Below are 72,089 nucleotides of genomic sequence, written 5' to 3'. Positions count from 1 at the left end.
AGAGATGGCATCTTGGGAGTGAGTGGGGGAAGGTTATGTTTATTATCTGTTAATGACTTCCAGATCCGGTTTGCTCAGTTTGCAAGTAAAAAAACCAACCCTTTTTAAACTGCCTTCTCTGCAGACTCAATTTGGGATTTAAAAATCATGCTGTGCTAATTTTAATCCAAGTATTGCTGTCAGCCATAAAAAGGTTCTTCGGGGTATATTGTGCCTTTAGTTAAACTGTCCATCAGTGGACTGCAAATGAATGTTAATTCTGTTGATGAGAAGCTTGTCAAAAATCAGGATTTGTCTAGTCCTGGTTATTCTTGATTAAGTCTTCCTTAATTAAGTCTTATTAACTATTTTAAACACTTATGTCTGTTTAAATATTTCTGGACTTACCTTCTGTGGAGGAATGTAAAAGGAAGAGGAGTAAACCTCAGAGCTGTTATTTTTGCATTGCTCATAAGGATTGATAGGTGAGGTCATAGGAGTTATGAAAGAAGTCCTGTTGACATACTGACCATCTTGTTAAGCTTAAATTTCTTAAGGATTTGAGTATCTAGTGTTCATGTGTAACGCAAATGAGAAAAGTTTGTGGGAAGAAGGAGTATTTTAATTAAATCGAATGATGTAATTTGGAAAACGTCAGCTTTCAGACATGCAGGTCCTTCTTTAGATCCAATTGTAGTCATAATGTTATCATCAGAGACAGAGACAGCAATTCAGGAAATGTTGAGATGCATTTAAGTGTGGCCTCTGACGGTGCCTTTACGGCAGTGCCACTGAGCTTGGTGGTTACCGTGAAGGGAAGAGGGGTATCGGTGGCTGCCAGTCCTGTTCCACTCTGTCCACTTTCTTCTTTCCAGGGAGAACACTACCGCACAGCAGGAGAGCTCTGCAAAGATTTAAGATCACTCCTGGTTTTAATAAGCAATATAACTTCTGCCCTTAGTACCCCATCAGAGGAGCTCGGCATCTTCTCTGTTCCTGGTGTGAAGGTGTTTCCTACTCGGAGGTACCCTGCACCACTGACGTCTACATTTGTTACTTCTAGTGATCAGCCTTTCAGGCCCTTGTCCACCTGCTTGCTGCTGCACCTTTCCATGGAAGTATCTTTTCGTGCCTGTAACTTCTGTGTGCAGTGGGAGATTTTTGTACACACAGAGATGTTATTCCCAGATAGCATGTCTCTGAACACCACGTTGTAAACAATGTTAGACTATAATTCAGTTTGAGTCAGGATATTACTTCACCAATTTTCCTTCCTAAATGCCCATCTTAGGGCTAAAGTGTTTCTATGCTCGTTGGTTGCAGAAAGTCCTGAACTGTGTCTGAAAAACCAAGCCTTTTCAATGATGTCTTCATTTGGTTTTATTGCCGAGACATGTGACTACACACATCTCTGCAGAGGGAATGACCACTTAAATCATGGGCTGTGGAAAGAATTGCTATGAGGTAATCAAAATTGTTTTCTTCATTGGGGATTAGACCTGCTCCAGGAACAGTTTACTGCAATAAGGATGTGGCCAAAGAATTGTTCCACCTTGCATCTCTGCAGTGCAGCTACCTGGAGCTGCATTGATGCTTTTCTGAAGCTCTGTGCTTGAATACAGTGCCTTGTTTGGACTCCTTGAATCATTGCTTTGCTAAAGGAAGTGTTGGACATACTTTGAAATTATTATTGAGCTTCTGGAGGGAGGTACTGCCTCCTCAGTTACAGCTTAAAAAAGGACAAGTGAAAAAAGGGGAAGAGTACTTTCCAGTAACTACAGATTTCATCTGTGTTGCCCAAATACACATTCACCGTCACAGATCTTTCTCTCTTTTTCTACAAGTCTCTTTTAAATGCTTCTGAAACTGTGAAGAAAAGAGTATTCCTATGACTGTGCACATAGCAGGGCTTGAAAAAGGTGGATGACTCTACATAATCTGCATGTACTGGTAAGGCAACAAGAAAAGTCCTGAGATGCAGGCTCCTGGGGTAGATGTTTGCCTATGAACCAGCATGTCTCCGTATGAAGTAACCTTTCTTCCAATTTGTATTCTAACATCTTTCTAAGAATTCAGATTAACTGATCTGGAAGTGCTTGGTACCTCCTTCCCGCTTTTGCTAATTTTCAGCAGTCTGGAACATTATTCTCACACGTATTCTTCTTGTGAGTATATAAATTGTTTTGAAGCCCTATGGGATAACTGTAATTGCTGGAAAACTTCTTTTGAATGGTGTTTGTCTGCCAGCATCAGAACTTGAGGAGGTTATTTCATCTTGGCTTTCATTTCAGTTCTGTTTTAGCAGTTCTTTGTCTTCAGCTCCATCATCTTCCCTGTGCACTGAGCTGCTGTGTTCAAAGACATTTTTTCAAAATAAAATTCTTCACTTTGTGGTTCTTATTCAATGATGTTATTTCTCATTTTAGGAGCTTTTGTATTTCTTTAAGGCAAATGAGGCATGTTAGTGGTTATTTGTAATTCTTTTTTGTTCAGTGGATTTCCTGTTATGCAAAAATGTAAAGCTTTTCTCGCTGTTCTTCCAAACTTTTGTTTTCCTGTCTTGATAGTTTTGTACATCTGTGTCTGCTTTATAACCTGTGGCTAAGATGTACTTGCCCAGTTAAGATCTGGCTTTGTCTTCATGGATGCCTGACAACTTACTGTAAAACTGCAAGTTAGAACTCTCTTGCTTGTTTGTTTCAAGACCTTCAAGAAGTGATCAACTTACTTTTTCTTTAACAGCTTTTCTGAATGGACACGAGGGTACCAAAGATCTGTCTAAAAAATTCAGCATGTCATGCTTACGTACTCCATTTTTCCAGTAATCATTTTACTCATTTGTTACTGTAACAAAAAATTACAGCGGGAGCTTTGTAGAGCATAAGGCTTGCACTTGGACAACATGTGTGCACATGTGGGCGCTGCGTGAAGTGTAACGTTTCTGTGTGGCACACAGGCAAAATCCCGTCAGCCTGCTGCCTGTTCAGGCTGCGTGAAGCTGGATGCTCAGAGGCCCGTGTTTTACAGCTGATTTTTCACGCCGGGAGGCAGGTGGGGCGGGGACAGGCGGGCCGAAGGATGTCAGTCTTGGGAGGCTGGATACTTACTCTCTGCTTTCTACCGCCCTAGGAATCTTGGATTATTAGTAGTAGTCTTTTAAAAACATCTGAGATAGGCAGAGCTAAGGATCTGTGTTTTATTGCTAGTATTAGTAAGATGTTGTCTAGTTTCCAATGAATTGACAGATCAGTATGTTCCTGATAATTAGTTTAATCTTTTAAGGAACAGAAAGTGGATTAAATACCCTTCTCGGCACCATTTTTCATTAACCGACTCATTATCTGTAGTGAAATCTCTTTGCTTAGCATTTTGTCTGGAAAAAATTGTGGCAAATGTACTAAGGGGAGATTTGGTTTATTAACATGTCACTGAAAGTGTGATGTGTATCCTACAGTACCAAGAATATGCGATGTGATGAAAAGGGATGTCAGAAAAATAGGAAGACAGCAATATTTATGTATTGCCAGTAAGTGAAACTGTATGATCTTTATATTTTTGTTAGCAGAGGGTATAATTTGCAAAGATCTACTTGAAGACAGGAAATATATGGCAGATGAAGAAATAAGTGAAGATTGTGAACATATAAGTGATAAGCCAAAGGAATCCAAAACCATAACAGAGGTTTCCTTTACATACTTCTGATATTAAAAGGAGCATACTATGGGTAGCTCACTAACAAAAGCCATGTTTCTGTTCATATTTGTAAATTATGCTACTAAAATACTCCACAGAGCAAAGTTGCATAGTGGCAATTTCAGAATATAGAGGGATTATGCAGAGAAAACAACAATATGTGTAACTGGAGAAAATAAACTGAAAAACAATGGGATTTTTCTCTGCTGATTTGCAGTTGCAGTAACTTTAGGTGTGATTTGTTTTAACAAAAAAAAGTCAGACATAAACGTAATCTTTAAGTTTGTTGTATAGATTATACTATAAGTGGGTTTGAATGGTGCTGCATTTATGTTGGACTTTTCCTTTTATAACCTGTATTTGTGCTGGGTTGTTTTTCAGTGGTTTATATGATTTTTTTTCAACTCTCCTTTCAACCATATTTAAATGCTTTCAGTGTTCACAATAGGAGAAAGCTTTAGCCTTAGATAAGAATTAATTAGTCACATTAAGGTAATAGCATGATTGTAGCAAACTGCAATTTAAAATGGGATTCACTAGGTTCTTTCTTGATAAAACTAATTTATCACACACCTTTTTTTTGTTGTTTTTTTGGTTTTTGGGTTTTTTTTAATTACTGTGCATAAAATACTGCTTTGATTTTAAAATAACTCAAGCTTACTTGCAGGTGTTTATATTCCATGCCAAGGACTTGGTCTTATGCCTATTGTAGTCTGCAGTTTTCCTGCTTGAAAGGGAGAATGATCTTGCATAACATTAGATCATTGCCATCAGTCTTTGTCAGAAATTCTGATCCTTTCTTATACTGGTATCACCATTATGTAGTACAGTACTCTGTTTGGGTGAAAAAAATCTCAGTTAAAAACAAAAATTCTCAGCATAAATATTTTTTAATATGTAGGTAGAAGTTCCTAGTCTGTTCTGTAATTATTTTCAGTTAGTTTGATAATATCCTTTACTGACACTTCTCCCATTTTTACAGTCCTCTTGTATTGGTTCAGAGCCAGAATGGAGGCGTGTGCTCTTCAGACTTCGGTAGCCAAAGTCCTTTGGTCTCCTACTATCCAAAGACACATGAAATAGATAATGCTGTGTCATATTCCTTGACTTACAGGACTAATTGTACTGCAGTTTACAACCAGCCATATCCTTTTTGACTCCCAACCTGTATTGTGTTTAAAAACCTTTCTTCAAAACTTTTTGCCACGATGGTTTAAACCAGCTGGGGTGGGGAGGAAAAGAATGCATTACTAAAGTCTCACCCATTTATTTTGTTTCCTTTTTCTGCTACGATCCACAATAGCTGGGAGAGTTTTCTCTTTTCTAGACTGAGACAGACCACAGTAATGCAGACAATCTCAGCAAGTGGTTTCCCTAAAAGAGAGAAACTTAGAAATAGAGAAAAAAGATTTGATTGGTCCTTCATCTTGTTATCCTTTAACCTAACGTATGATTTAAAATGTCTTAAGTAAGACTGCACTTCAGCTTGGTTACTTTATTTTATTTCTGTTAGATTTTGGGGGAATAAGGCTGAATGAGAAATGTAAATCAAACCTCACAAAACATAATAAAACTCCTATCATATCTGGATTCTTTCTTTATATATTGACTTGGTTCTATTATGGCCCTGAACTATACTCTTTGGATCCAAACATCTATAAATCTTGAGGAAGTTTAGAGTATTTTCTGAAGTTGGACATATTTCTGTCTGGCATGTATCTTTCCAAATGTAGACAGGATTTATCTGTTGTGTAGTACAGATATTCAGAGCCCCTTGTGTTTGTATCTTAAACAAAGAGGTTTCAGAAGCAAAGATTTCCTAATTAATTCTGGCTTTTTCCTGATGTATATAAAATTGTTCTAACTAGATGGTTTTTGGAGGATTTAATGAAGTTCCCCTGAAACATTTTCTGATGGGAATTCTTAGAATTTTAATCTTCTGTATATGGAAATGTTTGCACGCAACACATTAAAGAAACTAGTTTGCCACTGCTTTTCAGTGTATTCAGCATAGGGAAGTCACAGCTTGCTTATAAAGAATACTGTCAATCTCAGCAGCTTTTGTAACAACAGGGCAACTCTTAGTGTATTTAGGTGTCAGATTCTGTGTTATAGTAGTTTAAATTAACTTCACGGGCTTCAACAAATTTCGCAACGTCATATAGAAGAGTGGAGAAAACTCCCTTGGTTTTTTTTTTTACAACTTTCAGTGTGGTATTTTTATATTTGTCATATTGTTTTTATGAACTTCACAAGGAAAAATTGTAAAACTTGTTATTAGGCTGACTAATGGGATAAAAAGAAAATTTTAGACTTCTTGTGAAACCGATTTATGTTTTTCTCAGCAGATTTTAGGTGACTGTTCACATTATGAGCAGAATTCTGTCTAAAAATAAGTTGTGTCCACTTCTTTATGGGTTTATTGAGAACAGAAATTTCCACACCATTCTCCGTTGAATCTGACCACAATGGGCAGTCGTAATTTGTCCATTTATATAAAAAGAATAAATTAGCAAATTAGCCACCATAAACTGTTAGTATATCCACTTTTGCTGACATGTTTATTGTAATTTGCAATATGCATGATGTCGATTTTCAAAAATGTTGCATTTCTTTTTTGAGATTATGAATTATAAATTCATGAATCACAGAAAGTGAGACTGTAATAAAACTCAAAAGCTGGAAACACTACATAGCACTCATCTATGTCATCCTCAAAAAGGGATGTTGGAATTTTTCATAGTTTGATTAAAAGCCTGAAACCTTCTATTCATTTTACAGCTAAAACAGATCAGGGTGGATGTTTTTTTGTGCATTTATGTCATGAGCAAAAGGCAGCTAACGAATGCGTCGGGAAAGGTCTAGAGAAAGCCTAGAAAAGGACAAATATGTAAATTTCAGTCCACCACTCAGAACAATACACGGCATAGAATCTCATAAAATAAACACATAACTTTGTCTAAAGACTTCAAGTATTGTTAATGTTTTGTTTTAATGGTATGCATGTCAAAGGAAAGGAACTATCTCCAAAAAACACATCTAGGAATTAAAGATGGCCCCTAATGAACAGACAAAGGAAGTAAAAAAGGAGAAGCCTTTGCAGCCATAAAAGTAGAGTTCAAAATATCATCCCTCTTACAAAATATTTCCTGAAAATAGGCTTGTGGAGCACAAAAGTCAATTCTGGAAACTCTAGAACTATGAAAGCAAGTCCAGTAGTCGGCACTTTCAAAAATAAATAAAACCATCAGGCAACAACTGTATGCTAATTGCATTTAAGAAATAAGAGACCACCTACATAGAAATAAAATAAATCTCATTAGTGGAGCTAAAACAGATAGTTGAGATTCAGACTCCATTAACCCAACCCTTTAGGCTCGCCTGAAAGAGCTGACAAAGTCACTGCCATTTTCTTAGTGACAGAACAGAAGTACAAAATGTGCACCAGCATCTCGGTGCCCCCGACTCGCGTGTGCATTTCTTGGCACAGTTGTGCCCTCACTTTCGGAGGAACCGGCCAGGTTTTTCTTGCTGAACGAGCACAGCTAAGACAGGGAGAAAGAAGGTCACCAAGAGCAGGTTGTGTGCAAGAGGCTGCTAGTTTAGTACAGGGCTAAGAAATCCCACAAGTTGTTACTCTTTTTCCATCGAGAAAATTTTATTCATTTAACCATTTGATTTGGTTTACCAAAAATCAGCTTTGTGAAGGCAAACCCCTGAAATCTCATAATCAAGAAAATTAAATATTTTATGAACTTCAGACAAGACAATAAATTCTGGAGTTTTTCAACAACAATAGCGAAAGGCCTGTAAGTCCATCTCTGGAAGCAGCTTGCCCTGGCCATCCGATTCCCTCTAGAGTAAGCATTGAAAATCCTTTGCAACAGTGCCCCCCTCTCTCCCCATTGGCCATCATCAGGTTATAGATCTTCAGAAACAAAAGCTGCCCAGGCCTCCTCACGCTCTCTCAAATGGCCTTCTGGAGAAGAAGAAAAAAATAAAATAAAAAAAATCAAGGCTTTTGAAAGCTCATCATCTCTGCTGCTGCTGATATAGTTGGATTTGCTGTAGAAAGAATTGCACAGGAATTTAACTGGATATGTTCTTAGGGTCAAGGCCTGACCATAACTAACTTTAAAAACAGCGCAATAGGTATTTCTTCCTTGATCTTTAACCCTTTGTCCCCGAATCTTTCCATTCATAGTCAGTATTTGGATCCGATTAAGTTTATGATTCAACTGTGGAGCTTTGACTTAGTCTGCCAGAAGTTCTGTAAATCCTTGCTAGACTCTTTTTGGTTCTGATTGTAGCTCCTGTTTTCTGTTAGACTTTTTAATTCAGCTATGAAAGTTAGAGCTTTATGTTTCTAACATAAAATTAGGTTCAGACCTTCATAAAAAAATTATTATTCATGCAGCTGCTATTGCTGCTTAAAAGTGGCTTACTGAATTCTTCCTGAAGGGTCGGGTCTTCTTGTCTTAATTATTCTGCAGACAGAAGCCTGGACAGGAAGGAGATGGTTACAAGAAAGGATGCTCGCTGGGAGAGAGCCAGGAGAGAACTCTTCAGCATTTAATCAGAACGATTTAATTCTGTTGATAATTGATCAATAGAAACACAACTCAAACATCCTGCTCGAAGTCAGAACAGCTTAGCCAACAAAAAGAAACATATATATTTGTCATGTGAGGGACAGATAAGAAACCAGAAAGTATAGAACAATGTTAATAAACCCCTCCATTATATGAAATTTGGCAAACAACAAGCCCTTGAATAATAATCCTCAGGAACTGCTGTAAGAGTTTCATACAAACCTGCTTCACTGTCCCTTGAAAAATTAATTTGGATTTAAAAAACAAAACAACAAACCCACACATCTGGCTTGATCATTGGCTAATACAACATGTTTTTATTCCTACCTCAAATCACACACAGCTTGGCTGGACAGAAGACAGCTGCTTGGGCAGTAGTGTGTTTCAGTTTGAAGTACATCTAATCTTTATTGAGTTATTTGAGCCTCGTGTGCCAAGTGCAGAAAGGCATGCTTTTGTGGGGAGAGGATTTTTTTTTTTCCTTTTAATATTAACATGTAATTTTGGCCAACAAAGTAGTGCTTAGGAGACAATAGCAATTCTCAGAATGCATTAGACTTAAAATCCAATAAATGCACCAAATGCTTTTGTATAAATCCTCATCCAGTTTGTTGCTTCTGCAGGAACCACTGCTATTGGAAATCAATCTCAAACATTTTGTCAGTCAATTAATTCTGAAAGCTCCTTAGTGTCTTCTCATCTGATTAGCTTCAACAGTTCTTGCTCCTCTGCAGATTTTTCCGTTGGTAAGTCTTACACATATGATTCATTTGGCATGAGTGCCTTAATTACATGTGAGATTTTGGGCACGTCAGTTTTATGTGCAGACTCTCACTACATGTTATCCTACCGAGTGAAATGTTTGCTAGGGAGTATGGGCTGGGGTAAATCCAGGGAGCAGCTTCCAGTTACGGCGTTATGTTCCCCATTGTACTCCTTTCTGCATTGCGAACTGGTCTCTTACCAATACCTAACCTTCCATCTCAAAATTAGCGTTTAAAATAGAATTTAATACACTGCACGATTCACAGGTTTCGTGACGTTAAGACTTACTCATCTGCTTTTCATGCTACTGTTACTTTGCAGTGTAAGTCCTTTTATAGAGTTCATTTTTCTTGATGAAGCATATAATGACAAGAATCAGAAAGCCCTATTTCAATCCTGCCCGTAACAGCTCTGATTTGCAAAGTATCTTTTTTTAGAACAAGATAGCTCTTGTGAATGTTGTTCTGGGTCTATCTTTAACTGTATCCGACTGGTATTTAGCACACAAATAAACTTCGTAGTTAGCTGAAAATACAAATCTTCCACTTGACTGAAACCGTAGCGCAGCAGTTGCTCCAACATATCAAGATGTTATTAAAGAGACACATGGACTCGGAGAGGAATTTCAGGAGGATTATACGGAGTGAGTACACAGCAGTTACTGAAATAAAAGTTGGCATTCAGATCGTATTAACTAGAAACCAGTATTCCCAAAGATGTTATGTAAGTAATTGCTATGTATTAGGTTGCCATATATACACGTCTGTGCGTGTGTGTGTGTGTGCGCTGTGTCCAAGAGAGCAAATGTCAAATACACAGTCACGATCTCTTCCCATCAAGTGAGTGGTAAAATTACTCTCATTCTATTTTGGAGCACGAGCCTGTTCCTACGTACAAGATACGCAGTCAGCAAATACAGTGATGAAGACATCCGTGTCAATGGGATTAAGGTAATGGAGAGGATTAATATGGCACCAGGCAATGCTGCTGCACTTAGGTGTCGAACAGCGTCTCCGTTCCAAATCTTTTTTGGAAAGGTTTAGAACCCATTTACTGCACATCAAGATTAAACTCATGATTGAGTGAATTCCAGGCAGACATTATAATGAGATAAAATCACTCTCTGCTGATAATCATAGCTCGTGCTAACAGGATGCATCGCCTCCGCGTACATTCTGACATTCAATTTTGTTAGTTTTCCAAATATATCTGTGTGTGTGTGTGTGTATATATATATATACCAAATAGCATTATTTTAGCTACAGAAGAGATTTTGAAAACATAGTCAGAAAAAGCTATTAAAAATACAGATTTGGAAAAACTTGCTTAGAAAATATGCTTAGGAGTTGCTGCTTTGTACGCAGAAATTTTCATCCAAACCAAAATCTTCTTGCTTTATTGTCAGAGATATTACTAATATCCTTGCTGCTTAACTTACACGTTGTTGGTATATCATTCTCAGGCTCTGATTATCAGGAGTTTTTACCATTCTGTAGAAAAATGTCTTTGAAGTTTTAAAAAGCAAACAAAAAAACCCCAAAACACAGTTATTCAATTTTTTGTTGTTGTTTAAAAAAAAATACTTACTTCCTAGTGGCAGTCAGTAACTAAAAATGCCTGAGTGCCGTTTCTATGTATATAGTTTGAATACCGTAGGTCTTTCATTGAAAGTTATATCCTAATTTTATTTGCAGATTTCAGCAAAAGTATGGGAAAAACATAGAAGCAATAAAAAAGGAAAGAAATTAATCAGAAGTTTAGAATGTTCGGTTTTATTCTTTTATATTGTGCCAGGTTTCTGTTTTCCTTTTCTTTGTTTATGAGAATATAATTTATAAGATTCATTGACAGAAAAATTTTGAAATGTACTGCAGCCTGCATGTTTTTGGGAAGATTCCATGACTTTGTGTGTCATGCTCAACTTAAGAAGAAAAAACCCAAACCCTAATATATCTTTATTCTGCTCATGGACTGATTAGTGCTTCCATGAATCCAGCTGAACTGAAGTTCAATGCCAATACATTAATGAAAGGATTGGTACGTACTGTGTTGTACTCTATTTTCATGACAGGATAATAAACAGGAACTTGCTGAATTAAATTGAGGATTTTATTTAATAAGGCAGTTGGTAACAAAGCCATGGCATTATTTTCTTTAAAACCTCTAAGGTTGTCTTGGAGTTTCTTGAAGGTATTTACCAGTTGTTTGATTTTTGGAGTCCGATGTTTACAGCTTTTGTTGAACGTACAGCACATCTGCTGTACATTGCAGCTGGGTTACAAGATACTCAGTTTCCACAGATAGTATTAGTGAATGTTTTGAGATGAAACCTTTCTGTAATTCTGCCTCTCGTTCTTAGCTGTCTCCCTTACCCCTTGCTTTCCCCTTCTCAAATGCATCCTTTTACCTGTCCCCTCTCCAAATCCCGTCTTTTCATCTCTCCCCACCATGCCCAGAGCCCATCCTTTTCCTCTCTTGAGTACTTCATTTTCTTGATCTACAACACTCTCTGTTCCACTTGCCCCAGCTGTCAGAAAACAGAAATCTTCTCTAGTGATAATATTACTATTATGTGTCCCCTCTGAGGTTCCTGAAAAGATCTGGCAGTTTGCGTTGGCTGTTGTTCATCTGCTGTGTTCAAATTTGGCAGAGTTCTCTCACAGAATTAGTAGCCTCTAAGAATTTGGGTTTGGCCCGAATTAGCATGGGTAATGTACAGAGGATCTCTTCTGAGAGCTCTCTAATTTGATGCAGACTTCAGGACGTTAACTTGTGCTTAGCGTCACAAAAACGTGCACAGGGACAGATCTTGCTACGCCTTTTATGGCTGCGAGGGTTATGACACTTAGCAAAACTTCTCTTCGGTTTTCACTGTAGGCATCAGAGAAGCGGACGTTTGTGTGCTGTGAGAGAGGGCACAGGAACCTAATTTTCCACTTGGAAGCAGGGTTAGGACATCGGTGGGGTATCTTGATGTACAGTCACCTCCTTCTGCAATCGCAATCACTTCTGCTTGTTATGAATTGTGGATGCTGTACATCCAATGCCTTGCAGTTACAACCTTGAGATTGTCAGGAGTGTAGGGCGGGAGGAAGATGGGAGTTTGTCAATAATACGTCAGTGATGTTTGCTCTTGGTCGTACCTATTTACTTTTGCTTAGTACAACTGAGTGAATTATCTCCTTAATTATTCCTTATAGATTTTAATTGCTTTTTTACATGGTCAATGGGTTATATTTAATCCTTTGTAACAGTTTTGCATAAAAATGCAAATGCTCTACCTTGTAGAAGCACAGCTAGAATTCAACAATTAGAATATGGTGTTTGGACAACTCAAAACCAAACTTTGCCTCATTATTTGTTCATTTACGTAGGGGAGTATGTTGTCACATCGTACAGCTCCCAGACAGCATTCATTTCTGTTGAAACTTTCATACCAAGTGACCCTTGCACAAGGATACATAAGAAACATAGCTCGAAGGGAAGTTTTCCTGCTTAACATAACGTATTCCTAACATTTGACTTGGCCTGCAGGTGCTCCTCCAATATTATCATTAATCACAACAGTAATAATCCTGTTTGAGGGGAGTATAAAATTTCTAATATTTAGCAAGTTCCTTCCAATTTTTTGAATGCTTCAGTTTAATCTTCCATTTCTACAGGACACTCTAAAGAATATCCAGCACCCAAAGACAGTCGGCACTGAGCCGCCCTGCAGACATCGCAGGGTTCCTACCCTACAAAGAAACAGCTCACTGCTCCACCTGCTCTTGCTTTTATGACAGTAAACAGAAGAGAAGAGAGATCCACGGTAACAAAGTAGCATCTTTATTTCAATTCCACTGTTCCGTGTCAATAAGTTTTGTAAATCAAAGTTTACACTGAAAGATATTTTTAGTATGAAAAAAAAAAAGATTTTTATAATGTAAGAGTTTTCTTTTAATCGCTTCTTCAGAAATGTATTTTGATAATAGCAACTGCTCATTACAATAAAAACCAGAAAAGGCATTCATTTACTGTGGCATGGGAAGGACTGCCAGTTCCAAATGCCCTACATAGCTTCTTTAAAATTTTTTACGTTCTTTAGGCCTCAACAAAAACCAAAGCTCCTCTCCCAGGTTTGGTAGCAAACAGACTGTTATTCTGCAATGCTAACCTTTGGACATCAGTTTGGTAATAAGCTGCTTTTACATTTTTTAGGAAAGTATTCAGCTTGTCAGTTGGCACCATTGACACTGTGCAGCCACCCCATCCAGCTCCAGTCAGACGTGACCCGATGGCCCCAAATTGCCTAAAACAAAATAACAGAAAAAAAATCATGTAAAATAAACCAAAAAAGGGGTAATTCGTCATATATAAAATTCCTATAGAAAACTAGTGAATACTTTACTCAAAACACATCTATGTCGTCTGATTTTTCTGAAGTTCACTTGGTTGTATGGGAAATTACAGCAATCTGCAGTTCCCATTTTGGACCAAAAAAATACCGATGCTTTGAACTGCAATATAGTCATTTCTGTCAGTTCCAAAAGTCACCCTCTTCTATAATGCTTCAGCATCAGCTGTTTTAAGGATCACAGCACAGCTGAGATGAAGAAAGCAGGAGAAGAAAGGAATTGTGTTAGCAACATTCATAAGACATCAGAAGTGAAAACAGAAATACATGACAAAAATAACAAAAGAGGGTTCATAAACTAATTGCACAGGATGTAGGCATGCAAGCCATTTTCTAATGTGGCAAAGACAAATAGCTCTATTCTTCCAGGACCGATCTAAAACATGCTGAAGATTCACAGGCTTCTGCAGGACTGCTGAGCGTGCCAGTCAAGAAAAGGAGAGTTCAGAAACACTTAAAAAGTCATCCAGAGTCACTGCGCTCAAACATCTGGCTATGCTGAATGGACAGGGTTAGGTCTCTCTCTTTAGAGGAACCTCATGAACTTCGCAGATTTACAGCAGTAGAGGTAAAGTAAGAATTTAGTTCCAAAAGAAAAAAATGCTCTTAATAAGGAGGGTGAATAGAAAGAACAATGACAAATAAATGACATCCAAAATATAAACCATTCCCAGCCTCAAGATACTGGCCTGCTAGAATGTCCTACAGCAAATCCCATGCCGTTACTCAGCAAGATTCAGATGCCATCTCGTTAGAATTTAGCAGAATTATTTTCATTAGTTTGCTTACCTGTGTTCCTGATCTTTATTTAGATTCAGAAAAAGTTGGAAAATACCACGTAATAAATTTCTTTGGGGCTTTTCTAACCTAGTCAGAACAGGATGATTTAGAAAACTCATTTGAAATCTTATTCTCATGAGAGATCTGATCCGATTTGCAAACAAATACTTTTGATATGTTTCCAGTATCCATGCATGGAGAGATTTACCAGTCCTAGAATGTGTTTGAAGGAGCGAGGGCATCATGTGAGTAACATATTGGAAAATGACAGCTCATTCTGAGTAGGCTGTGGTAATTTTTCATATGTGCATTTTATGTTAAATGAATCTGGTACACTGCTGGGTTAGTAGGGGTTTAGGTCATATTTCAAGCAAGTACTTACATATGTGTTTGATTCTAAACAAGCTTACATCTCGTCTTGAACAGAAACACTTTCTTCAGTGTGTCTGTGTGGTGCCACCCTTCATATTGACTCGATTTTATGTTCATTCTTTATTTCCTGTTGGTGTTTTATTTTACTTATTATTAGTATTATTATTCCTGTAAGCCACTCATTCTCTGACGCAATTTTTATCGTTTCTGGTCCACGGAGCAACCTCCGAAACGAGAAGGATCCAATCCAGTCTCAATTGCAATCAACAGGGAAATTTCCATCGACTTTATAAGGCCCAATCCACTTTTCAAAGTCTGCTAAATCAACTGCCTGTACCCATTTGGTCTGTTACCTCAGTCAGAACTTCGTGTTTCAGATGGTGTCTGGCTTTTATTTTGGTAGGCAACTGAAATCCCTTCAGAATTGTTCTGAACCTTTTATTGATTTCATAATTCTCTGTGGTCATGCTCATGCCTCATTTTTACTGAGTCATTTTAAAATACTTAGTTGAAATAAAGCATAATGTAGACAGAAAATATGCCTGTTTCAGAGCTGAAGTCACTGTGTTTCAAAATACTGTGGCTAACAGTTTCCAATGTGGTGATACGATTAGACATTTTGGGCTTAACGCTGAGGAACTTGGCCTTTTGATGGGCAGTGCTGGAACACCTGGAAACTATACCAGAATTCAGAAGTGAGCACCTAATTCCACATCTACTGGAGATGCGGTGCATGGGAGGCATCTAGGTCAAAACGCGAGGAAGTTAACTTTGATACAGGTCTGAAACTGTCTTTTTCGAGTCTTAATCAGTTCAGTCCTAAGCTAGGCTCCTCTGGCAAGCGGGATTCGCAGCCAGGCACTCTCTCCTTGCGCACTGGCATCTAAAATTGTGCGTTTATGAAGAGGAGCGTGAGCAGACAATAATAATATTGTGGAGGGAGCGCTCGCCCACGCAGTGGGTGACGTGGATTTAACATGTGGGAAGGTGCCCTGTGCACCGCCTGGGCTGGGCTGCAGCTGTGAGGACAACTCATAGAGGGAGAGACGGAGCACCAAGAAGGAGAACGTATCTGTAGTCCAGTGTTGGGGGCACTCAGCTCCCAGTCCTGGGTTCTGGCCTCTCCTTCCTGAACAGTTTATATATCTTGTTCCAGTGTTCACTGGGTAAAAAGAGAATTATCTTATGAGGAAGGGCGTGTGTGTAAATGAGAGTAAAAACATGAGCACTGTAGCAAAGGAAAGAATAAAAATGGAAGTCCCATAGTCCCATGGTTTGGTATATGAAAGCGATAGGTAAGGCATCGCAGTACCTCATTTTAAAAATAATTGTGCTGTAAGAGGTGAAAAAATCAGAGCAATATTCTTAATTCCAAATACTCAAAATTATGAACCAGCTATTCAGAAAGCATGGAGTTAACGTGATGAGATTTAAATATATAAATGGGGGGGGGGGGTATTATTCTGTTTTGTAGCTTAGTGTGCGTTCGAATAGCATCTTTAAGCCTTTCTGGCTCTGAAAGAGCTGTAAGCTTCTTTTTGTAAGGTGGTTTTTTGTTTTGTTGAATTTTCAAATTGTGCCGTGACTCCAGGCTTTGCGGCTTTAAGAAAAACATCGGTGATAAGAGTCCTGATAAAATGCAGAGTTGTCTCAGCTACCATAATGCAGCTGGGTGTAACGTAAAAACTGTATCTTTTCAAAGTGATCAGAGAGGATTCAGCTATCTTCAACTGTAAGGGGCATGGCTGGTAACACAAAAATTGTCAGGGTTTATACCAGTAAAAGATGGAGAGTAAGGGAATGAAAGTAAGTTTTTTGCAACACTCAAGGATTCTGAGAGATTTTCAAAAGTACTTAACGAATTCAGGAGGTCGGATCCAATTTTTTGTTCCTTTAATTGTTTAGTAAATCTTCTGCGTTACTTACTTTAAAAGACTTTAAAAACAGGTAAAAGAGCTATTAACAGCATGAGATAGTTTAGAGAAAGTACAAGTCTTCTGTCTTTGCAAAAAGAAAAAAAAAAACCAAACAGCTGACCAACTAGTGGTTATAGTTTTCAGCACTACAAACCACAGCAAGTATGGATCCCTTTCTTTCTTGGCAGAGGTTGTACCGTAAAACATAAAGATCTAGGCAAAACAGAAAACATCTGGATATGCAGATTATTCTTCACAGTTTAAACCTTGTAAGGAGAGAGCAGCAGTAGACTCGGGCAATTCTGTGGAATGTATTTTTGGAAAGGCCTTTTAAAGTTACAGGGCAGCTGTATATCATTGTAAGTAAAGAATGTAATTTATGTAGTTCCTGGCCATTTCTATAATCACATCAGCCAAGTTTTCCTAGAGTGACTAGTGATTTTATGTCACTTAGTTTTTTTAATGTATAACTTGAGAAAAGTTAAGACTTTTTTTCCAATAGTTTCCAAAAATTAGATGCCGGCTGGAGCTGCATTCATCTAGGATAGCTATACGCTTTCAGAAATCTCATCACAGAATCAGAAAAACATTAAAGAATATCAAACTTCTAAAGAAGAAAGGTATATTTCTTAGGAGATACTCTTGATAGGACAAGACCGTATAGAACAATGAACAAATAATTTACTTGTTTCTGTGCAATGAATGTAATAAAAAAAACCCAGATTAAATAATTGTAATACACCAGTTAGAAATTGTTTCACACAAATGACACTCCACTGTGGTGCTTAGCTATGCTCATCATATTAGCTGTGGGCTCTTCTGCTGGTAAATTAGAAATCTGGTGTAACATGGGCACACACATCACTTTTTTCCTTCACTATTTATATTTTGGTCCCTGGAACTGAAATGCTCTGATGAATTTTAATTTAATTTAGTAAAACCCTAACTGTGTACTCCTTTCCTTCGGGTTCTGTGGCTGTGTCTGTGCTACTGCCTGCAAGTCAGTGTCACGATACCCGGGCCAGCGCAGAGAGCAGCAGCTGTCTAGCTGTGAAAGCACAGAGCTCAGCATAAATGAGAAACAGAGAATTTCCATCCCCATGCTGAGCTGCGTGCTGCAATAGACTCTTGCCAGCATCCATGCTAGCTGATTTAAATGTGGCGCAGGTAACTCCACGCTGTTGTGCAGACCTTATCAGTTTATACCTACTTGTTTTCCCCTACTTGAACCAGGATCATTTTCTCCCAGCATTTCTGAGAACAGGCCCTACCAGTATGGTTCAAGCTGGATACCCAAAGTGAAGACACTTAAAATGGCGAGTCGCTTTTGCAAAGTTCAGTCATCAGATGCTAGTGACTGAGGCATCAACATGGGGTAGTTACTGTACCTAAAAATAATGCAGATGTTAAGTTTTAAGGCCTTTCCTCTGTCAGTTGTGTCACAGAACAGGCAGTGCTGATGCCTTGCACTGGATCAAGACTTTGTAGCCCAAGATTTTTGATAATTCAGTAGAGGATGGTTTTTGTCTTCAGCTAACTCTGGAGACAGTTCTCCCCTCTCACACACAGATCAGCAGTTCCCTTTGAGTAGCTGGGACAACCATGGTGGAATTGCCTGGCTGAGTACTGTCGTAGCTTATTCTATTATGTGATCATTATGTGATACAATAAACTGAACATAGCCTGTGAGTTACGTACTGGATTGGCTCCCAAGAGGAGGAACAAAAATTGTGTTGCTAAATTACTATCAGACTGTCCAATGGCTATTGGGGCTTCTCTGTGTTTTATCACAAAACAGCATGTGTATCCCATATGCAAAATAATCTGTAAATGTCCAAAAGTCTTCTGTTCAGTTTTTAAGTTTGTAGTTTTCTGGCTCAGAGGCCGTTCTGTCTTGTCTGCAGAAGAAATCAGACTAACCTGAATAATTATCTGTATCATACTCTATCAATTTACAAACCCAACAAACGGGTGTTACAACTTACAAAATCCGCATGAATATAGAAGTAAGAAAGCATATGGAAAATTGCATGTTTGTAAAATTCATATTTTCATTATAAGTCAGATTAATTTCTTAGTTAAAAAAAAAGCCAGTTGCAGGTAAAGAAATATTTTTGTAACTTTCATTTATAGGTGGTAAGGTATTCTTTTAGCTTCAAATTGAAACAGTTTCTGTTTTCTTCAAGACTGAAAGATATATGGAGAGAGGATGGGATACTTTTTATAGAGTATTTGCTTCTAAAAGATAGTGAAACAACATTTCTTGACCTCAGGCCTGCAAACGCTTACGGCACCTTACATTTCCCTTCTGGCAGGGCAGAGCTTCCCAGACTAAGCACGCCCTTCTCCAAGGAGAAGCAGGAACCAAAACAGATGAGCAGAAGCATGAAGGGGGCATCACCAGCAGCCATGATGAAGTGAATGAGGGAAGCGGCTGGGAGAAGGTGGCTGGGGCAGAGGCAGGGATGGAGGAGTGGTGGGAAAGCTCAGGTGGGCAGCTGTTTATTCCCCCAAGCCACTGTTAAAATGATCACCAACCACCGAATTCCTTCTATAGGCACTGAACTTAGATCAAAGCTAGCATAAGGTGTCTGTCCTATGATTAACTGTACCATAAAAATGGAAATTAAGAGGGACTGAAATGTGTACAACTACAACAATGAGGCTGGGGCACTGATTGAGACTGAATAATGTGGAGAAAGCTCAGACATACCATGCGGAGAGCAGGAGCAGAGTGTTAGCCATTATAACAGTTAAGACACTCATCTTTTAAATGGTGAAATACTGTCCAACCCATCTGATACCCTAGACAACATATTTTTTGAATTTAAAAAAATAGCAATAGCATTTCACAATATACCATTATGATTCCAACGCAACCTAAGAATGTAGAACAGTTTGCTTATGCCCTGGAATTCCCATGGCAGCAGTTCTGAAATGGTTAAGAAATATACAAAAAGTATCAGAGTTCAAATAGAACAACTCAGATGATGTTTTAAGAAAACCAGTTATGACTTCTACAAATTAAAAAAAGAATAGCCAACAGTCTAACGTAACACTTGTGATGATGAGTCAGTCCAAAAGCAAAGTCTGTAATAAAGCCATAAACTGCAGCTTTCATCTGAAAGTATTACACAGATGTCAGTAGGGAAACAATTGACCATGTAATGTTCCTGCAGGAGATTAATTTTGTAATAAGAGACAAGAATACTTTCATTTTAAAATTGCAATAGCCAACGATGTCATATTTTCTCATCAATTCAAACGATATTCTCAACAGGCGATTACTCTTCCTTGTGGTCAGAACTTACAGGCAGATGTCTACCAGCCGATCCAGTTCAGGACAGCTGCATTCGTACATCTCCCTGCAGCTGATGTAGCTCTGGTTCATTAATTCTCCCAGCAGCTGGATTGCATTGGCAGGTGCTTCGTTGCATATCTTCTTAAATTCCAGCACTCTGGCAGCTTCACTATACACATGCTTTGCACGCTGGTATAACTTAAAGGTGGAAACTAAACAGAATGAAAATATTAAGTACTACAGTTATCCATTAATATTCACTACAAAAGGAAATACAAAACCATAGTAGAATTCTATTTATTTAGTAATTCATATTTTATATTAGAACTCTCTAGGCTAAAAGTCTTCTGCAAAAGCTCGCCTACATCTTCTTTAAAAGCCCTAATAAAATAGTATTAAGAAGTGATCAAAATACAATGTACACACTTTTTTCACGTTGATAACTTCATGCACGTGCTCTGGTTCGTTGCTGTGTCACTGAACAGACCCACTCTCTCCTTTTACTTTGCAGAGGCAAGCCACAGGTTCAAGAGTTAGCAGCAACATGCATCAGGGCATTAATCTAAAGCTTTCAGGTTTTCAAATACCAGCAAAACTGAGTCATGAGAACACCAGCAAGGTACCCAGCGCCCTGCAGGCAGCCGTCCGCCAGCACCCGCTGGCCCAGGGTGTTGTGTGCGCGACTGCTCCAGGCCAAGTCTGCATCAATTATGTAACTGTGCGGATGGACCTTTTCTTGGGGGGGGGAAACAAAAACAAAACTACAAAAACAACCACCAAACCACAAAAAAAAGGCCAACCACAATTTTTTTTTTTTTTTTTTTAAACTGAGGTTAACAAAAATGCTATTATCCATATTTCCTGGTGCATAGGTAAGGAAGCCCTCTCAAATATTTTCACAGTGATGCAGGCGCACCCTGACTGTAAATAATACTAGATTAAGGGTACAGTGAAGAGCACAGGTGCTTTCAGTTTGGTTTTCAGGGTTTATTTTTGGTGCATGTTGCCAACCAGCGTGTCAATGCTGCCTGGATGGATGTGAAGAGACGTCAAACCCAGACAGGTACTGCTTAGTATTGACCTACTAAGAGCAAAGGCTAGTGCAAGGATTTTGGCTAAAATTTTTCTATTGCGCCATGAAAAAGCAGTTCCTCTGGGAAGGGGCGGGGGGGCCCAAACCTGTGTGGCTGCTGGGGTAGAGACCTTGACCAAGCCTGAACAGTGGGGCATAAAAAGAAAGGGGATGGCTGTGGTTAAAGGCTCCTCAAGCTACTCCTATTCACAGGAGGGTCTGATTTGCAGCTAACATCAGAGAATTGATCTGCCTTTCCCAAGCTCATGTTGTAGTTCATTGTTTTTCTCTCCTAATATAGTTCTGTTTGCTTTAGTATCATGGCTGCTGTTGAGGAAGTATTGTTCACCAGAAGCATGCATGACATAATTTATTATTAAATTGGTTTACTTGAGCTGTTTGGGTGGTAAATATTAGCTAAGTGGACTTTATTCTCCATCTGGAGCACCTACTGCAGCATGTTTCCTTATTTCATCACAACTCAAGCACGTTCTTGTTACAGCACCTCAGAACATCCCTCATTTTCTTTCTACATGTAAGTTCTCCTTCAGAGCAAGGTCTCTCTCCTCACTTCAGCTTCTGGTCTCTCTTGCTTTCTAAAATGGCTGATGAAACACTCCAATAGAGGTAAAAGGAGAAGAGAGACAAGCCCTGTATTGAAAACACAACTTGCTATCTGACCCAGACACACGGAATTCCCACTTGGCTGTTCTGTGAAGACAGCCAAGTTCTGGAACCACTTCTGATGATTTCAGCAATCTACATTTGCAAGTATATGTAGAAATCTTTCTTGAAAGACGGGAAATAAAATTGTGTCCAGTATTAAGTCTCTCGTATGTATACTCCAGATTGCAACCCTTACAGACTAAAACTTCATCAGCATCTGTATAATCCCTTTGTATTTCTCCAGAGTAAGTGTAAATCACAACTGTAAATGCTGAAAATACAGTGCTGAGAGAGACAAAAGTAGTCTAAAATGATAGAGAAGCAGTGAACATAGCAGTATTCTGCTACTGGTGATATTGTTTCTGGTGATACTTATTTTGTAATTCAATGCAGCCTGCTACTGAGAAACCCTGTGTTGCTGTCTTTTGAACAGGCCTCTGAAAGCCTTTCAAACCAGGACAGAAATGAGGAAACTGAGTGCCCCCCAGAATCCTCATCCTGAGAGTGTCACACAGGAAGAGCGTATTTTGGCCTCCCATTTAGAGGTGTGTTTTACCCCACTGGATTTTGTTGCTGCTGAAGTTACTTGCACCATGTTTTGCAGAGCGATGCCTCAGTATTTCTGAATGTTGAAGAAAAGCAGCTTGGCCTATTTTTAAGGATGGTTTCTCTTTAAATATTCTTTTCTTATAAGCCATTGTTTTAGAGCAAGGAGATTTCTAAATGTGCATTCGTTTAGGGAATATCTAAAGTTGCGTGAGACATTGCCATAGCTCACACTCTCTTGTAAATCACCATTGAACAGTAGTAACCCAAAGAATGAACTGAAAACATGTCTGGTTTCAATTGTAAGGCAACAGACTTGCCAAAGGCTGTGATTGATTTGGAGACCACCCTTTGGTAGAGCAATGCTCTACTGGCCAGATTACCTTAAAAATCTCTGGGGTTGTGTTGTGCTCGTCATGTTATGAATTGGCAACCAGAATGGGCGCTCTGGCTGCTGGCTGCTGGCCAAAAGATCTGAGCTGTGTCCTCGACAGCATTCGCTCCCAGGAGAGTCACTCAGCGTAGGGGAGAATTTGCTACCTTGACACTGGCTTTCTCTCGATGCGAAAGCAATCCTTTCAGGCAGGTCTCGAGTGGGAAAGAGCGGCTGCATGTTATTTTCAGACTCCTTTGTGGGCATTTACCGAACTAGTATCGGTTAAAGGCTGGTACCATTACGTTAGCTATTGGTTGGTTACGGGCAGCATTTTATTTCAGAAAATTACGTTTGCGTTTAAAACTTTATAGTTTGCTTTTTCCTCTCTGGCAATGTACTGTTCAGGTAAAATTATCTTCAGAACAGCAAACACCTCTGTACTCCGTAAGTCCTAGCCGAAAATAATGAAATGATTGACCTGATTTCAACACCAAATGCCCCTGGTAATAGAGAAACCCTCTTGTATCTCTTCTGTTTGGATGGGTAGTCCAACTAACCATCTCTATGTAATAAGAGACAGCAGAGCACACATGATATTTCCAAAAATTGTATCTATGCTGGAATCTCCTTGCTACATCACAGCCTGTATGTTAGCTCCACATAAATAAAATCTGAATTAATAGGACATGCCAAAGAGCTATGGAGGCTGTGATTTTAGAAGAGCGCAGGAACTGATCGCAATCTGTGCACTTCAGGCGGCCATATTTTTTACAATTAAAAAGGACTGACTTCCTAAGCCATACTCTGTCACGGTTAAAAAACCAAAGTGTGCACGACTGATCAGTTTACATCTGAGCTAGGGCTGGAGTGCTCTGAAAGAGGAAAAAATGAAGCCCTCAAAGTTAACCTTCCAGTGTTGCATAGGACTAGGTTATAAGGTCTCGCCCTCTGTGGTGCTCAAAGGAGAGCAAAAAAGCAGGGTTTGGGGAACTAATGCCAGATTCTTAAAAGCATTTGGATCCTTAAGTACCTAATTTCCATACAGTATAATAGATTTAATCTGACTGAAAATGTAAATATACTCTCCTAATCCAGTAAACTATAAAGGCCTGGTTTCTCCCACTTAAATTTATTTCCCAATTAGGGATACAGGTACCCTCAGCTCCATCTTTTGTCAGTGAAAAGGGCAGGTCAGGGAACAGTTTGTCTCACCCGAGACCCGGATTGCCCTGCAGTACCCATTTCTCTAGTGACTCGAGAGGAACCTAAAACCTCTGGTGCAATGAAACTAGCTGGCTGCCATGCTGATATAAGGCATGTCTAAAGTAATGTTTCTTTCATAAGGGGATCTGTGCAATACCCAGTTCAGGTGCTCCGCTTGTTTAAAATGACATAGTGCCATTCGGACTGAGGGAGATTTGTTATCGGCGGAGGATCCAGTCTCTGACCAGAATCATGCTCTCAAAAGCTGTTCTCTGAAAATCACTACGCGTTTCCTCTCTGCCACGTTCTGCGTAGCTCACTGCCAGGCAGGAAGGAGCTGTTTGATTTTAGACCTAGGCACGCTCGCACAATCAGAATCTCAGGGTCTCTTTTGTCCCTTTCTGAAAAGATACTGTGGAGACTGTGATTTATTTTGTATGGTATCAGCTGCACACAGAAAAAGTTTCTTGTGGACTCAAGCGAGGGTGAGTGATACGTTTTATGGATTAAAGCAGATACAGATCAGAAGAAATTAAAGTAAACCTGAAAAGTTAAAACAAGACCAAAGAAAGCTTTAAGGAGGACAAGGAATCCTATACCCAGGTCTGCTCTTAGTGACATTTTGTTGCTAAGTTTTTAACACACCTCACCTGTATGCAGTCTGCTATTGGAGCAGCTATTCCACCTTCCAGGCCAGAGCCTCACTAACTGTGCTTCTGAAGTTTCAAAGAGGACACAGTGAATCTTCTACAAGGAATCTCCTCCACTGTTAACTGCTTTGTATTACCAGTCCTTATCTATTTTTCAGAGAATGTCAGCAGCTCTTGCTGACCCTTTGTGGATGCTTTGCACCCTAGCTTTGCTCCTCTGCTGAGCATTTCTGTAACGTCATCCATTAACAGGTAGATTCAATTGACTTACAAACCACTAAATGCCCTTGAAAGAAATGGTGACGTTTTCCAGTGCACTAATAGCTCGCACTGCAGCAGGAACCTCCCAAGTTGTTAAGACACAGCAGACTAACATTTTTTTGGACAAAGGTTGTCCAAAATCCATATAAAATCTCTTAAAAACAAAGAAAAATCCTGGGCTATTAGTTGCAAACAACTGTGGGTTAATTAAATATAACAGAGAAGTTTACTGTGGGTTTTCAACTGTATGGTCATATTTTTAATTTTAGCTTTACAAAAATTGTGCAAACCGGTCCACTCCATTTACAGGGATTTCTTTTTTCTTTATAATTAAACATTGTGGCTTCTCAGCAACTCATATTATTTGCTACAACTTCAACTTCAGCAGATTCCTTTCTTCAGAGGCTTCCTGTACAATTCTATCTGACCTTTAGCTAAAGACCAACCTCTTTAGGCTATATATTTTTTTCTAGTTGCTTTGGCAGCTTCTTAAGATATGTTTCACTGTAGATTAATGAGCTACACATGGCTGATGGGACTGTTAGAAATTTACAACAGGAAAAACTCACCGGTGCAAAAATCATGTAGGGGACAGTTTCTACCACCATTACTCACGTGGAATAGTACCCTTCTCTGTTAGGCATCCTGCTGATTGAACATGATGAGGGTGAAGGTTTCTGGCTCATAATGTAAATAAGAAAATGCTGCCAGATGGCTTTAATTTGAGCCAGATTGTGAACCCCCTACTCAAAGTTGGGAACAGTTATTCTACTGAGACTGCTCAAGTAACTGTTTGCAATCTGGCTTTCTGAAAATATAGCAGGGGACAGGTCACTGCTGGATTCAGTGACCCATTTAGCAGACACCTGCTTCGAGATTATGGTAACTACTGGTTTAAAGTGATTTCTCCTCCAGAGGAATGCTAGCTTTAACAAGGCTTTTGCAACTAACCTAGACCAGTCAGTGCCTGTGCCTAACCTGTGGCACACCCCAAAGGCCTGCATCCTCCAGGTAGCTGTATGGGATCTGCCCGGAGCGGCCACCTCGCGGGGGCTCATCCCAAGTAAACCATGTTTTTGTGAAGGGGATGGTACGTTCCCACATTTCTCTATGACGTGGGTCAGGCTGAGGCTGGAGTAGACACCGGGACCCTCAAGCTGGGAAGCGCTCTTAGGTCTACCAGTTTGGAGGTAACTCCTGTTCTTGTAAGACAAGGGCACTCTACTAATGCACACAACAAAGCTTCGTATATCCCAGAGCAGCCTGACAGAACATCTGAGAGTCTGCCTTCGCGTACGCCTGTCTGCGCAAATAAAGTTGAATCTGTTCTTGCACTGAGATCACCATTAATACAAATTACTTGGCAGTGGGAATGAAAGGCCATTCAAGCACCACTCACTGACGCTACAGCACAGATTTAGAATTCTCTTTCCAGGGGACAAATAGCAGGGCAGTTAAACAGCCAAATCCACACAGCAAATGAGTGCCTGCTCCTCCCATGGTGATTTCATTCCCAGGTTTAAATGTCAAAATTAGATTACAATTTTATACATGAAAGGGAAAAATGGGTTTAAAAATACCTCATTTAAGAAGGAAAAAACAGTTTCATGGTTAAAGGAATACACTGTTTTACAGGAGAATATCCTTTTGTGGTGAAGCTTATAAGTACTTAATGTCCCACAGTCACCACACTAAATGTTCTGTGAAGCACTCAAGTCTAAGCCAAAATTATGGCATAGTGCACCTTAGAAAGTAATAAATATTATTTTTTCTAGAGATGTTCAGAAGCCACAAGTGCAATCCATGTGTAAACATTTGCAAGGGGGATTTAAACTCAGGATTTTGAGTTGGCCAAGGAACAACAGCAATAAGTTTAGAGAGGCTTTATGCACCACCTGTACCTCTCCAAACCTGGGGTCTGTACATGGGGGAACTGCAGAAATCCTTGAGTACCTGCCTATAAAAGGGATGCAAAGTTGCTGTGTGCTTCCAGACCTGGCCTGGGACTCGCCCAAAGCCTGTCCGTACCATTTTTCTTTGGGATGTGGAGTTTTTATCTGATCAGCCTTGTACACTTATAAAATTTTATGTAAGTATACGGTACCATCACTGGAGGAGTAGAGAACAGGAAGCTAGACTTAAGACTAAAATAATATTTACATAGCACTTTCAGATCCTTAAACATGAGATGCAATGCCAGTACAAAACATTATTTTTAACTATCACTGGGCTTTGAGTAATACAGAAAATGGAAACTACTGACAACTTCTATTCAGCCACAGAGAAAACTCAGAATCCAGTAAATAGCCTAAACAGTAATTCTCGTGCAAATAATTTACCCTTACCATTATAATATTTTATCAGAAAAGTTGATAAAATGTGTACAAAGAAAGAAAGATACCCTAAATGTTACGGTTCCTTCTTCATGTTGAACAAAAAAGTTCTGAAATTCTCTGCAGAGATTACTTATTTGTTGGTATGTTTTCTCTCACATGAAGAAGCCAGGCATTGTCATTAAACTATAGTGGGAAAGTAGAGGGGAAATAAGAACAATATTTTTGTCAAGCAGCCTCTGGTTTTCCAAAGCCAACATAAAATGTAATTTGTTTAGTGTGTAACAAAAACAAACAGTGGATTTAGATTCCTTCTTTCTGTGTCTGTCTTGTTTCTTCTTTGCATATAGTTTTACAGAAATCTGTTATTTAATTTTATATTGTACATGCAAAGAAGCTTTCAGCATAACCTATTTTAATTGGCCTTATCAAATGAAATCATGGTCATGCGAGTTTAAGACATTCTGTTCAGCAAACATCTGCAAACGCTATTCAGAGCCACAGTATAAAATTTCCTTTGAGTTTCTTCTATAGCTTTCATGTGTAAATTTTTTATCCAGACTTTGGTTTTTGAAAAAAAATCAAAATAACCTGTATAAACAATTCAGTTCTACAGAACTGTAGAATTTTGTTTTATAAACCAGGTATAAGGAGCATAAACATCTGTAAGTTGATAGTCTTGTATTACTTCGTGAAGGGGAGAGTAAGGGAACGGTGTAAAAGATTTACAACCTTGTAGTTTCCCATGAAAATGTTGCAGAGTGCAGGTACGTGGTTCAGTGTATTTCTCCTGTAGACATAGCACAGAGTTATCATAACTCTTTGTATAGAGATAAAGAGCTGGATTAAGATATCATATTCCATGCTGGTACCCTCTGGCGGTGTAATTAGACAATCAGATAGTTTCATACTCTCTGATACCACTGGGGTGCAAAACAGGTTCTAGATTCAGGACTTGGTCCTTGGTCAATATATTAAGTTTACAATTGTTATTTAAATATAAGCATCAGTATACATAGATATGTTACTGATTTATATACATCAAATATATACGTCCCGGAAAGCAGTCTTGGGAAGGACTGGCAAGGATACAATTCACCTGCGAAAGAGTGGAAGTGTTAAGGCCACAGAATGGAAACAAGGAAGTAAGGATTATTTTAAGTTTTTAAAGAAAGATTTTGATCTCAATTGGAAACCTCTTATGAATGCAAATTAATTATTTCACAAATGCTTTATTATTCAGTATTATTAGCAACCCTACTATATGCATCCAGGATCCATTCCATGTGTGCCAATGCTCATGACTACATGGTATAATCATAAGCAATAATACATAGGAAATACTTCAAATAGTCAATTGTTCACCTCCACCAACATTTTCCTAAAAGAAAAATAAATATTGATAGTGACAGGAACTTCTTTCTCAGGAGAGACCTAGATGACTTGCTGCCCAGTGCATGCTTTATGAAGTGATCATGTATTTATCAAGGTAAAAACAGAAACACAAGCTTCATCTATGCTAGTCTTTAACACCAGCTAAGGGAGAGCAAACAGGATTCATTTTAGCGATGCTCTAACCATCCAAAATGTTTGGGATTTGTAAGAGCCATTGCCAAAAAAGGAAGCCTGGTTTAGACTTTTCCCTAGAATAAAACATGGGTTATTTAGAGATTGCTCTAAAACAGCACAGGTTAATCTAAAATAGTAAGTGATTTGCTATTTCTACCATTTTAGAAACAGTTCAATCAAAATCAAAGTTTTGCTCTATTTTAAGTTAAAAGTTAGAATTAAAATCATGATATTAACTCTCCCACTTGCTACCGAAGATTGTGAGGAAGTATTCTGGCAAGACTCCCACTTGCACTACTTATTAATACATAAACTTTTATATAATACAAACATTGTACATGAAAAAACACCATTTCATATATGCTTACCATCTTGAGTGTTTTGACTAAGGATCTGAGAGCGGAGCTCCTGCAGGCTAATTCCCAGGCATTTACAAATTTCCTCTGTGCTGTAAGGCTCAGGATGTAATACCTCCTCGACAATGGTCAGCATTTCCTCTAAGCTAACTCCTAGCTTGGTTTGCACATCATGGAGTCTCAACGTTTGTTTCCAGTCCAAGCCTTTTGACTTTGAGAGAAGCTAAAATTCAAAAAATAAAACAGAAAATATTGTGCCTTCCTGTTTAAAACTATTCCATTGTCCATAAGCACCTTTAAAAGACCCATTTGCTCTTTTCACTTCTTAACTGGGAACCATCAGAAGCTACTTTCTATGAGTACATGGCAGATAATCATTATATTTATTTACAAAAGGTCTGTGAATGATAGATATTCTTCCCCCAAATCAGGTATTGTCTGTGAAAGCCCTACTGGCATTATTTGTGTGATATCAAATCAGTGATTTATCCTTTTCCATGGATGTTGTTATTTTAAGCACTTATTAACCTTTTACAACCACATTCAGACAATTGCTTATACAAATGCTACGATATTGTAACACTAAAAGTCCCGAAGAAGTCTGTTCCTGTACTGTCAGAATTTGCTCTAACATTTAAAACTGTTTGACCTTTCCAATATGCTCCTGGAATTTTCTGGTGAACATTTAAGGTTGTCATTAAAACCTTTTCTCATAATAGCCTTAAAAATATGAAAGTAGGCATAAGATTTGTGTGGGAGAATTAACCGTAACCTTTCTCAATCTCTAGAGTTTAAAGTAAATTTTAAGTATGTTCTTTTAACATCCACTTTAAAGGAAGTTTTGAGCCTTATAGGAAGGTTATGATGTGTTGGTCAGAATCTGCTCTGTTCCTACATGATTGCTAGGATGCTAATTAGTTATAGATAGATCTGGTTTTCCCACTCCACACAATGACGTCATGCTTTGTGTATCTTTGTGATGTTTTGGCAACTGACAGAAGTTACTTCAACCATCAGAATCCTAAAAGGAAATATGTCAAAGAGGCTTTTCCCTGGAAGGCTGCTACATGTGTTGATGTTCTCATGTGCCTAATGAAAACAGTTGAGTAAAGCGGCTTTCCTCATAGGTGGAATATTTTTAATGTTATTAATTACAGAATATCAAGTGATCATTGTGGGATCCTACCAACATACCACCTTTAATTTCAACAGCTGACTACAGAGTAAGACACCTATTAGCAGGTATGGGCCAATGTCGTTTTACTGTGTTCATAAGCACATGACACACCTCCAGTTCTGCACCATTTAAGTTGAGATTAAAGCTTCCAAGTGTGTCAGATCAGGCTGTATGTTTGCAGAGAGTTTAAACCAGTGCAGCAAGACCACGGAATGAAATCCTTTTCCTATTCAAATCAGCGTTAAAAGCTCTCATCAACAGGGCCAACATTTCACCAAGTGTGTTTTGTTATTCTTTTCAGTAAACACTGGTTTTGAGTGAGATTGGTTTGAAATCATTTATGTCTCAATTCAGCAAAGCCATTTAATCTCCTGGGTTAAAAAAGTCATGGGATTTACATACATGTCTGAAAAGTATTTACTTTCCTTTGTGCAAAGATACAGCATGAAATTTAAGCAGAAGAACTGCTGTCCAAGTATCTGCTGTAAATTCTCACCTTCCTGCTCTCCTCCAACAATGCTTTTCCGATTTTGCTTTATTACAGTATATAAAAATTAACTACTTTTGGTGCCATCTAGTGACTTGCTAAGATTTATGTGAGGCTTAGTAGAGCAGAACAAACAAAATCCAATCAAAATCCAAATCATATGACTCTGTCGCCATCTAAAACAGTGTTGTATGTTCAGCAGTAGAGAAAGAAGCAGCATTGTCCAGTGGCTAATGCAAAAAACAGGGTGAGAAAATTTTCTTGTAAAAGACTGGTTAAGTCACTTCTGGCCTGCTTTTCAAAGGCTCTGAGTACTTAGAACTCCACAGCCCTTATGTAATTGTATTTTAGCTTACTTATCGATAAGTTAGAATAACAATTATTACTTCATTTGTTTTACTTAAATACTCAGTATCTCTTACGTTGGTGCATGCTTGTGACGTTCTTAAATCTGCTTCAAGGTGCTAAATGAATGGAAATTTTTTCCCTCATACTTTAATCCTAATATTCAGCATCCCCTAGACTTTATTACTAGAAGTTAAACAGAACTAAGAATTTACAAAAAATAATGCTCTATAAGGCCACCAAAATTTTTCTACTTCCCTTTTTAATAAATAATCCCCTGTAGAAATATGTAGCGGATTGTCACATCTTTTCCCATTTCTCTACTTCAAGGGAGATGCTGTATTTTAGATGAGCTAACTATGCTGGGATTTTACAGGTCAAATATTCCAAATAGAAACTGACCCTGTCAGGCCAGTGGGTAGGGCTTTGCTGGAAAGGTCTATACTGCTTATAGCAAAATTTCAATTCTAACAGCACTGCGAAAAATGTTATGGACAAACAGAAATGTTTTTTGAAAATAACCTAGCTGCAGCAGCTCAAATTGTAATGGACACAGAACAGAAATGGGAAAAAATCCCATCTATTAAATGTACAAAAGTAATCCCGATGCTGATCCCACAGTTGGATATTTTCTTGATGATTTCTGACTGGATGGATTAAAGATGTGGACATCATCCAGCTGGCTTTTAACTGCCAGGATATAGCATCTGTAGGCTTTATTGTGCTTTTATTGTTCAACACAGGCACACTAAGAACTGCAAGTAACTGAGGAAAACTTACTTAGTAAATGATGGGACAAATATAAATAAAAGAAAGTCTGACTAAGAGTAAGTATAGGAATACTTAGCCCTTATATAGCAACATCACTTTCTTACACTTTACGTTTCTATAATGTCATCTGAGCATCTTTCCACATTTAACAAACATTAGTTGATTAACTATACGGCATTCCAGTCGCAGACATTCTTGGCACCACTCTGTAGCTGACAGTGAAGTGAACCACACATGCTGAAGCAGCGGAGATCACAGCATTCACTAATGCTCATATTCATCCCGCAGCACCTACTGTGCGACTTTTCTTAAGTATAAAGTACAAGTTAATTTCCTTTGTAATTGCAAGTGTTCTGCAGAACACAAGCATCTTTAAACGTACTGTTTAATGGAGTACAGAAAAGCACTCAGAGGCTACAACAAGAATAGAGAAAGAAAAAAAAAAAACACGAGCAAAAGAATGACTGTCCAGAAGGGAAGGGAAAGGAACAGAACCTGAGAACGTTAATTTTGTGAGGATGACCAAGAGCTCGCTTCCTGTAGGACAGACTGACATTAAAATATTCTACACTAATGCCAGCAGGGATATGTTGTGTTGGTATCTTTACTTACATGGAGCTTTCTGGAAACAGTATGAAATTCTGGAATGACCTAAAGCAGAAAGGGGGAAAAAAGCCTATCCTAAGGCACTTACCAATGAGAATTTCTTTTAAAGCATTATTGTGAGGCCCAGCATGTTATTTCATAGTTCCATTAGCTTAATGGTGCTTAAAAGACTTCCCTGCTTCCACTTACATACCTGCCCTCCTTCACCCCACTGTGACCTGTTCCTAAAGACAGTCCTTTCCTGACTCAACGTATTTTTTATAGTGTGTGCAACCTTCCATCTGGGTAGCATATGTTTAAAAATAGACAGGTGTGCGTTGCTAGTCTCCTTAAAATCAAGCATCTGCTAAAGGGACCTTTTTAGAGATTGCATCATAGCTAACAGGAATGTAAAAAAAAAAATCATCTTTCCTTACCACCTTTTCAATGTACTGCACAGGACCAATAATTTAAAGCAGTTTAGAAAACTGATTCAAATCACAAAATCTGGTATATGGAACAATACTTCAAAAGGTCTTACAACTTAATGCACTCATTGTTGTAGTTTGCCTTTTAGAATAGATCATCTGTGAAGGCTCTGTTTCTTATGCAAAAAAATTTCCAAAAGAAGCTCTTCCTAAAATACACTTAGTCGATTAGCTATCCTAAATTAGACGCTTATCAGTTATACCAGGACCAACATACAGAGAGATCCTTATCTTGATTTTCTTAATGGCATAAGAATCTTTTTATTAACTTCAGTGACAAGAGCTTTAAGTGTGGTCATTGGTGCTCTTATTTTTACCATATCTTATATACTCCTAAAATGCAGCTATGTTCTTTACACTTGAGTTTAAAGCCCATTTAGAAACTAATCTGAAGTTCAGCTTCCCTCCTCGAAAAATATCTCAACACAGTATTTTATATTACATTTTGTCAGTATCTGATCATCTCTTCAACTCTTTTTTTTTTTTTTTTTTAAATTGTTAACTATGGTAATTTTTCGTAGAATTATGATGCCAACACATGCTCAAACTACTTTTGAGTATTTCTCAGATTTTGGCCAAATGTTTTGTGGCAAGGAGTTCCACACTGCAGTTTTTAAAACTTTCATCTACACTTTGTGGCCCAAATTCTGTTCTTTCACACAGCACACTAGGTTGGGTGTAACTGCAGTGAATCTTTATGCTTACTCCTCACTTAACCTAATCAAAGAAAAATCCACTGTATTCCTATAACAAACTCAAATCAAACCCTACATCTACATATTCCTAAATGTATGGTCTACAAAATCCAGAATTAAAGTGGAACTTAGAGATTTTTTTTTTTCTCCCCATGTTCAAATGCCATACATTTTAGAGATAATTGCAAGCTGTAATCTGGCAGCACAACCTAAATGTTGGGTTTTGATTCAAGCCTGTTTTTAAACTTCACACTGACATACATGCTGCTATTCAGCATTTCCAATTATTACTTCCAGGCCTCCAACTAGTAGCTTTGATGTCCTCTAAATCCTAGAAAATACACATCTATTGCCATATATACATATAACCATGTGACCACACTGGTTGCTTTCCATTATTTGTCATTATTCAGCTTTAATTAGAAACACTCTATCTTATTAACCGAGAATATTTTTTGCTGAAAAATAGACTTATATCCTCCATTGAAATATAATACAAAATAAATCTAATAGAACTAAATCACGTAATCTTCTATATAAGGGCACAGTCCTTGCACTTCCATTAAACTCGGCAGGAGTTCTGTTTCTGCAGAGATGGAGGTGTCTCGTTCTGGAAAGAAAAATGCTCCTTAAAGTAGCACCTAGCCAGGTGTTAAAGACACAATTGGTCAGAAGTGGAAAAGCAGCACATATTTAGATGAAGGTTTCATTAGAGTTTGACATAAGCCATACGTTACCTTTGTAGCCAGACGACACTCCATTACCCTAATATTGTAATGAGAAGTTGCTGCTTTGTTCATTTCAACACAACTGTTAGCAATAACAAACACTGCTCCACTTGGAAGTCTAACATCAGTTGCCCTCAGAGGACTGAACTCTATCAACTTGGCCTATTGAAAGAAAAATGAATGGTTAGTTTTAATTTACTACTAGCTAACAGTGCACTTAGTTCCATAAATCAAATGCAAATTTGCATGCTTTTTCTCTTGAAAATCCAGGGACAGTTAAGGAAAGAAAACTGACATGAAACAGCGAGAAAAGAGGTTTAACCTCATTGGCCAAGTTACACATACATTTCAGACCTTTCCCTTGTAGCTGGATTTTAAAACGTTTCCATTAAGTCTTTGGGTTTTTTCAGCATTTCACAGAACTCCACCCAACCTATTTTTCTTGCCTGTTTAAGACAACAGTTTTTCTTTGATCTACAGAAGAGTACCAGGCCTGGCCAAAGCTAATGTGCATGCCACTCAAAACAAGGGGCTTTACACTCCCTTCCCCTTCACCAATGTCCATCTCCCCCTTAGTTTTCTGGTTTTGCACTAAATCAAGATTAGTTTACTAAGGTACAGAATAGAACCAAAATTTTAGGACTGACTGGAAACAGTGATCATGTTGCATATGGACAACCAAACAGAGAAATGAAATAAAACTATATATAAATATGTAGTTACTGTCTCCTTCCTTCTGACATAAGAGACTGTCTTGCTCGCAGATGCCTTACACAGGCTGTGTAAGATGTTCCCAACATTTTGTGACCTTTTCACAGAATAAGCGAGGCATCCATTAATTAAATAATTCAGGATGTAATGTAATCAAGAGATTAAATTCACATCTGGTTTTTCATTGGGATAAGTTGTAAATCATGTGCCCTGCTTTGGCTTCTTAGAATAGACTGTAACTCTGCAAGCAGGGATGTCTTACTGGTTTTGGCATTGTTCACCCCCAGAGAGTTCCTTGAGCAGCTAGAGTGCTAAATAAACAATGACAAATCTGCTTGTACATTATGTACAGCATGTGTGTTACTCCCTGCCATTGAGATTCTGGACCACGTCACAAAATTACTATCAAGACAGACAAGCTTGCTTACATTTAATATACCCTTTAAGAACTGCTACATTAGATCAGAATGTACCACTAAGCTGGTCCAGTGTCCTGTTTCTGACAGTAGCCATAAATGGATATTTAGAGGGAATATAAAAATAGGACATATACAAAGAAATCTTTTTTCCGGGTATATTTTTCCAGCTTCCCATAAGCAAAGATTACAGCGTTTATACTTACACTGGAAGACACATCAGAGTATTATGTTTAATAGCTACAACTAGGCTAATACTCTATCAGTGTATCCAAGAAGGTCTTTTTTGAACCCTTTTTAAACTTTTGCCTTCCACAATGTACGGTATTTCTCAATTTAACAATGAGTGTTTTGGAAAAAAACCCCAAACTTCCTTGTTTGTTTTTAACAAGCTGCTTGCTAATGTCATTGTGTTTCTATTAGTTCTTCGGTTATGAAAAACACTGAATTCTCAATTTACCTTCTCTTACCCATTCAGGGGTTTTACAGAGCTTCAAAAGATCGCGCTTGTTTTCCAAGCTGAAAAGTTTTAAATTATTCAGTCAATGCCTGTATAAAAAAATAGCTTTGATCAACCTCAGTGTCCTTTACTGTACTTTTCTCATTCTAGGTTTTTTTTCTTTTGAGATGGGAGGCCAGAACTGCATTCAGCTGCAAGTACACCAGAGCAAGGATATTTTCTGCTTTGTTCGCAGTTTCTTTTCTAATCTTTTCTAACATTTTCTTCGCTTTTTTGATCATCATCTCTATATGTCAGAAAAGCTTCCACTTATGATCATCAGTGTGTATGCCAGGAAAATATGCTGCTTTCTTCAGCATTCATGTATCTGTGTCTTTACTACTAATAGGATAAGTGTGAAAGAAAAGTGTAGAGTAGGTACAGGTGATGTGAAATTGAAAATACATGTATCTCATGATGGAATTAAATGTTTGATGTAATTCTAGGAAATAGCTTACCCAAGATATGGCATTAAGGAACAAAAGCTGTAGAGATATAATATCATAATTACAAGCAAAGTAAAGGTTGTCATAAAACGCTACATTAATTTCAACAAAAGTATTCTGACAGGTTTTAGGTTTGAACGTTTGCAGTCCTGTGCACCTTCTGGGACAGTAAATGAACTCCACTGTAAATTTCACTGCAAGCACTCCTGCATAACTTGGCAGGTCTTGCATATCATTGCTAGTCTACCTTCTGTCACCACGTTTAAGACAGCTAAATGCCTTCTACATCAGAATCCACCCACAGAATTGTCTGGAATTAGCAAAACTGGGGAAAAGAAGTCTCCATTGTCTTTGTAACTTGACCTGGCAAAACTTCCTAGAACTGTTTGGTTATAAGAAGTTTCAAGAAAGCATTTTTGTAATAATTATCCCATTTGCACTGAATACAAGGCATACCGACCATTCAGATTTCATTATATGGGAAACATTCTAAGTTCAGCGATGAATTAGCCAAATAGTGTGGAACCTGGCGCTCTTCAGAGTACATCTTTCCCCACATCTTTTCTTTCCTCCTTCTTGCCATTTCTCACTTTCATCATCTTATTCCTTCAAACTTGTCATAGTTCATTATGCACAATTTTATACATATAATTCCTGCTTCGTTTCCATACCAATGGTGTTTATACTGCTTACTAAGGTATTCCAGTTTCTTGTATTTCCGCTAGATACATATAAGATATTTTTCATTTACATAAATTAATATTACATTGTTAGTTTAGATTACAAAGACCCACATACAGTTCCTTCTTCTGCCAGAAAAGAGATCGACTGGTCCATTCCTCCACCTTCTGTGCCAATATAATGTTCACTCTTTGTACAAATTTCTGCAAGTTCCACCTGAAAAAAACAATAACATGTTTTCACCTTCAGCCAAGGTTAAAGATGATATTCAGACTAGATATAAGGAAGACATTTTTTACGATGAGGGTGAGGCATTGGCACAAGTTGCCCAGAGAGGCAGTAGATGCCCCATCCCTGGAAACATTCAAGGTCAGGTTGGACGGGGCTCTGAGCAACCTGATCTAGTTGAAGATGTCCCTGCTCATTGCAGGGAGGTTGGACTAGATGACCTTTAAAGGTCCCTTCCAACCCAAACTATTCTATGATTCTATGCTACTTTTGTACTGCTTACATATGAACTAGTGAGAAAACAAAGGAGATAATGATAGAGCTCTGAAACCATTGTCTCTCACACACCAAGTAGCGTAAGCTGGTATTAACCAGGATGCCACATGGCCCCTTTTTACTTTTGTTCTGAGGCAGAACAGAATCAACTATTCAGCCTCCACTGGACCCATCATACCCAGATGCTTTTCAGGGTGTCCTTGTTTAGACGCTTAACTCCTGTAGTTGTCCTCCTCCCACCTTCCTCATATACCTCACACTCCTCCATCCCAGTAGCCAATATTTTGTTGATTTCTTAGTTGAATCCACCTATATACGCATCTTGGTATCTTACAGAAAAATGGCAAGTTGTTACTTTATACTATTGTAATGCACTGACTCCATAATCAGAAATCATGTATTGAACCTAACTCAGAAACCCCTTCTCACTGTAAATACTCTAATCAGTGGTGCTTGCCATTTCTCCTTGAGATACTGTACTCTGCTTACATTGTTTATCTGAACTAATTTGTAACTATATGTGATTTGCATTCCTTTGTGACATTTTAGGCATATCTTTGTGCATTCTGATAGCCGCAGGTCAGAGGATACTATGGGAGGGTGGAATATCACTATCGTAACTGTCAAAAATAATAATTTACAGTAAAGCTTTCAGCCATTAGGCCAAGTCAAAACAAAACACAAGAGAAGCCTTGGAGAATGGTCAAAGAACATAGACTAGTCAAAAGGAAGTAGGTCAAAACGAAAGCATCCGTGTCCCCATACCCCTACCAGTTTGTTTTTCTAAGCACAAGGTAATCACAGGGAAGATGGGAAAAGAACTTTAGAAAAGCCACAGTCCATTTTTCAGTCTGGTGGCAAAGTCAGATTCCACACTAAGGATGTAGCATCACAGGACTGAAACAAGCTCACCAGCAAGGCAGGGACATTAGCCAGCAGACAGCTGTAAAAGCAGCAGATAGAGGCAGTAAATCACCATCCGAAGAGAGAGGTATGTGCAGGGTGCCTGCCTGCTTGCTCGCTCACTCAATTTCTGTAATGGCACCACAGACAAAGTTGTAAAATTGGTGCTTAGATCAATGTAATCACACTGAACTGTTTGCAAATGCACTAACAACCAATTTACACAGCTCACAATGCAGTTATGGCCAATAAGCCTGAGGCCGATAAGCAGAAGTTATCAAAAGAACATTAACAAAGTTAGTTACTTTAAAACTATGCAGACTGGATCTCTTTGAATCAAACATGGTAAATGACCACTCGCAAGAAAAAGACCATTAATGAGAGAACACAGAAAGTACAATCAGCAAAAATACTCTCTTCTTCTGCACTGCCTTTCCTTTGTGCATTTTAAAGATGAGCTGAAATAGAGATAATGCTTCGTTTATTTTTGTTGAGAAAGTACAGGAACATCACACATTTTGGTGTTCTTTCTTTTTAACAAAACCCATCTTCCAGTGCCTGACTTTTGCTGAAGATCAGGTTCATCAAAATTCATTTTTCGCCCTTGTACCATGTCCAGTTTGAACCTTAGACCTCTTCATCCCATCAATGAAATTTTAAAATCCAGTCACCATGCGTCCCTGCATGAAATGCTAATGAATGTAATGATGCTTTTTTTTCCCATTTAATGCTAAAATACTCAGCAACAGCTTCACAGAAAAGAAAGAACAAACCTCCACACACAGCAGTCTCTTGATGCTCACTCCTTTCTACACGTGAAGGCACGCCTGTTTACAAACATCTGTTGCTGGGATGTGGAAATGCTGGCGTGTTTCAGCCAGTTCTGCTGAACCTGCCTTTCGCCCCTCTGAGAACAGAGCAATAGCACATCCCTGGTTTTTGTAGCCATTGGCAGGAGACATCAGACTGGAGTTCATGAATATTACTCACTGGCAGCAACAGAAACTTCTTCACACTGTCTGAAAAGACCATGCCAGCACATTGATCACACACACTTAAACAGGAGCTGTGGCTGTGCAAACCTGGCCTGAAGTACAGCTCCTGAGGTACTTGCAATGTGTGTTCCACTCTTGGGCACAGCTGCCTGAGGTACTATTTCATCTGTAATTACTAGATAAAGCTTTGCAAAGCCAGAAATTAAGCATTTCACACTTCACGTAGTCTGGCTGCATGTCATCTCCATATACACATCAGCTACCACTTGATTGCTTAAATCGTTTAGACTTTATGAGTCTGGGCTTATTAAATAAATATCAGGAGAAGTCTTGCAGAGGAGGAATGTTAACAATTAGGACAGTGCCACTCCCCTGTCCCTTTACATGGTCTGGTGAATTGTGCCTGGTTAAGCATTGGGCCTTGCTTCGTCCCAGCTCACCAGCTGTCCAGCTGCGTATGCTGGGCTAACAGCGCTGTTCGAGCTTGAGCAATTTTTGTTTTGAAACTCAGCAAGGATTGGCAGGACCACCAAGTAGTAACTGGCAAGGGTTGAGAAGAACCCTCTCCACAAGACAGCCCAAGGCATCCCTGAAACATTATTTGGTTTCTAATTTAAACGGGCCCTTGCTGACACAGGCTGGCCTTCTAATACTAGGATGAGAAGCATGTGAATGGAGAGGACATCGTCATCTGTATAGAAAGCAGTTTCTACTTACTATTGAGACAAATGGGCAAATGTTTGCCTTTTTGCTAAAATGAGTGAAAGGGCAAAGTTCAGAGGAGCTAAATTGTAGCATTGGAAACTAATGTGAAGACTAAACTGGAGAGCCTTGTGTACATATTTCATACTTGGAAAAGCATGGTCATATGACTGAAGCATTAAACCAAACATCAGAAGGTCTGGGCTCAATTTCTAGCTCCACATTAAGTTTCTTGTGATTCAGGGAAAGTCCCTTTAATTCATCATGGCTCCATTTCCTCAATAAAATGAGGAGTACCTTCCCCCTCTTTGTAATTAGTAATTGCTACTTGAGATTCTAAGATGGTAACGCTATAAATATGTGTGACTTCATTATTAGAAACTGAAAAAAACCACATTTTGCTACACAAGTTCTCGGACTTTAGGCTTCCAGAGAAAATATCTCTAAGGTAAAAATTTGCTAGAACCATGTAATAAAAGCAAATAACTTTTGCCTGTCTCAGAGCAATGCCTTGTTTCCATGCAACTTGCAACACTCAGAAGCTCTTCAGGGCAGGAACTGTTTGAATCATCTGTTATTTATATCTCTCTGTAGTGTACGTCTCACCTGTAAAAATACACAGTTTCTCAGATCCCAGATGTCACTGCACAGTTTGGCAACATTTCAAATGTATGCCTGAACAACACCTAGGCATGCATCACCTTCTTCCTCCTGGCTGCGCTGTGGTTCCTGCAGAGGTGTAACTGTGAGAATTCTTACAGCCACATTTAGGGGGACCGCACCCCAGGCAGGTAGGTCAGAGGGGGCCGGCCACTCCTTGGTAGGGCTCTAAATACAACTGTTATGCATATAAAATAAACAATGTTGCCCCTATTGAGTTCCACATGAGTCCTAGACAGGTGTTCTTGAAGGGCTGGGTGAAAGCAGACATTTGTTCCTCATGAAGCACCATGAGAAATATGCAGAAAGAATAAACCCCATCTGCACATAGACTACACTTCCATCCCACGTATTCCAATCCGTACAAGAGATCACTTCGAGACAACCACAAAACAGAACAAGTTCTACACACCCAAGACTCATTAACATGGTTTTTCCATCCCTAAAGCATTATTTCAAAAACACTAATAAATCATCATTTAAGTCTTCATTGAATTTTACATACTTTACTTTAAAAGCATTCCTATAAGGCTGCTGTTATCTTCAATTTAGAGACAGCACAGATATTTACGTGATTTGTTCAAAGTCATGTGAATCGGTCACAAAGCTGAAATGAGAATTCAAAACCCTCCCTATTTCCAGTATTGTGGCTTATTTCTCTAAAGAAAATGGTCTCAGGGAAACCTTTGCAGGGTGGGTTTAAAACCTTTTTAAGGTGATGGTAATGAAAAATGGAACAAAAGGATACTAAAATCAAAGTAAAAATGGGTCTGAACAGTAGCATTATGACTCTAGAAAAAAAATGACTTAATCAGGTGAATCAAAAATTTCCTTACCCTAACTGTTCTGTGATCCATATATGCTACTGCCCTCTGAATTTCTGGATTACTGTTCCAGGAAGCTGTTCCAACAGGACTGGCTAGGCCAGGTCATCATTTGTGAATAATGCCTAGCATGCGGACAGTAAGTCCTAAGCTGTCATCTACGCTATTAAACAAGCAAAGTGATATATTTAATGTAGTAATTAAAAAAGTAAAGCTCAAACATCAGGAAATGTTTCCTTTGATCTCACGCCTTCCCCCCCCCCAAAAAAAAAAAACAACCAAAACCAAACCTAGAAGGGAAATGCATATAATGCCCATGAGTAAGTAAGGGGCTGTCAGCTAGCTAAAATTCATTAAAAGACTTGGGTCGGAATAAAAATATAGAATATATTAACATAAAAGCCGCCTTTGTTGGTCAAAACAATGCTACTTCTAGTTCTGTATCTTGTACCTGAAAGTGGGCTCTTAGTACGGACCAAAGGCCAAGTATAGATGATATTTCCCCAGAACATTATTTTTTTATAAAGAGCTTCCTGAGCTGAATGTGAATTCTCCACGCTTAGTTACCAACAATGTATTTCTTATATATGAACTTGTCCAGACTCCCTTTTAACTCATTCAAAATTTTAACATGTAGAACATCCAGTAACAAGGACTTCTACAACTTGTCAGGTGAGGAACTATCTCCTTTATTATTATAATGTGAGGGGCAATGAACAATTGATTCCTATCCACTCTATCAATTACATTAATCATTTTATGGACCTCTATCACTTCCTCCTTCAAATGCCTTTTTCCAAAGAGTCCTAGCTTACTTTTATGGAGGTCATTCTGCACCTTTGATCATCCGTGTGGCTGTTCCCTGACTCTTTCCCAGTTTAACTATCTTGTTTGGTGAGAAAGGAGAGGGGCAGACTTACAGCTTTTCTTAGACTACCTTAGAGAAAATGTCTCTGTACCTTTTGCTATTTTTATGTGGCAAATGAGCCACATAAAATGTGTGTTAATTAGTGTTGACACAGACATATGGCAATGCAACCTCAACCAGTTCGGCACTACTATTCCACCTCTTCCACTGAGGTTACCATCCTGACACCACAGTCAATGGGAGAGATTATGAGACCACGTGTCAGCCACTCCTGTGCAAAGTCCCTTTATACCTGCTTTGCAGTGGCATGGCTGAAGCAAACTGTTCCCTTTTGCTGACTGTAGTGAGGTCTGTAAAGATGAGTGATAGCAAGCAGGGAAGCTGGGATGGAAACTGAAATATCTGAAGTTAGTCGAGCAATACCCTGAGCTATCTCGTACAATTGGTCTGTTCAGCCTCTGAACACGGGAGAGGGATGAGCATAACATGACAGTAGTAGTAGCTGGTAGGTGAGTTAAACCGTGAAGTCTCCCTGGTGATCTATCAAGAAACACTAAATATTGCAGCTTTTGAATGCCAGACCCAATATGATACATACAAACAGTGCTTTTATATCTGTTGGCAAGCACACACACCAGGTTGGCTGTGCTTCCATGGGAGATGCTTAGTATCGGTGAGTTACGTGATATATTAACATTTTTGTTGTTTATTCAGCAAAAAAAGATACAACATATTAAATGAGAATATCCATAATTGAAACAATACAAAGCAACATCATTAGAAGTAGAATCTCAGTGCATACAACTCACTCACTTGCCTAATAAGCAATTAAGCATTAAGAAACTTATGTGAAGTAATAATCTATTTAAGGAAGTTGCTGTCTGTCAGGGATTTAAAAACTGAACTCTTAGGTTTTAGACAACTTTAGCTGGAGCACAAAATGTATTTTTTTTCAGGCTGTTCCTTTTCAGAAGCTTAATTCTAAAGTCTGCGTGGAAGGTATCCTATTGCAGGAGGCAGTGCTTACCAGTTTGTCTACCAGGCAACTGGCCCCCATGTGCAGACCTAGGCTAGCCTTTGATCTAAGGGCTCTACTAACTACCTCTGCTTTTTGTTTGAAACAATTTAAGGTTCTCCCTGATAAGGAGCAAGTCAATCTTGGGTTACAAAGAAAGAAATTACTACCACTTAAAACTGTTTTATCTTTGAGCCGCAAGATTTCCTATCCAGCATGCAGAAAGTCTAATCTGGGAAATCATATTAGTGAAGATATAATTTAGTCTGACAAAGAAGGGTTGTTATTTTTTATTATTGGTTGCCTTATGTGTAGTTACTCTAGATGGAGAGATTTCTTGTAATAAGAACTCATCAATAGGTCTGCATCATGTTACCTTGTTTTGGATTTTTAATGGAAAAAGTGGGTTTTCAGTAAAATGATACCTTTCACTAGTATGTATTTTTCTCTGCTTGTTTACTTTCCAATATGAAACACCTAAAATTCAGGTTTTGATTTTCAACTGAGTATTTTTGGTCTTTCAAAAATGTTGAAGAACTGATAAAAGAATATTTTTCTGTTGCCAGGCACAATCCAACATTGTATTAGATTTGGCCACATATACCCTGATACTTCAGCAGCATGATAAATTATGAATGACCCACGACAGCTCATTTGATTTTCTGTTGACCCACCATTTCTTTTAGTTTCTCTCAGTTTGATGTTATTGATAATGAACATGAAGGCCTAAACGTACAAAGGTATTTAGGTATCCGAGGAATAATGAAAGTAAACAGATGATCACTTACTTATAAAAAATTTCCTAAAAATAGAAACCTAAAGAACTATCTGAGTGAGAACAGATAAGGGAGTTCCACCTTTAATAGTCCCCTTGCTCACAAACAGGCCAAGGGCCAACTGCTCTGATTTTCACTCATGCAACGGGTCTGGACAGTATGTAAACTGTGACAGAATTTGTCCCTATATAACTGTCACTGTCAATATGTTCCATACCAGTGATCAATCCCTTTCAATCTCACAGACCTTTAAAGAAGTAAACTTGTGTAAGATTAAACCCCTTAAAAGAGTAAGACAATTAGTGAGTAGGAGACAGGCAAATATTTGTTAGTAAAACAGAATTAGTGTTGCTTAGTATTTTTTTGGAACAGCTTACCCTACATTACCCAGAAACTTGATATATACAAATCCAGAATGACAGCAGCCAAAATAAAGCAACCTTCTCTATAAAATGATAGTATTAAATTACATCTGCCTCAGTGGCTTTATATAAGTTAATTTCGGCCAAAGTTAAAGATGCTAAATTTTCTACATATAACAATGCAGGAGTAGTGATAGCTCATCTTTAAAATAAGAAAACAATTTTCTTCCGCTTTTAAATTTTATTGTTAGTGAAGGGAAGCTCCATGAAGAAAATACATTAGTTAATATGAGTTACTTTTAGACTGTCACTTTCAGTGCTCCAAAAGTCTCTTCAGCATGCAAATTTATGTAACTGGAGTATTTAAATATTGAGCCAAAAGTCCTGTGCGTACATTTACTCTCTCTACAGCAATACAGTAATGGTTCCCCAATGCACGCTCATTAACATTTTGGCCAGTTTAATCTGAAAAGTCAGACTCAGTCAGCTGCGTCCCCTTACAACAACTAATGTTGGTCATTTTATGGCAAATTTAGTGTAGATTTTCTATGAAATTCTACAGGGTTTGGTTCACAGCACACATGACTGAAAATGAAGAAACATTTATAGATAAAGATGAGTATTTTACAGTAAGAAGAAAACATTCTCCATCTCTTAAGGCATATTTAAAGTCTAGTTAGGTGTTGATTTTTTTTTCAATCTGTGCATGTTTTATACATATGTATGTATGTATGAAAATAACTTCTGAAATACAAGGTACTATGTTTCATTCATTAAGGTATAAAATGATGCCCAAATGTTGAGGTTATTTTTACCACCAGGAATGTCTTTATTTTTAATATCTGGTCTTGACTAGGAATAGATTGCTGAAAGTTACCATCTGCTTCCAGTTTGCATACAAAATCCCAATTAGCTGCACTTCATATATGTTTTGCAAGGTAATTATGCTTACTTTTTTCCAAAATGGGGAAATATTTGTCAGATAGTATCTGGATGTCCTCATAAGCACAGCAATCTCAGCTTGACTTTGTCTGCCCTCTAACATGCTCAAATAGAAGGTTATCAATTTGGTTGATGAGAGATTACAGCCTTTGATTACCACTGCTCCAAAGTACTCTGTTTCCCCTTGATTACAAACACACATAGTCAAACTTAACAAGTTAAAGGACCCTGGTTTTTAATTCCACAGCGAGAAAGGAACTTTAACATTTCTCAGTATTAACAGTACTTTAAAATACAATATCTATGTACCATGTTTTGTGTAAGCAATTTGAGTTTCTCATATAAATAACCTGAGCGTGCATTTATCAAACATTTTTGATGCAGCAATATTATAAAATAATCCTCACCGGTATTGTCAGCACATGTTATTAATTTCAAAGTCATACCATCAATATGAATACTCACAGATTTTTTTGCCAGATAGCTAGATATTAAAGCCCTATTGCACATCAGAAAAATTATTAGGAAGTGGTAAAGTATTCAGTTAAAGCCCTTTCCTTATTATACACAGGCTTCAGAAACAGCGTAGAAAGGATTCCACTTGGCCTATCTATTCTCCCACTGAAATCAATGACGTTACCAGGTGTTATAACTGTTTAAATACAGAACAACATTGGATGTTTTGAAAACCCCACACTCAAATTCATCTGAGCCATTGTTTGAGAAAACTGAAGCCAATGGACACTGTACCATTACAGATTAGATTTAGGTCCTTTATTTATCATTCGGTCTGACTTAGATTTTTCTCAGTCTAGATAGAGCCAAATATAATTCAACTTCCTATGCTCAACATTTCACATTAAATTAAATAAACCCTATTTGCTTTTGATCTATTTTTCCCAATAAGTATGTGCACAGCTACCCAGCCTTGAGCAACAGCAAAAATGTTAGGGTGGCTGAACAGAACTTAGTATCACAAGATTTAACGTTTGGACAGCAACACTATCATCACATCTTTCAAGTAAATGTAGTTATTCAAAAGTACTAAGTGATTTTCTGTACTCATTAATTCCTACCATGAAGCACAAAGCTGGGACAATTTAGAGCATTATTCTATTTCCTTTACAAAAAATATCTTCTCCTGATGAAAAGTTGTACAAAAGATTGATTTTGTAACAGTAAAATAAAAATCACTTTAAAATCAAAAGCTAATACTCAGCATTGCTGTTCTTTGAGTGATGCCAACACAGTCTTAGACTGGTATCCTGTTTGGAGGAGAAAAATGGATTCTTTGTAAAGATCGCATTCTAAATTTTCCATCTTGTTATTTGAATGCTGTTGCACTGCTGCAACTGGTTAGCACTGCACATCTGGCTGAATTGTCTTGGACTGGTATTTTCCCTAAACTATTGTGTATGTGTGTGATGGGTTTTTAAAAAAAATATTGTATGCACACTGAAACAATGCCCTATTGCAGACTGCTACACACAATAATTAGTGAGAGCATATTTTTTTTCTGATTTTGTTTTCAACGTCAAAAAAGTGCTATTTTTAAAGTAAGCCACCATGAAATTCTAGCCATGCTTTTACAATATTTTTCACTTTGGTTTTTTTTGGCTCTTAATCTCATAGGCCCAAACTGCACACTGGAAGTGTTATCTCATAAAAGCTCGAAATTTCAACAACTTCTATTCTACAGCTACTATTTTAAACTTACATTTATCAGGAAAAAGAGCATATAACTCAAATATTCTCATAAAAATAGTTTCACAGAAACAAAACAGATAAATGTTCCATTCAGTAAAAGGTCAATTTTTCATAACTTTGGCTAGAGAAGCCCTACAATTCAGCCAAATCTAATTCCAAAGCCAAAAGTTTCTATGTCCTGCTGGTACAGACCATCGTATTAAGATTTTGCAAAGTCCATCAGACTAATGAGGGGCAAAAAGTCAATCTTTTCTCATAAAATTACCATCATGACCAAATATTATTACTTATAAATACTACCATTTACAACTTTTGCAACTCTTAAGCATTTGAAAAAAAAAAGATGGAGGGGAGAGGTAAAGCGATATTTCTTCCTTAAAAATAAACAAACACATAAATATCCAGAGCCCTAAAAATGCAAGGTCCTGGTTTGCTTTCAGTAGAAAGGATCTGGAAAGCCCCTATTTCTGGTCAGCTAAGAATTCCCCTGCCATGGGGGAGCTCCCAGCTGATACACAGCCAGCATTACTGGATCCTGCACAGATACCATTTGACACCAGCACAGGATGCATTAGGAGCTGGAAAGAAGTGGCCAGAGCACGTTTTATACTTCTGAGGGCTCACATGCCTAGACTGTTCTAATTTATATTCAGACTAGCTCTGCCTTATACAAGGCAGTTCTGCGAGGCTAAGCATAAATTCAGTGCAACAGAGAATCTGGATTTAGCTAGATATAAGAAGTCTCTAATGCTAAATCATAAATTAGCCAAGAACGCTGAACTTGTTTTTACTGTCCTGTAAGATCTGGAGAAACTTAGAGCCTGGACAAAAGTAATCAGTCTTCAGAGCTGTCATCCTCTGTCTTAACCACCACAACCAGGTGTCTTGGTCTATGCAAGCACACCAAACCCTGAATATGCTCTTAACTGTACTCCTATGTTGGCTATTGGGAATTTTCATCTGTACATTAATTGCTCATTTTTCATCACAAGTGCAAAATACTTGGCTGCAGACAAAAATGTGCAGTTGTGCCTCTTGTATTTGTCCAACTATATTTGAGACACAAGATTAACTTTCAGCACATTTTCCAACCAGCAAGCAGAAGAGATTTTGGGTTGATTGAACAGGACACATGAGGAGAAGGACATTCAGTGGAGTCTCTGTCTTCCTTCTGTTCCTCCACGAGTTGCTATGAAAATGCCAAAAGGAGTTTTGCACCTTTCTTTAGACCAGGTCTGGCATAATGCCGGCCAGTACTCCCAAGCTATGTGTCAATTCAGCTCAAGGTACATGCTGTATCATTTATTCTCTTAAGAAAGCGGTGCAGTATTTCTTGCAATAATGAAAACCTGGCTTCTGGTTTTCCAGATACAGATTTCTACTACCTAGTAAATTTTGGGCTTTCTGACCTCTTTCAGTTTTATGGATTTTGCAGATAGCCAGTTTCTGAACACATGCACTCCTGTGATTTTGATCAGTAGTTGCCAAACTTAGCTCATTTAGTTACCACCATCAGAGATGGTGCTGACCTGTGATAGGACCATCTATGCAAAACCAGAAGCTTCTTGCCAGGCCAGGTACACACGTATAAAAAAGCACATCTGTCACCTCCAACCCTCTTACTGCAAAGTCTCATTCTTCAAAGTGGGATCCTCAATTCCATGTTTTCATCTACCATTGCACTACACGTCTCACCTCACAAACTAGAGCCTCTGTTAAGTGTCCAATCCCTTACTTACCTTTTGACCACACATTGCACCAACACAAAGCAGGGTGACAGTGACTGTAGCCACATCCTCCTACATAAAAAAGGTATCCTGCCTCACCAATCCTGCTTCATGCTGCCTTAACCCTGCTTGATACCTTCCAGAAGCAAGCACTGTGAGCTGTGCGGTGTGGGACAGAGCACTTAACTGCTGAGCAGATTGCTGCAGCTGCAGCTACATAGAGAAGCAAGTCACAACTGATCAGCATAAACCTTCTGTGTGGATCTGTTTACCTCATGGCTCAGATAAGTGCTTGTATACAAGCACAGTTAACAGCTGCCATCATCATGTACCACTTTAAGTTGGCTTTGTACCACAATTTGGGAATGTCTGCCTTAGACAATAGGCACAAATATGCATAACAGTCCCATTTAGATCTGTTCTTTTCTCTTCCTGACAATGTTCTAATTTAAGATCCTAGTTTCACTTAACCAGACATTTTTACTGGAGAGAACTTTATTCCCATATGGCACCTTCAAGGACCATGACTCCTCCAGAAATTTTTATTACATGAGCCAAATTCTACTAACAGTTGTACTGCTAACAGGTCACATACTTGGGGTTTGCTTTTAGACTAATGTTTGTTTAGAAAAGCGAGGAATACATTTTGGATTGTAAATACGTTCATTCCGAAAAAACTGTGAAGAGAGAATAAGGAGAGTCAGATGGAAGAATTTTACCTCTCCTTTGTGCTGATTATATAATTTATCAAGAAATTGTTCCACAGGCCTCCAACAGATGCCTTGCTGTTAAAGCCATGAAAAGTCATTCAGGGAGAGGGTAAAGGCCTCGGGGGTGTGGTCCACATGCTTCAGCACATATATCCTCAGTCCTGGCCTGCAGATAGCACATCTGGTCCAGGCATGGACCTGATGGTTGGCCAGAATACAGGCTTACAATAACGCTCCTTTTTTCAGCTTTAATGTAAGCTTGTTTTCTTGCCAAATTCAAATCCTGCCAAAATTTGGCCAAAGATGTTTGCTCAATTGTGCAATATCTTAAGTTTATATCCAACAACTCTTTGCAAAAACAATTGTATCGTGTTTTTAATGTTTACAGGCATTAACAATATTTAATTTTAAGTAGAATTTTACTGCTGACACTCTCGTGTTTTACAGTAAATTACCTTAGAGAGGGTTTTTCCATTAGCTCTTAGTGTCACGAGTCCTGCACAGCACACCAAAGCACTGGAGCTAGAGAGACCAGAACTTGGAGGGATGGTTCCATCTAGCAGACAATTCATTCCAGTTGGGTTATTAAGACCAAAATGTTCCTAACAATGAAAAAATAAACAATCTCAGTTTCAAGTACAGACAGGCTCAGGCTTGCAATTATCTGATACTTAGAAAGAGAATCTTTCTGCTGAGTTGTTGGAACCAAGGACCTGCTTCTGGTATCTCCAAAATAAAGCAAAATTTTCATTCTGTTCCTTAAGAGCAAAGCCAATGGCAGGGATTCAGCCAAACGTACGTCTGCAATTCCTGTGCACAAACATATATGAGCTGACAGAACTGTACCCCAAGCAGAATTCAGTATGGGCTAAACGCCCAAGAATTTACCAAGCTTCGTGGGTGGGTTTTGCAGCAACTGACTCTGCTCTGAGCTGCCATGGTGACAGTACCAGAGGTTACCAATCATTTTATACCCTGCTTTTGTCCTTTTCTCCACAGCTTAGGGCACCCCAAAGAGCTTAAGGTCCACTTTATGCTTCATTTCTAATGCTGGCATGTGGTATTAGGGAGCCACATCATGCTGATGGGGAACTAGTAGCCATGCAGCTGTATTCAAAGCCAGATACTCCTATCTCCTGAAGCACCCACAGGACTGACACTCAGAAAACCACAATGGTACTTGAAGGACACTATGCTTTAGGAGGCACAAAGACGCACCTACCAGCGATAATGGTCTCTGTCATGATATTTTTAGAATAAAGTTTAAAGTATTTTTACACACATGATAGATATCACAGATAATACATTTAATCAAGAAGTCGTAAGTCCTTGTGTACATACTCTTTTAATTATACTCTTTCGTTGGTTTGTCTTTTTATTTATGACCACTTTAATATAAATTTCTCTCTGTTGTTAGTTTGAAATAAACATGCAGCACTTACTAAAAAATCATTGAATGTATATGGGGGTATATGAATAGCTACATTCTCATACAGATGTATATGTCAATAAACTATGTTACAATGTCAATAACCACAAAAAATGTCAGTGTTTCCATAAAGAAATGCCCACCTGCAAAAGATTTCTACTACTCTTCCTGAAACAACTTCAACCGTAAATACCAATGGTAGAGATCACCAAACACAAAGAGCCTCCTTTAATGCCTTCTACCATCACTTCGAATTATTTTAAATTTCCCTTTTATGAATATAAGGGAATTCATACCTGAAAGAGTATTGCTGCCCATGCCCCTTCATGAAGAACACTAGACAGGCTTGTTCAAAAACAGAAAATGCTTGAGTAACCAGAAACTGATCCACAGTTTCTGGATTGTCTTGAATGTGAATCAGGCTTGCAAACTTATCACGCAATGTTTAAATAGAAAATGTACTTGAGTTTCAAAAATGAAAATGGACTTTGCCAAGTTCTGCAATAGTTCTGTCCCAAAAGGATAGCATGTTCAACTTAATATAAACAGATTATCCCGCTGGACCCTCTGAGTACTTGTATTTCAGTGTTTCTTAAGTCTGTAACATTTATGCTTATTTTCTGCCAGTGCTAGAGTCTGCAAACCTGCTTTGCAAATTAACCTTCAAGTATGAACGCTTGTCCTTAGGAAACAAATCTCAGTAGCAGACTGCAAAATAAATAAAGTCAATTGGTCATGCTAGCTTTAACATAAGAAAGGACATATTGTAAAGAAACCTAATCTATATCGCTACAGTCAATGCAATTTAAATGCCTGTGTTACTGAGCAATGTGAAATTGAAAATACTCATGTCACTGCAAACGTAAGTAATTTATTGGGGTCTAAACATAGAGGCAGGGGTCTGTTTAGGCATAATAAAAAGTGATTTGTGGCACCAATTGTTCCAAATATTGTATTTTGAAGACTCCGGTGGCAGGTCAGAGAAAGGCTTTCTTGGCTGTCTGCAGTCCTTATCTATTGGATCATCCTGTGGGGTGACGTAGATGGCCTATCCTGAGGCAAGCTTCATGTGCTTTAAAAAGCACATCTACTCATAATTTGGGCTGGCTGTGGCGACCTGTTACTGACCTAGCCATCACTGTTTATCCCATCTGCTCTTCCAGAAATACCACTGGATTGACATGGAGCTGAGAAGTCACTGTCTTTTTTCCTCAAAGGGCCATGAATCACCTGCAAACGGCAGGTGAGATTTATAGGAAGCCTCAATTCTGAGTTCAGGCTGCCTTCCAGGACAACACTGACGATCAGCACTTGGTTTCACAAGCAGGTCAGTCTTCAAGTCAGTCTGGAGACAGGCTAGCTCACAAAGGAGAAGATAAAGCTCAAATGAGCAGACAGGAAAATGTCTGTCTGTTCAGTGTTCCTGTCTTTACCGTAAGCGTGCTGTTTCCTGCATAGCTGCACTCTTAACTCAGGAAATTTTGGAAGTCCCATTCAAATTCCACACACTAAAAATCTGGATAAGTTATGGTTCTTACTGGAATATTTCTTCTGTATGCTGTTTACTTACTTTTTACATTTTCTTTTCCCTATTGCATGAGTCAGCTTCACTCAGTTGTTGTGTACAAGTTGTAGATTTCCAACATCAATGGAAATTAATGTTTTTTAAAATGTTCCCATAGGAAGAAAAGGACTAAAATATGATCTTTGTGTCCTGACAGAAAAGCCTCCAAACCTTTTTAAAAGCAAGTTTTAATTAGATGATTCCATTGGAAAGCATTCTTTTTAACGTCAAAATACAGAAATGTCATCTTGATAATGAGTTTGATCATGACTTTACTAAATAAGTAATTATTTGCTATTGTAGTTTATGTAATGAAAATACTGCTCTGCAAATATTTTAAAACAAACCCACTCATATCTCCTCTTCAAATTTTAACATAAAAATACTTAACTGTATGTCAAGAAAAGCTATAGAATGCAGGGAAGCATTTTGAGGGTGAATAGATATGCTTGTCATATTTTACTTCTACATTAATTTCATAAGTTAAATGGATTTGGCTTACCTGAATACCCTTCAGTCCACACAGGAAGTAGTTATGCCATTGAGGTTTGGTTTTGTTAATTTGAATGTTATTAACACTAGTAGTGAAATCCCTGCAAAAACAGAAAAACCTTGAGGCTTTAACTTGTTAGTAAATTTAGTTTGACAAAACATGGCTTATCACTGCCACCTGCTGATGAACAAAAACATTTCGATGTTAAATTTTTTTCGGTGCAATGTTTTTCAGGGTTTTTTGTACAGATCATCTTTACTAATCAGTTCTATAAGGGTATTTTAGATGGAAGCATAAGAATTTTTGCTTAAGTTATAGAATTTATTAATTAAATTCAGAAATTAAACTGCCTTTGGCATCCTTAATTAAAGCAGCATGCCTTCCATCACATGTGTATGTTCTCTTGATCTCTTAGAGAAGCGAAACTCTAAATAATCGCATCTGTAAAACCTAGAATAGAGATAAATACACTTCAGGCTCTCTTGTAATCCCTGCTCAGGAATTCATCTTCATTACCTTTGCTCTGAATGGCACTTCACTAAAACAGGTCTAATGCTGCAAAATTATATTATGTATGTTACAAGATACAATTAAAATAATTTAGTTTAAAAGAGTTTATCTATTTCCTCCAGAATTATTCTGATAATGGTTTTCCTACTCCATGTTCACTTCAAAATAATAAAAATGGCAAGCCTGGATGTTCCTAAAGAAACTAATGCTACAGATAGGTGCTATCAAAATGGGCATGGACTGATGCGCAGAGGCCTCAGAGAAGCAGACATTAGTCACCAAGAAGTGCAGATTGTTTAGAAGTCTACTCTTGAACGCCCAGTAACTATATGGACCTGATGTCATTACAGCAGATGCCCAACACAGAAAGAGGAAAGGCATTGAGAATGTCAAGAAAAGCTAACAAAAAATATTCATAAGTTGCAGGCTAAGCTGTGCTTTACAGAGCAAGGTCTGCCAAACAATATGAACAGAGGCAGCTGAATTCCCTGGAAATATTTAGGTTTAATGGGAATAAAAACACTTTCAAGAAATTATACAGCAGGGGATAGTCTGCAACTCCTAAGAGGATGGAATTTTTCATTCTTACACTAGTCCCCGTCTGTATCTGTAAACTATGTAGGTTAGCGGTGTGCTGGTTTTATTTTTATCCAAAATAATATCGCTAGTTAATGAATACCAGTGTGAAGGTGTTTTTATCGGTAAAGTATTCTGTTACCTATGGAGAAACAGTTATACTAATATAAAGCATCTTTACAATGACAAGTAATTGTCTTCAAATGATGGCTGAAAACTTCACTTTATTCTGGTGCAATTAAAGGCGGCAATTTTTGTGTTATGCAATCCCCAAACCCAACAACCAGTGTGAGAACGGACCCACAATCCTGCCTCCTCTTCATATTGTCTAATGCTAGCTACGCTGTAGTGAGCGTAGCTCACTACAATCCACTCGCATTACCAGTCTACAACCCATTCCTAGCTCAATGTTACATGACAGATCTTAGACTTTAAGTATCAACTTAGAATTACCATTTAATCAGTTATACATTCAATTTCAACATTCAATACAGTGCCGAAAATCAGAGATTGGTGTACAGTTTAACATAAAAGTTGCTGTCTTTCAATCTGAACTGTTCAAAATAGTGCCACTTACAGGACTTTACCAACAATGCAGCAACAAAGAATTGGACAAAGTTAGTGTCAGAAATTACGGGGGTTTGTAGAGTAACACAAAAGATCTGAAAGGGAGTATTGAGATTACAATACAAGGAAAGTTTAAGAATAGCTGTAAATTCTTCCAATTTGAGATTCATGTGTATTTAGAACAATGTCCCAGAGAATAAAACATCATAATTTTGCTTACGGCTTTTGAATACAACAAAAAAACCCAGAAGTACTTGTAAAATAGAAAATACTTGTCAAAAGTAATGAAGATTTTAAAAATCCTGTGTTTGCTTATGCTTATATCCTAAATTATTATTGTAAAAAAGCAAGGTTGATGGAAATCAATGCATAAAAGTGATTAACATAAAGCAAATTTGAAGTTCTCTTTCATAGAATCAGAATAGTTTAGGTTGGAAAAGACCTTTAAGATCATCAAGCCCAACCATTAACCTAGCATTGCCAAGTCCACCACTAAACCATGTCCTCAAGCACCACATTTACCCGTCTTTTAAATACCTCCAAGGATGGGGACTCAGCCACTTCCTTAGGCAGCCTGTTCCAGTGCCTGATTACCCTTTCATTGAAGAAATTTTTCCTAATATCCAACCTAAACCTCCCCTGGCACAACTTGAGGCCATTTCCTCTTCTCCTATCACTTGTCACTTGGGAGAAGAGACCGACCCCCACCTCGCTACAACCTCCTTTCAGGTAGTTGTAGAGAGTGATAAGGTCTCCCCTCAGCCTCCTCTTCTCCAGGCTAAACAACCCCAGCTCCCTCAGCCGCTCCTCATAAGACTTGTGCTCTAGACCCTTCACCAGCTTCCTTGCCCTTCTCTGGACACGCTCCAGCACCTCGACGTCCTTCTTGTAGTGAGGGGCCCAAAACTGAACACAGTACTCGAGGTGCGGCCTCACCAATGCCGAGTACAGGGGCACTATCACCTCCCTGGTCCTGCTGGCCACACTATTCCTGATACAAGCCAGGATGCCATTGGCCCTCTTGGCCATCTGAGCACACTGCTGGCTCATATTCAGGCGGCTGTCAATCAACACCCCCAGGGCCTTTTCCGCCAGACAGCTCTCCAGCCACTCCTCCCCAAGCCTGTAGCGTTGCATGGGGTTGTTGTGACCCAGGTGCAGGATCCAGCACTGAGCCTTGTTGAATCTCATACAGTTGGCCCCGGCCCAACGATCCAGCCTGTCCAGGTCCCTCTGTAGGGCCTTCTTACCCTCCAGCAGATCGACACTCCTGGCTGTTTTTCCCTCAAAAAAGAGTTCTAAAATATTTTATCTTCGTAATTCTTTTTATACAATCAGACAAAGTAAAACTTCAATGAACAAAAAGACATATACTATGATTATATTTGCTGGTTCTCAAGATAAATTAAAATAATGACTTCTTAAAATGCATTTTGCTCATTTCTGCAATCTTCTCACATAGAAAATGAAAGAAAAATTGGCTTTGATTTTGGCAGGTTTCATATGGACATAATTCACACAAACACAGAATGTGGGACTGTCAAGATCCCTAGAATCCTTAAGTCTATTTTTTTTTATCACATTCAATTCGTTATAAAAACCAATTCCTAAATGCCCAAGCTTTATCTTAAATCAGTAAATCTTCAGTCTTGCCTTCGATCCTCCTACTGGAAAGTAGGCAGTTTGATACAAGAACTTTATAAAAAAATAAAATAAAGAATTGGGAAAAACATACCCATACAGTAAAAATACTCTGATATTGTCTGTTCCAGCCTTTCTGTTTTAAAGGATTCTTGGGAAAGCTTGCCCCTTCTCCAAGGCTAGATATAAGCATTCCAATTCTTCTGTATAACTAGAAGAGGTCAGTTTTTTGAGTAGTGTGAAAAAACCCATGTGGCTGAGGTGTTTTTCATCACTTGAATAGTAATGAATCCTTATTTCTGCGAGACCAATTCGTCTCTTTCTCACAGAACCTTATTGTCTTGTCAATCTGCTAGTTTATCTATTTGAGTCCTCTGGAAAAAAATCAGATTTTTTTTTATGATGAAAATCACATAGGTGGTTTTTCTTGCAACCTGTTCTCTGTCCTGTTTTTCCTAAAATTTAACATAAACTATCAGGGTGCAAGAGGGCTACAAAACTGTTGCACATTTTGCCAGTTCACAAAACAAGAATGAAACAGGAAATAGTGATTCTACGGAGGCTTATGGTTAGTCCTCATTCGCCAAAGGCCTATATATATGCATTCACCACAGGCATAAATCTACCAGTGTAACAGGCTGAGAAAAAAAAAGATACACTGTCAACAGTTTTGTTATGTGGTGTAACATTCAAAGTGTTGAAAAGTATTTCTTTGTTATGAAATTATGGGCATGTTTTAGCTTTGTTTTTAAGCAACAGCATCTCAACAAAAATGCTTAATGCTGTGTTCTGAGACCCCTTCTTGGTTTATGGTTTAAAACATATGATTTCAAACTGAAACCAGGGCAGATATAAAAATGTAGTGACTGTGTATGCAATTTGAATTCACAGGCTGTAATTCTAGATTTCGTAGGAACTGTATGTACCTTAGGAGAAGGCCATTTCGATTGTGATGTAATGTGCCAAAGCTTAAAGACAAAGTAAAAATGTTTACCTTTCGGTTACTGCTTTATTTAGTATCCATTATAACAACTTTTCCTAATCAAAGCTATTACAATTCTGGAACTATTGCCTCCTACAGAATGGTTTTGCAATACAGCTTAAGCTCTGTTGTAAGTTGCTATTAAAGAAAGGGAAAGGTCCCACTCATGTCTTCCCTTTCCTTTCCCCCTGCTCACCACTGCATGTTCCCACTGTTTACCCCAAGTCAGCTTTAGTGCTGAGTGCATGGCAATTCAATTCACTACAAAGACAGAAAATTAACCAGGCAAAAAATGGGTGAATACTGCATTTTACCTTAAGATCAGACAAGCACTATACCTGGTAAAAGGCAGGGGATGGATTGATGTTAGAAGCAGGGACAGGGAGACTAGAGGTAAAAGAAGCAAGCCATCGCTTTTTGGTGGTGGCAAACTCTTAATTCCACCCAGCTATAATGTGAAAACATACTCCACGAAGTGACTGAAAAATATTTGAGTATTTATACTTACCATGCAGGTAAAAATTCCTTTCAGCTGCCTTAGTCGCGGACAGCAGCTCAGAACATGTTTTTATAACAAACTGAGCTTTAAACAGGAATATGTGCTTAAATAGTTCCCACTTTTGGCAACATGTTCCTGTCCCTGTGCTGCCATACACTGTGCTTCTGGGGAGTAATTCACCATTGCCTTAAACCAATGGCTTAATAAAAATGGCTTAAACTAAGCTTGTGCTGATTCTGATTTTTGCAAAATGCCCATGAAAGTTTATGTCGATGAGTGACCTGATCTGAACTGCCATGCAACCACACAAATATCAGTCTGCTACAAGGAAGGAGGCAGAAAAATGTGGCTGGAGTTGAAAAGAATGGCAGGATTATTTCCCTATGTTCAGCACTTGTGAGACCATAGCTGGAATACTGTGTCCAGTCTTGGGGTTTCCCAATGTAAGAAAGACATTGGCAAACTACGGGGAATCCACCAGAAGGCCATCAAGATGGTTACAAGGGATCTCCAAAGGTCCCTTCCACCTAAATTAGTCTAAGATTCTGTGAAAAGCAGCTGTGGAGGAAGTGGAAGAGAGGGAATACAGGTTCTTTGAGCCAGGATTGTTGCTAAAGCCGTTGTGTTGTGAAAATACAGCCCCAGGTTCTCCAGAGCAGGGGAGTGTTAGCTTACATATCCAGTAATTGATTACAAAACATTTCACTCCCTTCTCCAGGAGAAACTGAGCTGCGGCCAATTACGGGGATTACATCAAGAAAGATGAGCTAAAAGAAGGGAAGACAGGATTGCACTTTTAGAAAGATTGAAAAATCAGAGGCCTCACAAGAGAAACCTGAACAAACAGGTGGGAGACAGAAGCAGCAAACCTATTGCTCTAAACTAATATGCACAGCATAGAGTCAATGGGATTCCATCTGCTTATATAATTCATTTTACACAATTAAACTCTATCTTGCAATGGAAGTTTGTGAGATCTCTGAAAAGTTAACCTGTATTACAACTGCATAAAGACATTCATAAAAATTAGTGAAGAAACAAAGTAATTACTTACAAGTACGAAGAATTAGTATTTGCCAGTTGTACAACTTGAGTTTTTACAGGTTCTACTGCAATCAGTATATCTTGTTCTATAGCCATAGGGAGCACAGCATAACCGCAGTAGTCTATATGTTCTCCTACCAAAGAAACAGACAATTAAAATATTTTGGAGTAATTATTTCTAAAACAGCAGTAACAGGGCTTCTACAGGGGTTCAGTGTTGTTTACTGTATGAGACAGTTTCTGAGTACAATCTCAACTCTTATTATTTACAGTTTGGGGTGCATTTCCTCCATTTCATATTACTGCACAAAACCTTTGTTCTTTAGTGATTTTATCTATTGCATCTTTTCATAAATCTTCATGTTTTAACATTGGATTATGAAAATTAAAAAATACTATGTAAATTATTGTCCAGCAATGAGAATGGCCACATTACTTGTACACTGTTGTGACAGTACAAAAAATTAAGTGAAATCCATCACACTTAACTGGTGCCTGGAAGAGACAAAGGCATCACATGACTCCCCATTATGTGACTTCCTCTGCTCATGTGGGTGATTCATTAGCCACTAGATAAGACTTGTGGTGGAAATGTTACTCTTTTTTTTTTTCATAAAATTCCTGGACCTTTTTCCAAGAAGATGACTATATTTAAATAATCATTAATACAGTTATATACAACGCAGAAGGTAACATTCAAACAGAAAATGTATAGCTGTATTCAAATAGAAAATGTAGCAAAATTTTCAAATACAAAATGTAGTAAACATCCTCTCCCTTGAGAATAGTTCCCAGTTAGCATATGCTGTCTATTTAATCTATATGATATGTTCACACAACATCGAGATAAAAATTATCATTAATTGCACAATGGACTAATTAATTTTTAAAGCTCTGTTTTGCAGGATCCTTTTACTTACAATGTCTTCAAATGTGTAGAGTTACCTTATGAATATACAAGAAATTGAGCTCTAGGGAGAGGACAATCCTAACACGGATAGAGAAATCTCAAAAATAAGGCTGCCACAGAAATACAAGTAAGTCCTAAATACAAAATAATTGTGTCTCCAGTCTGCCAGTGAATCACAACCAACTGTTCTAAGTTCTGTGGACACATCTCTATGGAAGAGTAAAGAAGAGGAGATGATGGTAGAATAATTTCATGCTTTATCATGTGCATTGCTGTGTGGCTGGTTATATTTGGTAACCTAAATTACAATGGAAGAGAAAAAATTTACTAATTTAATTTGTGGATGCACTTCATCAACTACTTTAGATTTTCAAAGCCTTTCAAAAAAATGGTATACAACCCTAAGCTGGCAAGTTAGTTACTCCAATTTTCAAAACCATCGCTATGTCTATAAATGTTTTTTCCAAAACTGATATTTGAGTGTGCAGTTGTTTATAACGAGGTGTAGTAAAAGCTAGTAAAGTATTATATTCTCTTTTCCATTTATTACAAGCAACTTCTCTGAAAAAAATAAAATTAAGACCAACATTACTTTGATTCTATGTTTTAAACTACTAGACTTCCATGATGGCAGATAAAATAAAATAACAGAAGATTGATTTTTCTCTTTTACCTATTAAGTTGACTCGCCCTGGTGCACGAACATAAAACTTGGGAGCCGATCCAAATTTTGATATAAACATCTCTTTCAGCTTCTGCAATCTGAAAGGCAGGTTAGAAACATTTAGAAGGACTATATTTGCATAAAAGGCATGAAGTTTCAATGTTTCTTGAACTAAATTCGATTCAACTTTTTGAAGTACGTGGAGTTTCCCATTACACTAGAAGTGACGTTAAGCTGCTTATTTTCACTCTTCACATAACATTGATTGTGACAGAGGGAAGACTCTATTTAGAATATTCTAATTAATAAGAAATGGGTATGTTCACTTGAAAAGGATACAAGGGGCCTTATTTTACTTAAGTCCTCTGTCTATGTCGGTTCTAGACAGAAGCAGGGAGGGCAGTTGCCTGGGGTAAAAAAATACCATGGCCTCCACCTACCTCTCCTATGCCACAGCTCTGTAAAACTGTTTGCCATTGAGGAAGAAGCCGGCAATGTGGCGCTGGGATTTGTCACATACACACAGAGGCACTCCCTTCGAAGTCACATCTGACTGCACCAGGCCCGAGCAAATTAATTTCCTTCTAAGTTTTGACTTTTATCGATTTCCATATTAGACACTACCCCATTTCTGTACAAATGCGCATACAGAGAAGTAAAATTCCAAACCTGAGATTATCCCTGTGAGTTACTTAGACAGTATTTACTCTACAGGTTTACAGCAACAGTTCCCAGAAAGTTCTTCAGGTTTTCCATCTGGAGGTGCTAGATGTGCCACTGAAAGTTCCAATGCAAAGAAAAATTTGGCATATTGCTTTCTTTCCTAAGACAGTAAAGGTATCTAGCTTCCACCCTGTGTTTGCAAAGTTGGGATGCTTTAGTGTGTCATGCAGGAACAGCGGGTAAACAAAGACTGAGTACAGATTAAGTGAAGCATAAGAAATTTGATGGTGATTCACTTCAGAACTACCATAAAACAATTTAGGTTGGACGCTTACCCATTAACTTTCATTAATGTAAGCAACAGACTAAAATGATGAAAAAGCAGTAAGAATACCAGAAAAACAATCTTTAAAATGGGACTTACAATATTTCACTGGCATACCCTGTTGGCTTTAAAACATGTAGCCAATAAATTTTTGTTTGTTTGTTTTTAGCCTACTAACAAAAATCCAGTAACAGGAACCCTGCTAAGGTTTCTACATTTAGTCTAAAACTAGAACTGGAAGCCTAGTTAATGCAAAGCGTAAGTAAGAAGACAGCAATGAGAAACAGATGTTACAAAATTTCACAGTCAATTATTTAGTTTGTACTTCTTTGTAAAAGCTGTGTTACTGTCCAACTACATATATTCAAATGTTTTGTAATATTTCTTTAGATGGAAAGCTACAAAATATTATTTGTTGTGATTTTTTTAACAGATCTTTCAGTACTTTTCCATCTTGGTGCCCAGTAACAAAGCTGTATTAGGTCCCTCTATAATTTTCCCTTCTTATAATCTCCCCTAGTATTGACTAGTTTATCACTCTTCCAATTAGCAGAAGCAATTTCTGCCACTTCATTGTACAATCCCTTTTCTAGACGACGTTAATAATATTATAGTCCATGGGGGAATCTGTTGGCAGAATTGTAGGTGTTAACTTTATTCCTTTTTGTGTCAGTATTTAGAATGCTTCTTTGTTTCACAGATATTTTTATAGTGGTGTTGGTACCAAGAGACTAAGAACAAACAGAGCAGTCATGGGGGCATGTTTATCTAAGTGCCGATTAATCTCTTTTTTTAATGTGGGTTTTACAAGCAAGCCTGATGAAAGGCTATTTACAGGCTTTGGTGTTGCAACACGCATGCTGCATTTTAAGCACCTACATCAAAGATGACTGTCAGAAGTGTTAAGCAAAGGCATCCCTCCCAACTTCACGCATCCAAGTCTGGAAATGCTGGACTCATCCTTTCCACATGACTTACACTGAAACACAGTGCAATCCTAAGTAACGGAAGTTTAAAAAAATGACCCTTCTCCAGTGCTCACACAGGTAATAAGGTTTGTTTGAACTCTTTGTGAATTTTACTTCCACACACCAAGTGCAACTCTGTGGGGAAAGAGCATGCATTGGCATGTGCTGCAGGCATACCAATGCAGAGCCAGGCCTATGCTGTTCCAGGGAATCGCACGGGCATTTCTTTTATAGCCGAAAGGACGAGAGGATAATCAGTATCCCCAAAAGTCTGAAAACAATAAAAAACGTCAGAAGGAAAGATGAATGAGCTGTTCCCCCTCCTGCCAGAGTGGCAGTGTGCGGGAGGCAGCCGGGACGCCTGGGCTGAAGGGAGTGGTGTTTGGGGGAGAAGGGGCAGGAGGGGCCGGTGACCGGCGCGGCCCTGCAGCAGCAGCAGCAGCCGCAGCAGCAGCAGCCGCAGCCGGAGGGGCCGCAGGCCCCTCTGCGAGCCCAGGCCCGCTTGCCGGCGAGGAAACCCAAGTACGCCCAGGCCAATGCGGCTGCGGCAACGGTGCTGCCGGGGCCACGCAAAATGCCAGTGTCACGCTATTTGTGTTGAGAAGAATCAAAATACCACAAGTAAAAACCCTCGCACACCTCAGACTGGGGGACACGGAGACAGCCCGTCCCGCCTGGCCTCCCAACCTCCCTGCAGCCCGCCCAGCCGCTCCAGCATAAGCGGCGGCGAGCGGCCGTGCCCCGCCTGCGGACGTGGCCTCCCGCTGCGGGGCCGAGGGGAGCGACCCACCCACCTGGGCTGCTCCGCCAGCTGAACCGGCAGGGTGCCGGGGGCGTCCGCTGCCATGGCGGCTCCCCCCGCCGGCCGCTGGCTGAGGCGGGCAGCGGCGCGGCGCGGTGCGGCGCGGTGGCTCTGGCGGGACCGCGGTCACGGGACAGGCAGGCACCGTCCTTCCGGGCGGCGGAGCTGGCAGCCCGGCCTCCTCCCCGCCCCGGCCCCGGTGGCAGGGCACCGCTGAGGCGACGGCGCTCAGCCCCCAGGCCCGCCTCGCAGGCACCCCGGCACCCCGCGGTGCTGTGCCCTCAGCCCCTCACCCGCCCCAGTCCAGACACGACAGAAAAGCCGCTGCGACGTGCGAGGGAAATGTTTTTTCCTTCGTTCCTGTCAGAACGTAGCCGGCAACAGAGGAGCTGTAAAAGCTGCGCCCGGTTCGGGGTGCGGGGCCGGGCGCCGGCAGCCCTGGGTCGGAGTCACCCTCGGCGCCCCGCGCTAGGCCGGTGCCCGTGCTCCGGCGAAATGCACGTGTAATGGAAACGCTAAATTAATTGGCAGTGTTTTCCCCTACAGTACTGCAGTACTTTTTTTCCCCTTGTTTTTTCTTTTTGGTGCGTGGTGCTGTCAGCGTCCCTCCAACAAGCAGTCTCGCAGCTCCTGTTGACCCCTCAAGATTAATGGCTGCAGTTGTTGTCTATTCTGGTGTATTTCTTAAAGCCCCTAATATTCAACTCATGAAGCTTTTAAGTGCTTGGACTGAGAAAAGCATAGTAACATTGAGATTTCATTGTGGATTTACGTGTCTTTCTGAGGCAAAACTTTTTTCCCCTGATTAGTATGGTTGACAGAATAGAAATAGGGTTTTACAAGACTTAGCAGTAGCCATAGGGGAAAAAAAAAAAAGAAAAAAGACTGTCAGAAACTGTAACAACATAAGATGACCAACAGAAAAATCTGGAGACCCAATAAACACTGCAAATGCATCTACGAGTCTGTGAGAACCACAGGCCTCGTGGAGATTGTGGTGAGGCAAAGCTTGCCTGTCCAGGGTTCTTGCCTCACTCAGTTGAAGGCGGCAGCAGAAATGAGCGTGTAAAAATCTTTAAAAGCGAGTGCTTTGCAAGGCCTGTGGTTTTTACAGTTTAGGCCTTTCAAAACTGCTGCTACAGTAGTGTTTGCTTATGGTAGACGCAGCACATGTAAACCGTCCAGCGGCGCTGAGCGAGGCGCACAAACTGCGCCGAGGACCAGGCGACGTCGCCAGCATCAGCGAGCGGCCGGGCTTTTTGAATGTCCCATGGAGCGACGCACGGTCACAGGACTGACAGCCCCGGCACGGCGGCCGGGCTCGCAGCGCTCACACCCGGATACGCGGCGACCCGCCCCGGCGCCACCGCGGCGCGCTCCGGGCTCCGGCCCGCTCGGGCGGCGGCAGAGCCGTGGCCCGGCGCCCCCGCCGAGGCGCGGCGCCGGCGGGGAGGCCGCTCCGGCCTCCGGGGGCGAGGCGGTGCCGCAGCGCCGCCGCCACAGGCCGCCAGGGCGGGCGGGCGGGAGGCGGGCCCCGCCCGCCGGCTGCGGTTGCTAGGGGCCGGTTGCTAGCAGGGAGAGGAAGCCGGCGGTGGTGCAGCGCGGATTGGGCTCCGTGTGCCCCGGGCCGGGGGCGGGAGGGGAGCGGGCGGCAGCGTGTTCCGGGCGGAGCGGAGCCACATTGGGCAGCGCCGCGCGGGGTTGTGGGAGAAGGGGCCGTTCCGGCTGCCTCCTCCCTCTGCCGGCCCCCTTCCCCTCCCCCCGCCCGTCCTCCGGCCAAGATGTCTGACATGGAGGATGATTTCATGTGCGATGATGAAGAGGACTACGACCTGGTAGGGCGCGGGGAGGTGCGGGGGGTCAGCGGCGCCGCGCGGCGAGGGGGCCTCGCCGGGGTGGCGCCGCCTCGGCCGCTGCTGGCGCGGCGCGGCGCGGCGCGTCCGCCGCCCGCCGCAGCCTCGCCGGGTGCTGCCCCGTGAGGGAGCGCTGACAGGATGAGTTTCCCTCCCGGGGAGGGGGGTGGTAGCAGCGGGCAGCGGCTGCGAGGGGCGGGTACTGCTTTCGGAGCAGGCCCCGCCGGGCGCCCTGCCGCCTCTCCCCGGAAAAACAGGCCAACTTCGGCCCCGGGAAGTTAGCTAGGCCCCGGGCTGGCCCCCGCGGGCCCAGCGAGCCTGGGCCCCCGTGTGCCTTCCGCAGGGGTCAGGGTGAGGGGAGGGCTCCGGCGCGCTGCCTCCCTCCCTCCTCCGGCCTCCGGGCGAAGCGTCGGGCACGAAGTGAAGTCGTAAAGTTGTCTGCCCTCCTCCCCGCCCGCGGCTGCGGGAGGTCCGTGGCGTCGGTGTCACTCGTGGGCTTGCGTGAGCGTCAAACTGAGGAAAAAGTGGGGGGAAGAGAAAGGGGAGTAAGGAGAAATGGCCACACAGCCCGTTACTGATGGAACACGCCAAGGGTGTACTCTTTTTTAACTTTTTGCCTTTGTAGTCCTAGTGAGCTTTTTGCCCCCCTCCCCCCCTTTTTTTTAAATTGCAAGGTTTGGGGGTTTTCATGTTATATCTAGTTACATTTTGACATCAGGTTTTGTTCTAAGCTTTTACAGTTAAAAAAGTGCTGCTTGCAGTTAGCAACAGACCAACTTATCAGGGGAAAATTGGTAATATAATGGGATTGTTTTGATGCCACAAATCTCCTTTAAATTATTAAAAACAAATTTTTTACAATGAGTAAAACCATCTTGGGGGAGGTTAGTAAACTAAATAGGTGTCATATTTGAAACAAAATGTTTTCTGTGTTGTCTGATTAGTTGTAATTCTATTGCCATTATCTTATATTGGATCTTGAGGTTTGTTCGGTTGGTTTTTTGCTTTTCTGAACTTTGCATAAGTTTATAGAACAGAGACATTTTTAAAAAAAGCTGTGTATGGTTGAGGCTTGAGAGTCTGCATTTCATTCATTTCAGCTAAACCTGTATTTACAGTACTGCAATTTCACTGGAAAACCCCAGACACTTGCTTCTGGAAGACTTGCTTTCTAACAAATTATTTGATGATCATTGCTACTTACGAATTCACTTAAAAGACTTGTTTGATTTTATTTGAAATAGTTTCTGGGCAGTTTTTGTTATGAGCTGCTCAGAATGGCTGGATGACTTTGGATATAGAATAAAAGCATCTGGCTTTGGTTTTGAGTTTTTTAAATTCACGCAAGAGTGCTTGTTTGACATGTGTTGTCATCTTAGCCTTATGAGCTGCTTGTGTCAGTGTTCCAAGAACTGTTGGTGTTCCTCTTCAGTCCATGAACAAATTCACAAAGTTTTAGAAACTAGGTTTCTGAAGGAAATACACTGAGACTATTAAAAATATTTTGTTGGTCTGGTTTGTTCCAAAATCAATTTCCATTCATTTTCATTAAGACTGAACTCTGTGTCCTGATTTAAAATACTATGTTTATTTTTCCATATGATACAATCAAAGGAATACTAAACACAGCAAAATTCATGTTGAATGCCCATAACATGAGAACTGGACACGTAGACGAGCCATTAGAATTGCATTTTTCAATCTTTAAATGCATCTGTCTACATGTAAATTTGAGTAAGTGCAGCTCTAAGCTCACAACGCATTATGTCAGTTTTCACCAAGAATTAATGGCTGGTCTAACGCTTTTTCCTGTGTTCCTTTTTTCTGAGGTACGTACTTTCTCATTGGAAAAACCTTCCTGAAATTTCTTGCTTGTGGCAGATTTCAGCCCCTGACTGTAGTTACTTTTCCTGGAACATTTTCGTCATCATTAATTACCACTAGCCCAGACCTTTCCAATATTTAAAAATACTGCTTGTAATAATTAGGAGCATGTTAATTTTTTCTTTTCAGTATGTAACTCATGTCATGTAAAGCATGAAATAATACTTAAGCTGCATCTTTAAATAAAACGGGTTTTTAAAATTTAATTTGGATTTATAACTGAGGGGAAAAAAAACCTCCAGAGTTTAAGAATAAAAAATATTCCAGCTAGACTAGTTTCAGCATTCTTGGACTAACAAACCATGATTGGATGTTGTTTTCAAATGTGCTTGAGACTGTAATTGCAGTGTTCTGCAAAATTGTTTTGGAAAATAGTTAAGGGCCCTGAAGACAGGGCCTGATTTCTTCCTTTCATGTTGATATAAATCTAGCTAACTTAAGAGAAGACTATAAGGGGATGTATGGTTCTCAAGTTCAGGGTAAAGGCTGCTGCAGAAGAGTTTGAAACAAAAAAATTGGGTACAAGACAAAATACTCAGTAAGTACAGAATTAAAAATAAAAGAGCACATGTGAGTGTTGGTGAATATTTTTAAGGAATAGGAGGAGAGACAGAAATTAGAGAAAACAGTTAATGAAAGAAGAAACAGCTATTTTGTCAAAATACAGTATGGTGAAACTAGATTTGGGTCTCCCAGGATAGCTACTAACATAAAAATAGTCGTGAAAAGAAGACTCCCCAAGAAGTTTTCATTTTGTCAGTTTTTATTAGAAGGGATTATGGCTGTTCATCTTTAAATGTGCTCTTGACCTGCTGATTATGTAGAACCAGTCAGTTACATTTCCTTAAGTATGCACGGTTTCGCACTTGAACTGAAACGTGAATAGATATTCTGAAGGCCCAGCTCTTTCCCAGCTTCCTCATGGATTTTTGTATAATTAGAGTAATTACTACACTGTTAAACAACTGAAGACTACTCACTTTACAGATCATAGTTGACTGTTTCTGCTTAGTTTTTCATTGGGTTAAAAGTCAAAGTTTTACATGTAAATGACCTCAGCTGCTCCTATAGAAGTTAACTTTATCTGTTGGAGGTCTTGATATCAGGAAAAAATTTCATTTATACTTGAGGGTGGATGGACCGAGATTCACAATTTACTAGTAATGTACAGTGACAGCCTTGATTATAGCATGGATTATTCCATTTCATGCTTCAATGACCAGAATAATGTTTACTGGTCATTATGAAAACCACTTAATTTTAATTTCTAGTTTGGTGCTGTTAGGTGCCTCATAAGATTTCAGTCCAAGTTCTTTTACTAGTGTCAGCTTGAGGATGGATAAGGAGGAAGAGGGAAGGACGGTTGTAAATTCAATTTTTTGTTTTCAGTCTCAGACAAAAAGCTATGTTTAGAATTGACTTTGAGACTAAATTCAGCCTTTCTCCAGAAACTGATTCTTCCAGGCACAATAACAACACATTGACAGTTGTTGTAATACATCTACTTGATTTTTTTTTTTTTGTTTTGTTTTAAATAAATAAGGAATTTTCTGCACTCTTCTTAGTGAGGCATGTTATTGTGTTCTGAAATTCAACTTTAAAATTAATCTGGGGGAAGGATAGACAAATGTGTTTGCTGAGCAACCTGTCTTTTTATGTTATGGCATTGGATTCTTTCAGTGACTTCAGTAGAAGAGCTGTATGCAGTTCCAATGAACAGCCAGCAGTTTGCACCCCGGTGAGATGGCTACAGGTTCATGAGGGTTGGCGTGGCTCAAATATGGGGAGCATACCTTCAGATTACTGAGGGTTTTTCCCTTTTCAGGCTGTGTTGGTATTAGGAAATAGGCAGTGGTTTTATTTCAAGCTATCAGAAAGGCAGCTTAGTAAATGTGAGTTCGCTTGCTCTTTCTTTCCAACAGGAAGAAATATACTCCATTTCAAAAGGAATTTCTATACGTTACCAAACTTGATAAGCAATCTCATCAGTAGACAGGGAAATTTTCCTACCTTATATTGATGCATTTTTAATAGATACAGTTGAAATTTCATGCAGTATTGTTGTCTCTTCCCACCTCTTTATGTTTCAGTATTGCCATCATTTTAAAAAATACATATATATTGCAAACAAGAGAGTGATAATGCTGCAAAACCAAGCATTTAGAACTAGGGAAATACCAAATCAAGCAGATCCACTTTATCCTCTTCTGTTTCTTTGTTATGGTTAATTATATTAGTATGTGATTTAAAAAACAACAACAACAACAACAACTAAACATTAGTGAGCTTCACAGAGCACACAGGATATACTGTTCTCTGAATTAATTACTGTTTCATATTTTATATGGGTTCAGTGTGTGTCCTGTTATTTTATTTTATGCATTCTCTTCAGACTCATCTTTAAACACAGAATTAATATATTTGGGGCTTATTTCTCTCATTACCATAATGTCTCAGAAGGAAGTATTGAGGCAAAATTTAGTCAGTAAATTCTTTCTGTCTGAACATTGACAAGCGTCAATAAGTTCTGTTTGGGGTGGGGTTTTGTGGGTTGGTTGGTTGGTTTGTTTGGGTTTTTTGGTTTTTGGTTGGTTGGTTTTTTTTGAGAGAGAGTTATTTAGCACTCTGTTCAGAACAGAGCTCCCCAGGATCTGATACGCAGTTGAGTGTTAAACAGAAGTAAACTACATCTAAGTTATGCTAAAAACTGGACTTTTAGGAAAGGATGCCCATAACTATAGGAGAGCTGTGTGATAGAGGTGGAAAGAAAAGGCACTACTTTTCCATACCCCTTACATGTCATAATACTAGTTTTTTCTTTCTGCAGTCTCCTGTCTCATTTCTGTGCATCTTCCAACTTCTTCTTAAAAAAAAATAAAACAAAGGCAGAGCACTGTCTTTCCATGGCACTGTACTGACCCTACTGCAAATCGCTGGCTTCACAGACTTATTCCTGGTGTCAGCCCCGGTGTGAGCCAGCAGGCACTAGATGACTTGCAGAGTTAGCGAGTAGGAGCTGAAGAGCAGAGAGACCTGGAATGTGGAAAAGAAAAACAGGACTCCCAATGCATGGTTGAGTGGTTGCAGGCTTCTTACACAAATCACACTCCTGTTTTTACTCTCCGGGTTTGTCTCTCTTCTTTCCCCCCCTTACCCTTTTGCATTCCAGTCTGATTGCTTTCTTTATATTCATGTGCCTGGATACCAGTGGCAAATGCACATAGAAACTGTTACTTGCTTTTTGTCCTGGTGCCTGGGGGCCAGTGGTCCAGGAAGAGCAAATGCAAAGAAAGTTGTACTTAGCGTGGGGATGGTGTGCATCCGGATGGTGTCAGGTTGGTCACTTTTGTGGCCAGTGCATATGAGCTATGTGAAAATAGTGAATGTTCATTGCAGATGAAATGTTCAAGAAATTTAGCTGGCAAGCTAATATATTAATATACTGAGGAGTTATTTTCCTTTTTTTTTTTTTTTTCAGTTGGCCTCCTTTAGGCATTTTTGTGTTGTTTTTTAAAAACAAACAAACAAACGGCACCCACACACACACAAAAAACCCACATCACTAGTGCTTTTGCAAAATATCAGGTCTTCGCTCCAAATCCTAGAGTTAGCAGACCTCCTAAATGCCATGGTTATGAAACAAAGTTAGCTGAAGTAAAATCAAATTTATACCAGACTTATTCTCAGAAACAATTGCACTTTATAAAAAAAAGAATGGTTTGAGTCAGCCCAATGGTTGAAATTTGGTAAAATTACCAGCAGTTGAAAATTGACAGTAATAAGTATTGTTAACAATGTCCTTGAAGGATAAATTTCTACAGAAATAGAACTCTTTGTATTGTGTCTTTTGTCTGGAAAGTTATCCTCTGTATAGCTACTTTCCTTTTTTTTTTAAAAAAAAAAGATTTGCAAAGTAGGATTTCAGTTCCTATGCATCTAGTGAATGATACACAGAGAAGAGAAAGTCTAGATTATTGCTGCACTTTCAATGTAGATATTGGGGAAGTGCTTTAGGCGAGAGAGGAGACAAGAAAATTAGTAACTAAACAACGGCAGTTTTCACAAAATACTTGTATCTTTGGTTTTGTACATGTTTAACTGTTCCAGGTTAACGTGCCACTTTAATCAGCTAGAATACCACAAATCTACCATTAAATGTCACTGATACAGTGTTACGGTCTCCGAGTTCATGTACCTTATTCTGTCTGTGAGGAGAGGTGCCATGCTTCAAGAGCCGTGTATAATCTCTCCAGACCACATTGACTAAGGCTCCTGCTACAGTTTCCTGAAAGCACAGCTGGTTTTCTTACCCTCCCTGGTCACCTGCTCCTCTGCCATAGCCCACCAGCCTCAGGATTGCGTCTGTGTAAGCATCGGTGGGCCTGTTCTCGCAGCCCAAGCAGGATCAGCCATCATCAAGGACTCATACAGCATAAAATGTTGAGTTGCTGCAGTGAAGGGGGAAGGGGATGCTAGGACCAGAAATGAACAGGGAGGGTCGGGGAGCACTGGATGCTCTTAACCTGCCTTTGCTGCTGGAGAAACTGCAAATGGATCCATGCCCTAAAAAGGACAATTAAAGCTGACTGGGGTGAATTGTCTTCTGCATGTGTTCATTTTACAAGCTGAGGCTTCATGTTTTAAAGCTGTTAGCTAGATGAAATGAATTTTGTGAAAACTTAATACATAATGTAATAAAGACTTGTAAATTGAATTGGTTCCTTGGTACTAATTTAACTTCTATTAAAATTATTTGAAAGAGCTATGTTCCAGGCAGAGAAAGCTACATCAGAGGTTTTATCTCCATTACAGTTAAGCTAGTGTGGTAATTTTTCTTTCCCCAAAAAGTGATGTGATGGGATTGGATTGTTTATAACTGACTACATGTAGAACATGCAGATTTTCAACGGAGCAATGCTTAAATAATGTCTTAACTTTTTTTTAACTACATTTTTTAAAGCTGTATCAGGGCTTTCTAATTTCATGAATAATAATAATAAAAAACCCCACTTGTTTGGTTTGATTCTCTCAGGCAGGGTTTCAAAGATCAGTTCTGCGTACTCAGACATCTGTTGTTTTCATCTGTACTGATAGTGTTGATGTCCATTTAAGATCTTAATTAAAAAAATTCTTAGGCCTGTTACTTTTTTTTACGTCAGCTGGAG

The 72,089-nt window shown here is 39.2% G+C and overlaps 2 protein-coding genes across 7 annotated transcripts in view; one reads left to right on the top strand and one right to left on the bottom strand.

Moving 5' to 3' along the window:
* Positions 1–12,836: 12,836 nt before the first annotated feature.
* Positions 12,837–63,339, bottom strand: GALK2 (galactokinase 2). Of its 2 annotated transcripts, XM_087744731.1 has the most exons (10): positions 63,180–63,337; positions 60,439–60,527; positions 58,866–58,989; positions 53,046–53,136; positions 50,006–50,152; positions 36,973–37,071; positions 34,112–34,264; positions 28,839–29,049; positions 19,805–20,006; positions 12,837–13,320 (listed from the first exon to the last, which is right to left on the bottom strand). In XM_087744731.1, the coding sequence occupies exons 1-10, from the start codon at positions 63,230–63,232 to the stop codon at positions 13,113–13,115; spliced, it is 1,377 nt and encodes a 458-aa protein (XP_087600857.1). In that variant the 5' UTR covers positions 63,233–63,337; the 3' UTR covers positions 12,837–13,112. The 2 variants fall into 2 exon arrangements, with proteins under 2 accessions (XP_087600857.1, XP_087600858.1); XM_087744732.1 differs by lacking the exon at positions 50,006–50,152 and having other exon boundaries at positions 63,180–63,339.
* A 1,398-nt stretch (positions 63,340–64,737) lies between these two features.
* Positions 64,738–72,089, top strand: part of COPS2 (COP9 signalosome subunit 2) — a 22,469-nt gene continuing 15,117 nt past the window's right edge. For 2 of the 5 annotated variants that reach the window (XM_087742995.1, XM_087742996.1), the window contains exon 1: positions 64,738–65,022. In XM_087742995.1, the coding sequence (XP_087599121.1) occupies positions 64,969–65,022 (54 nt within the window). In that variant the 5' untranslated portion in view covers positions 64,738–64,968. The remainder of the gene's footprint in view (positions 65,023–72,089) is intronic. The other 3 variants (XM_087742994.1, XM_087742991.1, XM_087742992.1) reach the window with 2 other exon arrangements.

The sequence above is a fragment of the Nipponia nippon genome, unplaced genomic scaffold, assembly GCF_047370975.1.
Source record: "Nipponia nippon isolate SJK-2023a ecotype South Korea unplaced genomic scaffold, ASM4737097v1 scaffold_9, whole genome shotgun sequence".
Lineage (NCBI taxonomy): Eukaryota > Metazoa > Chordata > Aves > Pelecaniformes > Threskiornithidae > Nipponia > Nipponia nippon.
Note: the sequence above shows the minus strand (reverse complement) of the source record. Positions and strands in the feature narration are given on the sequence as shown.

Excerpts from the sequence above, each read along its gene's own strand:
- GALK2 (XM_087744731.1), bottom strand. The coding sequence starts at position 63,232 with ATGGCAGCGGACGCCCCCGGCACCCTGCCGGTTCAGCTGGCGGAGCAG. Across the intron at positions 53,137-58,865 it reads AATACTAATTCTTCGTACTT|GGATTTCACTACTAGTGTTA; the intron begins GTAAGTAATTAC and ends CTGTTTTTGCAG. Across the intron at positions 20,007-28,838 it reads TAGTCAAAACACTCAAGATG|TTTCCACCTTTAAGTTATAC; the intron begins GTAAGCATATAT and ends CATTCTGTTTAG.